At 40.4% G+C, this 72,089-nt stretch overlaps 1 protein-coding gene across 2 annotated transcripts; it reads right to left on the bottom strand.

Moving 5' to 3' along the window:
- Nucleotides 1–19,893: 19,893 nt before the first annotated feature.
- Nucleotides 19,894–39,843, bottom strand: Acp6 (acid phosphatase 6, lysophosphatidic). 2 transcript variants are annotated; one of them, XM_005413458.2, is made up of 11 exons: nucleotides 39,745–39,843; nucleotides 39,102–39,460; nucleotides 32,025–32,153; nucleotides 31,780–31,910; nucleotides 31,365–31,444; nucleotides 28,026–28,113; nucleotides 27,075–27,207; nucleotides 25,601–25,701; nucleotides 23,414–23,509; nucleotides 20,950–21,115; nucleotides 19,894–20,212 (listed from the first exon to the last, which is right to left on the bottom strand). In XM_005413458.2, exons 2-11 carry the CDS (start codon nucleotides 39,318–39,320, stop codon nucleotides 20,069–20,071), a joined length of 1,287 nt encoding a protein of 428 aa, XP_005413515.1. In that variant the 5' UTR covers nucleotides 39,321–39,460; nucleotides 39,745–39,843; the 3' UTR covers nucleotides 19,894–20,068. The 2 variants fall into 2 exon arrangements, with proteins under 2 accessions (XP_005413515.1, XP_005413516.1); XM_005413459.2 differs by having other exon boundaries at nucleotides 39,102–39,419; nucleotides 39,745–39,836.
- Between the last annotated feature and the right edge of the window lie 32,246 nt (nucleotides 39,844–72,089).

Here is a 72,089-nt window from a genome sequence, read left to right as displayed (position 1 = left end):
GGTAAAAATGTTATAGAGAAATTAGAAGAGTAAGATGACTTTCCCCCCCAAAATTTACCTATCTTCCTAGGGTTCTGGACTTGGTTGTATAGACGAGAACTACATAACAGGCAACCATGGGTAGCCCAAGTACAAAGCCTAAAGGTTAGGTGGAAACTGGCGTTTGTCCACTGGTCTCGTTTGGAAGGCAGCTCCACTCTTCACTGCACGTGATAGTGCTGCAGTCACTAACAGTGTGTGCTTCCACGATTGTACTTCCAGCAGGGAGTCGGGCGGCAGAGGGTCACAGCGGGTACCCACCGGGCTGGCAAAGAGGTCGGGGACCCTTGGAAGAAGCTGCCACAGCTGCTGGGGTGCTCATCTCCCATACCCCCTGCTGGAGAACTAGCAGCTATGCAGATGAACTTTCCCATTTGAAACTAGTTGAATTTTTAAAAGACGCTTCATAAATCTTCCTTCATTTACTTTATCAGTATTTGCTAACAACATTCCATCATGATTTCTGATAAGCCAAGTTTATTTCGAGTTTATGGGTGTTTTTGTTTTTTTTTTCCCCCCCCCCCGGTACCGGGAATCGAACTCACGACTGCGCTTACCAGGCAGGCGCTGTGCAGCTGAGCTAAATCCCCAGCCCCTTTATTTCGAGTTTAAATAGAACAATTTCTAATTCATTAGGGTTATGAAATAAAATATTTTGAGAGACTAGATCCAGTTGCATGGCTAACTAGTGACAAGGTTTTTAAAAATCAGCGAGTGATAATGATGTTTCAGATTCAGGTAACCCTGTGAAGACTCAGCCAGTCTCCTCCCGCATCCCAAAGTTTGGGCCTTGCATGCTAATTTACTCCAGGGGTAAGTAGTGGGGTGTGGGTTATAGCATTACTCTTAAGGACTAAGAAAGAGTACTTTATGTGGCATTTTCCTTAAAAGAAGGTGAAGTAATTTGTTTGCATATATAAATGAAAACAAACAACTGTAGCAGTCTTATACAAGGGGTAGCATGAAGAAATAACATTTTAAAATTTTTATATGTTTATGGTACTGGGGATGGAACCCAGGCCTTGTGTAAGCTAGGCAAGCACTCGACCACTGAAGTAACCCCTAACTTAAAATACATTTTGAAACAATTTTACTATTTTAAAGCTAGCCTTTTTAAAAAGTCCATCAACATTTCTCCAAACCTCTTACTCTCTTACATGGCTTGATGTGATTATGCTTTAGTGGCTTCATTAGAGCAGGCTTCGTAGATGTGCCACTTGTGCAGCTAGTGTGGTCACTATCTAGAGTTCTACATTTTTAGATATGGGGTATTTAAAATACTCTGTTTTTCAGTGGCCCACACAAATTACTTTAGTTGTTCTTTACTGTTGATAGCACCTCCACAGTGGTGCTCAATGCTTTATTCTTCCTTCCTTCCTCCCTTCCTCCCTCCCTCTCTCCCTTCCTTCCTCCCTCCCTCCCTCCCAACTTCCCTGTCTCCCTTCCTTCTTCCCTCCCTCCTTTCCTTCCTTCCTTTCTCCCTCCCTTCCTCCCAACTTCCCTCTCCCTCCCTCCCTCCCTTCCTTCCTCCATCCCTCCCTCCCAACTTCCCTCTCTCCCTCCCTTCCTTCCTTCCTTCTTCCCTCCCTCCTCTCGCTTCCTTCCTTCCTCTTGCTTCCTTCCTTCCTTTCTTGCTTTCTCCTCAACCAGTAGCTGGAGGACCCCAGGCAAGGTGGTGTTGTGTCCCATTTAAACTGTGTACACTTGAGTCATTTCCCTTTTCCTTCTCTGAGTACCTACCTTCAATGTGCTGAAAGGAGAGGGGAGTTGTATTTAACTCAATGCATCATTTACTCAGCAAACAGCACCTCCTGCATGGCAAGAATGGTGCTGAGGGTAGAATGAAGAAGTGGGTGCCTGAGGCTAGGATGAAGAAACAGGTGAGTAAATGGGCCATTACGGTACGTTAATGCAGTGGAACTGTGAAGAGGGTGCAATAAGCCAGAAAGGAAGTTTCAAAGGAAAGGTGATCTTTGAACTGACTCTTGAAGGAAGGAGATTTCCTGGAAAATATTGGTAAGAGGAAATGGGAACAGCAAGGGCCTGTAGAACAGGACAGGCTCTATAAGGGAGGCAGAGGTAAAAAATAACATGAACTTAGAAGAGGGGTGGGGAGGTCATGGAAAACCTGGTATACCCTACTAAGGAGTTGGACTTGGAGTTTTAAGTAAGGAAGCCTGGGGGTGTAACTCAGAGAGAAAGGGACAGAGAGAGAGAGAGAAGGCAATCAGGTGATCAGATTGGCTCTTCAGAAAAATGATTAAACTGAAATGTGGACGAGAGGCTGGAGGTGGGAAAGGGAACCACAAGATCATTGTGGTGCGTATTCTACAGAATCCTTAGACTTACCTCTTTTGCTTTAAAAAACATCAAACGTATTATATGCCTCATGCTGTTTAGCCATCTTGAACCTTACTGCACTTGCTTTTCTCTAGCCCAGATCTGTAATTCTTTCCAAAGTCACAAACTCATATTTAAGAAAAGTCATGAAATCTTAATTCAGTAGTAAATTTTTAATAACACATTTAAAGCAAATGGTGTATAAAGCCAAAAGCCAGTTGGTGGCCAAACATTTCATATTGGAGTTAAATAATAAAATAATACTGAAGGTATGCTATGAGGATGTTATAAAATTATCTTTCTGTTTAACGTGGCTTTTTATCTGGGCTACTGTTAAATGCACATGAATCTGCTTTCTGCCCTGTAGGTGGCCACGCTTCATCTGTCCATGTTTTGGCTCAGTGCTTAACTATACTTGGCAACCAAATGCTAGAGGAAGAAGGTAAGTGCATGTGTGATTACAGGAAGAAGTCAAAGAAGTTTCAGAAATGCCCTCATATACTTACACCATGAAGAAATTCAGTTATTTTACCAAACAAAAAGAACTCAGGCTTCCCTTGCAAAAATACTACTTCAGAGCCCCCAAGCAATTATGAGGGATCTTCAGGGCCCAAATAATAGGCTAAAGAAAAAAATATTTAAAAAAGAATAGGCTAGAAAACCTAGCCTCAGCAAAAGGTAAGTACAGTACAAATCTTTGTTGAGGGTAGGGTGGGACATTAGGTTGGGGAAGCTGAGACAGATGATTTGATGTATCGTGTGTAGCTCTGGAAGATTTAAGTCTCATATCTTACAAAAGGTAAGATTAAAGAGTCGAAAAACAAAAACCAAACACCTTGGGAAACAGCCCCCGCCCACAGTTCTATGCCGGCTACCCTCCTTCCTTCTCCAGTGGCCAAGCTAGGGTTGGGGCAGAAGCAGCTAACAAATCTTAGTGGTAACCAGTGTTCAATTAATTTGTATGAGGATGAATTTAAGTTTTGGGTGTTTTAAAGATAAATTTATTTATTTACGTGCTACAGCAAAGCTCTTCCTGTAAAAATCTCCTGGGAACCTGTGTTTTCTTGTCATCTTTACCAAGTGTCCAGGAGCTTTCCTTTTCCTCACTTCCCACACACATAGTAGCTCCACAGCCCCTGAGCTGTGCAGCACCTTTCCATGGAGACTCCTGCCCATCGCCACAAGTCCGTCTGTGATCCAAGCACTTGCTCTCAGCCGTGCGCAAGGGTCCTGCAGTACTGGTTTCTGGCTGCTCAGTGCTCAGTGGCAAATGTAGTCGGGCAGGGCTCAGCACCTTGATACAGACTCAGTCATCACCACTGCCAAAATGTATGCGGTTAAAGGGGATTGTGGATTACTGTGATTTCTTTTGTTCTCCAAATACAAAAGGTCTCCCAGGCTTTGATAAAGTTCATTTAAATAGCTGTCAGCAGTAGTTGAGATATTAAAAAAAATTTATAAACAAATTTATTTATGTAAGTGTATATGTACCTTTAATATGCTAAAATGTGTAAATATATTAACTAAATGCCATTCAACCCACTGCACTGAAGATTAGTTTATTCTCTTCATTCCTACTGTACTTGGTGCCTACAGTGCCTTTAATATACAGTCATCATTATTTAAAAGTGATAACACCATGAAAAAATGCAAAGATCATATCCATTCAAAAGATGAACCAGGAAAAACTATCTAACCTGTAGCCCTGTCAACAGAATCGAACATTTTAGCTAAACCTTTAAAGAAAGTATTACTATCACTTAAGAAATAAGTACTAACATCATACCATGTAAGCACAGTGGATTATACTAGCTGCTTATAAGGAACCTACATCTAATTGAAGAGACAATAACAGGAATAACTGCAGAACAAGACTGTATTCTATTCTCAGTATTAGCATGTTCTATATTCACATTCCATATAAAAATCATTACTAAATTGGAAATAAAGACAGACGACATAAGAATGTTATCATACATGTGACTTACTATCTGCCTTATTTATCTCCCCCTTTAGATCTTCATCAGCATACAAACATGATCTAGACTTGGTTCTTGCCTTCTCCTTACTCTTCCAATTCATCTAATCATAGTCATTAAATACTATCTGTACGCTGATAATGCTAGATCTTCCTCTCAGTTTATTCATGTGAATTCTATACTCATGTAATCAACTGGTACCTTCACAGTGCTTTCTGGGTGTTTCACAGAAAGCTCTGAAACATAGTATGTCTCATTGTTCAATTTCTCCAAAATCTAATCTCCATTATCCCACTTCCCCATCACACTGAAAAGAATATGTCCATTTACCTACATAATTCTCACATCAAACAGCTGGGAGTCACTCTTAATTCTTTACTGCTTGCATAAAATCACTAGTGAATCTTTTTATATCTATTTCCAAAACATACCTGAAATCTAACCACTTTCTCCATTACAGTACTTCAAGTTACCATCTTTCACCCCTTCTCTTACATTGTTTTCATAACCTCTACTGCTTTTACTCCCCTTCAGCCTGTGTTCCACACTGTAGATAGAGTAATCTTAAAAAGCATAAGTCACAGGTGGGCATGGTGGCACCTGCCTGTAATCCCAGCTACTACGGAGATGAAAGCAGGAGGACAGCAAGTTTAAGGCCAGCCTGAGCAATTTAGGGAAACACTGTCTCAAATTTTAATAAAAGAGGGGGAGGCTGGGGATGTTCAATCCCCAGTTTTAAAAAAAGTATAAATTATATATATCACTTTCTTTCTTAAAATCCTTTAATGTCTTCCCAATGCAGTTATTGTGAAACCCACGGCCTTTAACATGCCTACCAGGCCCCAGGCATCTCTGGCTTCACCTCATGCCCTTCTTCCCTCACCCAGTATGCTCCAGCCAAGCCTTTCTTACTTCAGTATTTCCAATGTGCTGAGCAATTCTTGCTGCATGAGCCCTACATACTGTGGTTCTTCAGCCTGGCTACCTTGACTCCAGCCTTTCCCGGCTGTTGGCTCCTTCACATCTTTCAGGTTCCAACTTGTCACCTTCTGAAAGAGGCCCATCAAAATACAAACCTATCCCTACCAACACACACACACACACACACACACACACACACACACACACACAGTCATTCTGTATTATAGTATCAGTTTGTGTCCCTCATAAAAATTATTTTATCTCATCCACTCTGTAAGATCAAGAGCCCCAATTTTTCTTGCTCATCACTTGCTCTCCAGCATATTGTCTAATATCTATACTCTTGCAAGATCAGTAAATATTTGTTAAATGAGAGAAAAGAAGGATTGGTGTGAGCTTGGGTGGCCAAAAAAGATGTTATGGTAGTTTCAGTACGGGGTACACCCGATAAAAAAGCTGGGGGTGAAGGAAACACAGGGAGACAGCACACATGAGGGAATGGAAGTGGGAATGAGCAGGTAAAGACAAGCCAGATGACATCGAAGGGAATGGCTTAACCAAAGCAACTCTTTGGGTAATAGAATGTGAAATTGAGAAGGGAGGGAAATATAACCAAAAAAAATCCAAACCAAACCCAAAAAACCCAAAATTCAAACCTAAAAAAGGAATTTTATCTTAATATAGGAAGTAACTGGGACCCACTCTTTGGTCTTGATCAGAATAATTACATGATAGACATTTTATAAAATGAATGGACTGAAGCAAGGGACCACCCATAGGCTGAAAGAGCTGACTGAGAGCTCACACAGTATTGTGTAGTCAAAGAGCTGAGGTCCTTGGCAACATGATGGAGAGTAAAAGGTGAAGTCAAAACAGTTGTGGATGAAGCAGTGCCAGGACTTCCTTAGATACTGCAGGAGAAAAGAGGTAGGAGTCAAACATAATACCAAGATTTTTGAAGAAACTAAAAAAGAATCCATGGTGATCAAAAGCACAGACCTACTGCTCTCCAGTGTCCTGGACGGGGGCCTTTATTGAGCCATCCAGTAACAGCAGACCATTTTATTGAATGTCATCAGTCTAATACTTAAAAATTTTTGCTACATAATGAACCAGCTTTCTTTTGGCTCTTCACCTAAAAATTTGGTCCCAATTCTGCTGTGAGGAGTAAATACAGAATAAGAACAGTCCTTATTTCATATGCCAACCTTTCAGATAACTGAGACAGTTATGTCCCTCCTAATTATCTTTTTCCCAAGCTCAGATCCCTTACTCCAGTAATCAACACCAATGAGACCTGGTTTTGATTTCCCTAACCATCTTCATAGTTTCATCAGTTTATACAAACTTTCAAAGAAGAACCAAAGTAAGTATTTGGTGTCCCAGTCTGATCAATCATCTCAGAGCACAGCAGATTAATACCTCCTTTTAACAGAGCACAGTTTTACTAATAGGCAAAATGTACTCTCCCGTCTTGCTATAGGATTTCATTGGACTTTAGGAAATGGAAACCCCAAGATTTTTTTCATATAAAGTCATTACTTCTAGTTCTATACTTTTCTTTTTAATCCTGTATTCAGTATTATACCACTATTCTTATCTAACTTCAGTATTCATTTTGATCTGCTTTTGCAGTATCTTAACATCTTAGAAACTTAACACTCTTTGTATTGGTTTTCTATAATTTTTATTTCAAAAGCAGTTAAGATGTTCTTCCTAGTGATAAAAAGGCCCAGAATAAAGTCCTAAGGTTCTGCTCCCTCCCCCATTTAAAAAAATTGTGGTAAAAACATATAGCATAAAATTATAATTTTAAACATTTTTAAATGTATATGAAGGTGCTGTGACATTAAGTACATTCTCATTTTTGTGCAACCACCACCACTATCCATCTCCAGAACTTTTTCACAAGGCAAAACTGAAACTCTGTACACATGAAATCACTCCCAGTTCTTTCCTCCCTGAGGCTCTGGCAACTACTTTTCTACCTTCTGTGAATCTGCCTACTTTAGGTAGTTCATACAAGTGGAATCACTTGTCTGTTGGTATCTCACTTATTTGTCTGTTGGTATCTCACTTATTTCACTTAGCAAAATGTCCTTAAGATTTAAGATGTGTCAGAATTACATCCCCTTTTTGAGGCTGAATATTTCATTATATGTATATATCATACTTTGCTTATCCATTAATCATGGGTAGGCCTTTATGTTATGTCCTCCTTTTGGCTACTGTGATAATGCTGCTGACCATGGATACACAAACATGTTTAAGTCCCCTCTTTTGAGTATAGTATATGCCCAGAAGTGGAATCACCAGATCACATGAGAATTGTATCTTAATATTTTAAGAATGGCCATACTGTTTTCTACAGTGGCTGCATCCTTTTATATTCCTACCAGAAATGTAGAAGTGTTCCAATGTCTTCATGTCTTTGTCATCACTTGTTATTCTGACTAGTTATTTTATTTTTAATAAAAGCCATGCTAATGAAAGCTTCCATCTCAGGGCATGTCTCGTGATTTTGGTTTGTATTTCTCTCATAAATAATGATGTTCAGAATCTTTTCCATCTGTGTGGAAATCTGTGTATCTTTGGGGAAATGTCTATGCAAGTCCACTGCCCATTTTTGAGCTGGATTTGTTTTTATTATTGAATTGCTGATGCTTGTTATATATTGAGAATAGCAATCCTTATCAGACTTGACTTATAAGTATTTTTTCACATCCCACAGGCTGCCTTTTCACTTTGTTGTGTTCTTTTGTGCACAACAGGTTTTTAAAATTTTTGATGAAGTCTAACTTACCCTATTTTTCATTCTCTTGCCTGTTTTTGGTGTCACAGCCAAGAAATCATTGTCAAATCTAATATTATGAAGCTGTTCCCTCATCTTTTCTTCTAAGAAAGATATAGTTAGAACTATTCATTAGATTGTCATTAATAACTTACTACACTTTAAAATATACTTGTGTAATCACTTGTAAATCTATGTATTATTCAGCTCATTATTCTTCCATTTACTCATTGAGTAATTAGTTCTTTTTTCTTTTAGTCAGTACCTGTAAGTACTTATAAGTACATTTTAGTCAGGAGCTATGGATATAGCAGTGAACTAGTCAGGAATGGTCCTACTGTCCCCTCACCAAACTCTGAGACTACTGAAGAAGTCAAACATTGAACAAGTAATTTTATAAACACAAATGTAACCAAAGAAAAGGAAGCTGCTGAAATATAAAACAGGGAAACACAACCTAACCCAAAAGACTGTCAAATTTCTTGGGAATCTTTGGTCTACGAACCCAAGGAGCAAGGAGATAATTTAGCAGAATACTGTTTCTCAGTAGCGGTCACTGCTTTTTTCCTCTAAATGCTCACATCCTTTTGTTTGAGTCTATTTGAGACTGCTGGGGACCACAAAGCTAACCTGTCTTTAAATACTGGGATCTATCAAGGGTTTTTAAAACTGGGACTACATTTACCTTTGTATTTTTGTCCTCTAGAACTCTGAGAGTACCTTAATTTCTCACAGGTTACTATCTGAAGTAACCTTTGTTAACCTTTGTTATCTAATTCGTATTATTCATCAGATATAAAAAGATCTGAACTCATTAAAAGCAACCAGGTACAATGTCCTTACCTGGCTAAGGTTTCATTCCCTCCCAACAATGTGTCTTTGGCCATTTGTAGTTTTAGGATAGATTCACTTGTTAGGAAAACAATTTTGGAATTAACCGGCCTCATTTTTTTTTTTTTTTTTTTTTTTTCTCTCCTCTATTAAATCCTTTCCCCCACATACTGGGTGTGTTTTTACTTCTTCATTTTTGTCCTGAGAATACAGCTTAAAAGCCCCTATCTTCCCCTCCCTGTCCTGCCTCTAATATCGTAAGTAAAAATTGGGGAAGCTGGGAAGAAGGAAAAGAATCCAAATAAGGGTGAAGGTGAGCTTAGGGGAAGGAAGATAAAAGAAAGTGAAGAAGGGAAAGCTCATCCAAGAGGACCAATGTGGAGAAAACCAAGCTGATCCTGAGGTCAAAGGTGGAGTCTCAGCCCTGCCACTCCCCTTCTCTCAGTGTTAGACTTTGACCTCGTTGAGCTTCACATTTGGATGTCACAGATTTTTTTGTGAAACTAGTATAGATAACATATGTGCATATATTTATTGAGATACCAGAGTATTTTTGAGAGAACTTCAGAGTTTTCAATGCAAAGAGAAGATGTGAAGTGATTGCCCCAGTGAATCAAATCAAAATTTCACAAGATAAGGGGCTGGGGATTTAGCTCAGCGGCAAAAGCGCCTGCCTGGCAAGCGCAAGGTCGTGAGTTCGGTTCCTGGTACCGGAGAAAAACCCAAAAAAAAAAAAAAAAAATTTCACAAGATACACTGGTTGGGCAGTCAGAAGGCTTTAGCTAGAATCAAAATTGTGTTTCTTCTTTGAGAAAGAAGATTTAGAGAGCCCTCTTGCTGCTCTCCTGGGCACTGAAAAGTAGCACTAAAAAGCCTTACAGAAAAAGCATCAGAGTAAAGATTCCAAGATGGGATGGTGGAGGGAGCAGCAAGGTGTTATCCTTAGCTACAATTTCTTGGAATCCCAAAAGCCCCGACCAGCCCCAGGTGAGTATAAAGCAACACTTTAATTAAGCAACACTTAATAATGGGGGCACCAGGTTCCCAAGCACTTCTCTTCTCCTTCTTTAAAGTTCAGAATCATTAGAGGGCCAAACCTCATCCCTGACCACATGAAAGGCAAAATGAAGCCTGCTTCTGACTCAGACTATTCAGAAGGAATCATAGAACCATAGACTTTCAGAGTAGGCAGAGACTGGCTGTGGTGTGAGACTCTACAATACTCTGGCTAAATGCCAGGGCAAGCTCCCAATGCTTTAATGACAAGAATCCTCTGAGATAGCCCAAGTCATTTACAGTTGGCTCTGATTATTTCAAAGATTTTCCTCTTAAGTCTATATCCCTGTAACTTAAAGGTACTAGTCTGAGTGTAGTCCTCAGGGCACACATGAATCAAATATTTGATATATTCGATATGCCCTCTGTCTCTCTGATCTGTCCTTCTTGGTGGTCACTCTGCAGCTGACAAGTTGGTCTGGCTCTGTTATTAAGTCTGGCTCTCAGATCTGAGCACACTCCTGGTTGTGCTCCAGACTGAGCAGGGTGGAACAGGACCATGATAATCTTCATTCCAGGTGTCAGCACAGTCATTGTACACTTAGAATTTTGAGAAACACATTGTAATATTGATCTACACTGAACAAGTTGTTCACTAAAACTGTCTAATTGTGGGCAACTGATTTTCCAAGATTAAAATCCTATGTTTGTTAGGTCACACCTTATAATATTTGGCCTAGGATCCAAAAATAATATCATATCAGCATAAACATATCTAATACACATATCATTTTATTCTCTCATTCATTCCATCATCTAGTAAGGCATTCCTCCCAATGTTATGTCTTTGATAAATGTGAATAGTTTGCATGATGTATCTTTATTCAGTTATATTTTTATGCAAATAAGGACAGAAGCTTATCCAAAAACATGGAACACCTCCTTAAAGAATGGACCGCTGATCTGGGTATGTTGACATGCCTGTAACCCCAGCACTCTGGAAGGCTAAGACAGGAGAATCCCATGTTTGAGCCCAGCCTGGGCAACTTAGTGACTTAGTGAGACCCTACCTCAAAATAAAAAAATAAAAAGGACTGGGGATGTAGTTCATTGTGAAGGCCCTTGGTATGGACCATGGAATAAATTAATTAACTCATCATTCATCCAATAACCACATATTGAGCCCCTACGGTGTGTCAGGTCATGATCTATATACAGCAAACAGTATGATCAGAGCAAATAGCAATGAACAAACCAAATAGTCCCTGCTTATTATAGAGGATAATAAAAATTTTAAAAAATAAATAACATTTACTGTGCAATTGTCACATGATATTCACTGTTCTTGAATGTTTTATGTATTTATTCCTGACAAAACCTTATATAGTCAATACTGTTATTATTCCCACTTTATAGATTAAGTGTAATAAAGCACAGAGAAGTTGTCACTTGCTGAAGGTCATACAGACTAGAATGGATGGAACATCAGCTTAGGTGTCTGGCATCAGAGCCTATGTACTTAGTCACTGGGTTTCTATGTCTGTGTAAAAATATTCACTAAACATTTACATACATACATAAGTATTCCCATGTATGAGAGAGCAAAATCTCTCTCATTTTTCCTTTCTGTAGTACTAGGGATCGAATCCAGGGCCTTCACACTGAGCTACATCCCCAGCCTGTTTTTATTTTTAGACAGGGTTGCACTAAGTCACTAAGTTGTCCAAGCCGGGATTGAACTTACAATTCTCCTGCTTCAGCCTCCCAGAGTGCTAGGATTACAGAGTTGTGTCACCATACCCAGTGACACTGATCTTCAAATCTGACAACAAAGAACCAGTTTCCCAAAGAGCAAAAGGTAGGGCTGAGGTTGGAGAGGTACTCAGAGTATCTATCGTATGAGGCATCAAACACTAGGGATTTGGGATAGTAAGGAAGCCAGTCATGAAAACGCCTGATTGCCTTAGTACCCAGCCTACCCATATCTATCTTATCCATAAATATAATGCCAAAGACTACACCATGCAAGATTTTCTGATCCTTACATATGATCAAAGAATACCCACCCTACACTCTAAATGGTCCCCTTCCAGGCCTTACCATTAGTGTGATTCAGCAAGACATTTTGGATGCACAACCGTGGTTCAGACCCACTTAATCTTCCTCCTTCTATGTGGTCATGACCAAGTCATAGTCTCTCATTTTCAGTTCCCAGTGGCTTTCCCATTGCTCCATAATGTTACCTCCCTCCTAGAACTGAACCACTAGGGTATGAAGCATTTGGGGATACTCTGACCCAGGCAGCAACCCCTTCTTCAGCCTTTCTCCTTTCTGATCTTCTATCTTCTCCACAAGGTCCAGGTAAGCTCTGTCTACCTTCAAGCATTTGGCTCCAGTTGCTAAGAGCCCCAGGGACTATGCTCTCCTGTCCCAGAAGCCCTGCTAGCTTGACCCCATCAAGTTCTAGTTACCCAAGTGTTAGACAACCCTCCCCTTAATTACACACTCAGTCAGTTCCTCCCAAGCTTAGCAATTTGTGGTCTCTGGGCATCCCCCGGCTGCTTTCCGGAGGTGGCTCCCAGGCTGGGCCCTGGCAAGCCTCTGACTGGGTTTCTAAGGCCACGGTTCCCAGAGCTGAAAGCCTTGCTCTTATTTCACACTCTATTTCCTTCCAAATTAATTCTCTGATGAATACTGTCCTTTGCAGTGATTCCGTGCAGGCCATTTCCTTACATCTTTCCCCTAGCTTTGAGACTTTTAATCTGCCTTGAATCCACATTTTCCTGTATGAGAAACTGCCTCAGACAAAAATGCCCTGCTTTCCTACCAATATAAACAGCTCTACCAACACTAGCCCCAACCTCCTAGCACACTTCCTTCACGGGCTCACCTGGGCCATACCTTTGATTTCAAAGCACATATTTGCCTCCTCTATAAATCTCTACACCACAAGGAGTAACTCAAGTAGCATACAGCAGCTACTGAATTGTAGTGTTTCTAAGCCCCAAATTCAAGAAGATGCAAAAATTTGGTTTTTAAACTCCAAATTCAAAATTTGTATCTGAGAAGCTAGCATGTCCCAGATATTTCCATAAATTTATTTTACTTAATACCCACCCACTCCACCCCTTCCCACCACCAAAGACAGCACCATCACCCCCAATATACAATAAAGAGAGACTGAAATACTAAGAGGGCTACCAAAGGTCACAGGACCCAGGAAAATGGTAGAGCTAAAATTCAAAGAACTAGTCCCAACTCTAAGCAAAGTAGGTGCCTCTTTTACCACCCTTGTGTGGTTTAAGCAACCCTAGAACACGTTAGCCTTTAGTCACGAACATCTTACCACTCAGGGGCAACCCAGTGAACTCTGGGCACCAGCTGCCCCCAGCTGCTTGAAGAATACTCGAGAGGAGCCATGAAGAGGCATCTCTGGCATCTATGAGCAGTGCTTTACTTTTGTCTAACATTTTTTTTGTTTGTTTGTTTGTTTTTTTGGTTTTTCTCCGGTACCAGGAACCGAACTCACGACCTTGCGCTTGCCAGGCAGGCGCTTTTGCCGCTGAGCTAAATCCCCAGCCCCTCTAACATTTATCTTAAAATGAGCTTTTCGTACTGTGACCATTAATCTGAAATGTCAATTTCACTGGATTAAGAAATGCCTAGCATGCTCTTGGCTGCACTGTCTGGGTCATGGAGACCATGACCTTGGGTCCTATTTATGGTCCCATCCCTTCCTCTCTGGCACTATTCTCCTGCCTTGCTTCCTGGCCACGATGAACTAAGCAGCTTTGTTCTGTAACACACTTCTACCATGATGTCTTTGCCTTGGAGCCAGCTGACCATGGACTGAATCCTTGAAACTTAAATTAAAATTATTCTTTAAATTGGGGGTATATCACCTTGTCTGAAATTGTGTATTGTTTTTATGTTGTTTCATTTATGTCTGTGTGTTTGTTAATGTTTTGGTTCTTTTATCTTTAAAAATAAAATTTAAAAAATATAAATTGGGGATATTGTGTTCCAGCAATGGGAAAGCTAATACACATACCTAATGTACAACGCTTTTGGGGACATAATACATTACACTCTGATTTTACAAATGCAGATACACAGATTTTTAGTTATTTTCACAGTGCCAGGGACCCAATCCTTGGTCTTGTACATGCTAAGCACATGGTTTTAGCATGGGTCACACCCCTAACCCTGTACAGATTTATTAACAGGAAGTTGATGCCTGAAGTTATATAAATCTTGAACTCTGAGCTCATGATTCGTGTTCTCTTGAGTTCTCACGCATTAGGCTGGACCTTTTTTTCAGAAATGGTTATCACTTCTCCCCTATTTCTTCAAGGCAAAGTACATTTCATAAGCCATGTGGAGAGAAAAGACAAATGAAACCAGTTTTTTTGTTTGTTGTTTTTATTGGGGAACATGTTTTCTCAGCTTTCCGCAGCCAACCTTAGGTTCCCAATGGCTGGAAAGGTTAAAACTTTAAGGTCCCTTGGCCACTAGAGGGCAGAGCCTGAACACAGCACATAGTGGGATTCCCAGAGAATTTCCCACCAGCTGAAGCGGCTCATACTTTGCCTATCAGCCATGGGACACAGTGCTCTAGCCCCAAAGCTGAAGAATGATCTTCCTGTTATGGTTTGTGTCTGGATGTCCCCCTAAAGGCTCATGCAGTCATGGGGCAGGCTTTTAGAGTTTATGACTGATCCATGATCCAATGCCGGGATTATGGGTATGAGTGCTGCACCCACCCTGCGGTGGATAGTTTGCATATGTAAGGGAAAGAAAGAGGCTGCCTGCCACTCCTCCTCCCTTTTGCTCTTGTTGCTTTTGCTGTTTTCCACTGCCATGAAGTGTTGCCCCTGCCATGTGCCACTCTGCCTTGCAGCCAGCTGAGTATGGACTGAAACCTCCACTATGAGCTAAATAAACCTTTCTTTCCTTAGTTTTGGGCATCAGGTATTTTGTCTCAGCAATGAGAGAAAAATAACTAAGACACTTCCTTAGCATATATTAAACTTCTCCTGGCATTCTCTGCAGGTAAGTAGGGGTAGGTAGGCAGTGTCTTAGAAGATTCCACTGAAGAGAAGGGGTGCTAGGTGCCACTCAGAAAGACCCAAGTTTCTTCTAGTGACAAAAAATAAGAAGACATGCCTGGTCCAGTGCTCTGAGGACTAGGGGTTGGGTAGGTGGGAACCCTCTTCCTCTGTCTCCAAGTGACCCTTCAGGGTTTCTATCCTCTTGCTGTCCTTTTTAACTAACCAGGAGAAACTGTTACCAGGGAATCAGCACAAAGCAGTGACTGGTCTTGTCTAATGACAATCATTTCATTCCTCCCACTTTCAGAGGCAAGAGCTCTGTAAATAAGCCTGGAGGCCCTTGGGAAGAACCCTCAGGTGAATCCTAGGTCAAGTTAACCTGACTCAAGCAAGCCAGGATATGTGGGTGAAGAGGAGTGACCCCTCTTTTCTAGCCTGGGAGGCCCTTTACTTTGCCATTCAAGGGTGGAACCCCGCCTCTAAAAATTCTTTTAACCTTAACATCACTATTAAGACGCCTTAGAGAAAGGAGTTAAGGCAAGGCATAGGTTAGAATTTCATGAAGTACTTTTCACTCCATTTTTCCCCTTTCAGTCCTCAGGCTGAATTGTCAGTTAGCCAAACATTAACATCCATTTTATAGTGGGGAAAACATGTCATAGAAGTGAAATGATTTGCCCACAGTCATACAACCGGTGGGGGAGGGAGCCAGGGTTCTGACTAAAATCCCTTGTACACATGACTGCACTGCCCAAGGAAGGGCAGGCGGAGAAGACACTCCACCTGCAGAGACAGCAGGTGAGAGAAGCATTCCAGTTGAGGAAAACTGCGACAAGAATGCAGAGGGAAGCAGGGAGACACAGACAAAGGAGAAAAGACAGTAGCTGAAGACCTTTATGTTTTCTCAGTTCTCACAACACCCTACTACATATAGGAAACAAATACAGGTCAGAATTTGATTCCCATAAAACTCTTGTTTTCCTTTACCCCATACCTCCCCCTAGTGGTGAACAGGATGGGGGCAAGGGTGCAGAAGGCATCTTCATACTCACAGAAAGAAAAACCTGAGAGTTAGAAATTCACTTATTCATTCAGTACATACGTGCTGAGGTCCGCTTTGTACTCACCCCTGTCCTTTGGTGCTATACAGCCCCCTAAAGAGCAAGCAGAAACAGGGGAAGCCTACAGATTGGCAGTGATGGACAGGCAAAGAGAATGTGTGTCCGGGATCAAAAGATGGAATGATATGTGCCCAGGGATACAGACCAGAGAAGTGGAGCTTCCTTTTCCTAAAACAGTTTGATCACATCCAGGAGGTGTGTGGAGGGTGAGGCTGGAGAGGTAAGTGCAGGGGCCATGTCTCTCAGAGGATGGTAGAAAGCAAGAAAGGGTTCAACCCATTGGGAAGTCATAACAATAACCTAGGAGGGTGGTCACCGGCCCAGGGAAGTAGTGACAAAGGACATGTCACTCTAAACATTCAACTGTTTGAGCATTAGTATGTGTTAGGCATTCTGCTGGGGACACATCAAAGAATGAGAAGCCTGCCCTCATGGAGCTCACAGTCTAATCGAGGAGATAAGCAAACAGCCACACAGATTGTAATATCGAGCACTGATAAATACGATGGGAGAAAAGACGAGATCAAGTATACAGTGTTTGTTTTCCAGGCTGGGTGGCTTAAAAAAAAAGCAATTCATTTCCTTACAGTGCTGGAAGCTAGAAGTTAAACAACATCAGGAGTTAGTGTGGTTGGTTTCTTCTGAAGCCTCTCCTCAGCTTGGAGTGGACTGTCTTCTCTGTGTTTCTGTAGGGCCTATCTTAGGTTCTTCTTCTTGAAAGGATACTAGTCATACTGGATTAGGACCCACCCATAGAACATCCATTTACCTTAATTACTGCTAAAGTATTAGTGACTAGGGCTTCAACATGCAATTTTTTGGAGGACATAATGAAGCCCATAATACAAGGTGATAGAATCTAATAGTAGAGGTAGAGGGAATGGAAGGATCTGAGATAATTTGCATAGGATGATGGGGGGGCACCTTTGAAATGGTAATGAATGAAGAGTGGGAGTTATCTATACAGGTATCTAAGGGAACATTTCAGGAAGAAAAAGCAGCTCATACAAGAGGCTGACATAGGACATGGCTCAGGGCTACCTGGCATACTCTGTCTTTAAGAATAGTAAGGCAGGGGTGGGAGGATGTGGGAAAGTGAGATGTCGGTTAAAGAATACAAAGATTAGATAAGAGAAGTAAGCTTAAATGATCTACTGCACAGCATGGTGACCATAATTAATAAGGTACTGTTGTCTTAGTCTGTTTGTATTGATATAACAGAATATTACAGACTGGGTAATTTAAAAAGAAAAGAAACTTATTCTCTCGTAGCTTCAGAGGCTGGGAAGTCCAAGATCAAGATGCAAGCAGGTCAGAGCCCAGGCTCTCTGCTTTCAAGATGGGGCTTTCTTCTGCATCTTCTGGAGAAGAAACCTGGAGTCATCACATGGCAGAAGAGCAGGAGAGACAGCCTATTCCTCTAAGTCCTCTTTGTAGTGGCATCAGTTCTTTCAGGAAGGTGCAGCCCTCATGAGCTACACACCTGCCACTCCCCAGTACTGCTACACTGGGGGCTAAGTTTCCACATGAAATTTGGAGGGGAAAAAAGCATTTAAACCATGGGAACTGTACACTTCTAAGAGTACATTTTAATTCTCCCCTCAAAAAATGAAAGTAGGTGAGGCAATAATATGTTCATTAGCTTGATTTAATTACTCTATAATGTCTACATACATCAAAATAACATATTGTGTCATATATATGTTTTATCAATTAAAAATAAAACTAAAATTTCTATTACGGAAAAAGAAAAAAGAAAATTAAGAAGGATAGTATGATGGGAGTGCAGCAAGATGTCCCAGTTCCTGAAAAGCCATTAGGATGGCTGGCCCTTACACTCACATGGGGAACCAATGGAGCATTTGGAGCAGAAGAGTGATGGAAGAATTTTAAAAGCAACACCTGTGTTGTGAACAGATGAGTGAAAAAATGAAAGAAACATGAAGAGTAGTTAAGTGGGCTTTGTAATAATCTAGGTGAGAAAGGATGCTGGAACTAAGACAGTACCGATGAAAGTCCGAGAAGCAGTCAGTTCTGGGTGTAGTCTGAAGAGAGGTACAGCAAGATTTACTGTCAGAAGTAAAACATTAGAGCAAGAAAAGACTCAAAGATAACCCAAAGTTCTTGTCCCAAGCAACGTGGTACCATTTACTTTGATGAGTAGACCTGTGAAATAAGTAGGTTTAAAAAGGCATGAAAATTGACAGTTTATTATAGGCAATGACTCGTTAGAAATGAGACTGGAATTCAAGGGGAAAGGCTGAGTTGAAGGTATAAATTTAGGAGATATTGCATAAATATTTAAACTATGGCACTACTAGAGATCACCCAGCAAATGTAGAAAAAGTACAGAGAAAGACTAAACCAAGGAACACTCCAATTCTTAAGAGATTAGACAAGGGTATATTCTGCAAAAACAGAGATGTTGAGAAACTGGAGGAAAACCAAGAACGTTTCTGACTTGATAGAAGCTAAATGAAGAAAATATCCTAAGCATGCTGATGCAAAACTAAGTAAGAAGATTGGAAACTGCCTACTGGACTTACCACAGAAAGGTCATTGATGAATTTCCCAGGGCTGTTTCCAGAGAGTGGTGGAGGTGAATACCTAATCATAGCTGGCTCAAGGAAGAATGGGAAAGGAAGAATCAGAGAAGTCAATGTTTTTGAATTTTGCTGTAATGGGAAAAATAAAAATGCCACGTTCAAGATGGAGAGAAAAAAATTTAAGACAGATGACTTTATAGCATACTTGTATGTTAATGGGAATAACTAATAGGAAAAGAAAAATGGCAAAAAAAGAAAAAAAGAAAATTACAGGTGTCAATACCAAGCTGGAGGCTGTCCTTGGATAGTAGAGGTGGTTCATTCTTAGGGAAGGTGGAAAGAAGGAGGAAAGAAGTGGCGGGGGGGAGGAAGGGAAGGAAGGAGAGAGGGAGGGAAGGGGGGAAGGCAGACAGGCCTGAGGAGCACCAGAGCAAGTGAGTTGGATTTGATGGTGGTGGTAGTAGGGATATGGACATTTTCCTACTTTTACTTTCTTAGTGAAATAAATATACCAATCAGCAGTGTGAGGATGGGGAGGGGATATTAAAGACTGAAGACGGAGAAATCTGACTAAATTCAAGAAACAAACTGGAGGTACTAATAGAATTTAACTTATGAGAACAGGAAAATATGAAACAAAGGAAATAAGGACAAAGTTCTGGTTTAAAATGCAACTGGGTGGATAATGGAAATGTCTTCCATTCAGGTAGGGAAACTTTCCTGTGGGAGAAGCAGGTCTGGGAGCAGAAGAGTTTGATTTTGACATGGAAAATGGAACACCCAGACAGACATGATGACTATCTGAAGCTCACAAGAAAAATCTGAGCCTAAGAAAGCTGATCTTCCTTACCTGGCAGTTCTTATCATCTTCCTACATAAAGATGATAGGAAGTAGACAGGCTTTCGTGATTGCTATTGTGAGAGGTAAAGGGACCGTTGGTTTGAAATCAGACAAGGTTTGAAATAGATTCTGGGTAAGAATGAGAATGCTGATAAGGAAATAGGGACTCATCAGGCATTCCTGGGGAGGGCAGTCAAAGGTAGAGCTCCTACCACCCAGCAATGTCCCTGAACCTCAAAATGTTTCACCTACATACAATGTTCCTTCTTCCTTGCTTCCTTAGTTAACTCCTACTCACTTTTTACTCAGATCAAGACAGAACTTTCTGTTTAAGTCCTAAACACAATTCTAGAGAGTCGTAATACTCCCAGCCTGAGTCACATTTATATACTCTGACCTTAGAAATCAAGCTACAAAAAAGAGAAAAAACTCCTCAGTTTCAACATAACACTTTTTTTTTTTTTCCAAAAAAGAATTTACTATAGTTATAGGAAGGAAATATCCTTACCTTACAGTAATGTACTTTAACTCGTGCCCCATTCCCAAACACTCAAAGCTGGAGGTACGGTAGAAAAGCTTGTATTTAAAAGTCAAGTTATTTGCATGAATCAGTCACTTTTCATTTCCAAGTTCCAGTTCCTGTGCTCGGGAGCAGAGCACGCGGTATTTCTCCGGGCTCAAGGAATACAGTGATAAGGTGTTCAAGAATTTGTCCAGTGGACAAAGCTTGTCAGGGCAACCTCTTGGCAGCTGTTCCTGTGGAAGAGACATAATTCAGCAGGTCCACTGAGGATCCCATCCTTCTGCTATCTTCTGCTTGCCAGGCAGGTGCTGCGCCCCTGAGCTACATCTCCACCCTCTGCTCTCTTCTGCTGAGCCCAGCAGTCTGAGAGGCTGACTTGAGCAGTATGTACGTGTACACATACAACAGCCAGGAAGGGCCCACTACCCAGTCCATTTCCACAATAAAAAGCGTACAACCTGCTAATAAAAGGCACTCAAGAAAAGTTTGTTGAACTGACTTGAGAAGACACAGTGAAGATATATCCTGAGCCAGGAAAGCTAAAGATCTCATCCCTGCACATAATAACAAGTGTACTGGACTCCTCCCTGCACATAATAACAACAAAGCAGCTAAGACACCAAGGGTGCTGACAACACACATCGCCGCCCAAAGACATCATTTTTAATTTTCAAAACAGACCTCACAGTCAAGATGTTACATCTTGCCAGAGCTACTCAAGAGAAGAGCAGGAAGGTGGTGACTGCCCCTAGGGGCCTTTAACAGAACTGGGATAAAGCCCAAGTCTCACCTTTCTACCACTTGGCAAGTTTTGCTCTAGTTCTAGGCCATAGCTGTGAGTCACCCTATAGGACTCAAAGACATGATGGTACCAGTGAAAACTCCACCAGGCCCTTTAAGGGAAATTAACCAGGTGAGAAGTGTTGGGGGAGGTGCCTAGTCACACCCTAGCCCTACTCAGAGGTCTTACCTCTCCATGGTAATAGAGCTGCACAAACCACTCCTTAGATTCCTGGTGCTGGTAGAGTTCTATGGTCAGATCAGCAGCAAACGGAGGCCATTTGTGATCAAAAGTCCCCAGAACCATTAAGAGAGGCATGAGGGTCACATCATGAGCTGCATAGAGGTACAGTTTTCTGCAAGAAGCAAAGAGTTTTCCACAATTCTTTACTCAGGTCTCTAGAGGCCAGACCGTTGCGTGTCCCTTGAATAAGGAACAACACTTAACTTCAGCAATCAGTTGAGCCTGGTATGAAGCTCCAATGAAACAGATAGTGGGGAGAACCTTTATCCCTACACTTCATGTTTCCCTGAGAAAGGCTCCCCTGCAGCAACTCTCCTTCCCACCCACTCACTCCTCCTAGGGAGTTTCATGGGAGCAATGTGTGGCTCAGGCCCTATCCCTCCCTGTCTTTGGATCCTGCTACCCTGTGGCAAATGCTCTTCCCACTCTCAGCCATCTGATGAGTTTAGTGGGGCAGACTCTGCTCTTTGTTCAGGAAGCCTGCAGTTTTGGAGAATTAAGTTCATTTCAAAGGAATATGAAAAAGCCTGTTTGGCCATCAACACATTTTTAAAATTTCACATTCTCAGAAATAAAGGTGACATTTTAGTCCTATTTATCTGATACCAGTATCTATCTCCAGGGAAGCATCTATCTCAATGCTTTTACTTACTGACCCTCAACCTAAAAGACTAGCATTGGACTCCGTAGCATTCTTCAGATAGAGGCAGAGATAGGTAAGGATGGCAAAAGATAGCAAGAAATGTAGTGCCACTGTGGGTATTACAAATGAGAGAAGGGCATTCATATGATTTGCTATTACACATCTTGGCCCAAAGCCTCTGAATGTTTCTTATTCAACCTAGTGTAGAGTTTCTACTTATGAGTTGTTGGGGACCACTACAAAGTGGTTCTGAGCAGGATTTAATATTAACCAATTGGCTTTCCATGTTTACTTGTGAGTTGTCTGAAGCTTAGACACCTTGTTTGACAAGATAAGGCCACAGCTGAAGACTCCAACCCAAATTACTACAAGGAAACTGCAGCTGCAGTCTCCACACTCCTACAATAAATACCAACCTAAAGATAACGTAGTTCTCCTGATTGACATAATTTACCACTTGGGAAAATTCTCCCAAGGTCCTGCAATTCCCACGTTTTCTTGAGTATCCTCCCCCTTTGTTTGAAAACTAAATAAATACAGGCTGCCCAGGGAAGTCTTTGGCTAACTCAGAGAATACTGAAGCTGTAAGAGAGTTAGTCCCTCCTGGAGCCCTGAAATCACTGCCATTGTCTCATTTATTTAAGCCTTCACCATCTACTCCCTTGGGAGACTGCAGGCCTGATCAGCCTGCAATAACTCAGGGTTATTTAACCTGGTTTTCGATACCTGTAATCTCTCTCTCTCTCTCTCTCTCTCCTTCCCTCCCTCCCTCCCTCCCCCCCTTTCTCAGTGCAGACATATCACCTGGGGAATCTGCTTCAGTTGGTCAAACGGGGACATGGGAATTCAGCACGTTCTTAGGTGACAGTGAAGCTGTTTGTCAAGACCACACTTAGCAAATGCCTAGGACACAAACATTTCAAACCCATAGCCCTGGGGTTCTGGGCTATACAAAAGTGGTAATGAGTCCATCCCAGGAAACTCAGCCACTAAGTGAGACTCTGCCTCAAAAATGAAAAGGGCTGGAGATATAGCTCAGGGTGAAGACCCTGAGTTCAACCCCCAGTATTCCCCATTACCCCCTGAAAAGTGGTAATGGAAGCTCATGAGACATTTCCAACATTTGAAAAAATGGTTTACAAATATCACACTGTAATACTTACACTTGATAGTGCCAACTTGATTAGCTTTGCGATCTGTCCAGAAGATTGGTAGAATACACTTTTGGGTGTCTGGGGTGCACAATGGAGGTGTGGCCTTGGGGTCTATATCTGATCCCTGGCCCTTCCCTCTCTGACACTATTCCCCTGCTCAGCTTCTCTGCTGCCATGAACCAAGCATCTTTGCTCTGCCACACCCACTTTTCTGCCCTGATGTTTCTACCGTGGAGCCAGCCAACCATGGACTGAATTCCCTTGAAACTATAAGCCAAATTAAACTCTCCTCTAAACTGTGGGTGTCCCAGTGATGGGGGAAAAATACACATACTTTCCGTACAGTGAGCGAAGATGTTTAATATATTAAGCCATTATAGTAAAATATGTTTAGGGCTCTTTTTGGCTAAAATAAAAATTTTAAAACATGGCACAAGAGCTGCAGCAAAAACAGAAGTGAAAAGGATATAAATCTCTTTGGGACTTGTGGTTTCTTAAACGTCTACCTACAGTCACTCACAGCCTGCCCAAATCCCCAAGAGGTTCCCCTCTCTGCAGCTAGAGGCCCGCCAGTGCTATTGTCTGCACAAAGAAGAGTTGCTATGCCAGGTACCTGGTCTTGCTGGTTGGAAGGGCAGGTTCTATAGCCCTCAGTAGGTTGTTCTCTAGGATGTGTAGGAATGGGCCAACTGCCATCTGCAGACCTTCCCTGTGAAAAGTAAACAGCCGTTAAGAGTCTTAACAGGTGTTTAGCACTCAGTTGATGTAGACTGGTCTGCTCCACAGGACCTCTAGAGGCCAGTCAGATGGAGCTGAGAAAAAGACAAGTAATGTAGAAGGCACAGCCAAGAGCAGGAAGGAGAGAGATTAATTTGAGGGCTATGTGCCGACAAAGACTTCCAACTAAAAAGCTCCAAGATGCAGATCTATTATGAATACAGCTGGAATGGGAGGGGTGACAGGTGAATGGTAACTCGGACAAATTATAAAGAACTAAGCCTTGAGGAATAAAAGCACAAAGATGGGAAGGATGAGGGTGATGACTTCCAGAAATTTCAGAAGAGCAAGTAGAAGGACTAACATCCTAAAATACATTTCCTATGTGCCAGCACTCCTACTTTTGAGGTTTAGATCATAAAGACATTTCTTATTTGTCTTGTTTATTTGACTTAATCAGAAGTTCAGCAAGTGTCCCAGGGTTGGCTCTGTGGCTCCACCACTTACATTCTCAGGCCTGTCACTTCACAGTAACAAGGTGGCTATAGTACTCAAAGCATGTTCTCTCGCAGAAGTGAACAAAGCATGAAAATGGGGACAGTCAAGTGGCAAAAAAGGGGTGTTTGTGAGTATCTCATTTTTTATCAAAGAGAAAAAAAACCCTCCAAAACACCTCTCCTAGAACTCTCAAAACCCAGTCACCAACAAAAGGGAACAAGTTCGCCGTGACTGGCTTCAACTAATCTTTACACATGGTAACTGGGTAAACTGCCGTCCTTCTGGCAGAGAATGCTGAAGCAATGGATGAAGAGTACACAACCAACCCTGCCTGTGACGTATGGCTTCCAGAAGAATGTATGCAGCACAAACCAAGTTGGACTGTGAGTTTGTAACCATTTGTCTTTGAAAAAACACCCATTTTATGAAAGCAGGCTGACTGCAATGAAAAAAGACAATGGATCAGGAGAAAGCAAATTATACCATGGCTAAATCTGACCTGCCTGCCTGTTTTTGTAAATTCAATTTTATTAGAACACAACCATGCCCATTTGTTGGCATGTTGTTCATAGCTGCTTCACATTACAAGGGCAGAGATGAGTAGTTGCAACAGAGATGACATGACCTGCAAAGCCTGATTTATTGAATGTGTGTATGCGAGAACTGGTGAGAGGGAGGGCAGTGAGTGCCAGTTTGGGTCTAGTGCAGCTGTGTTATAGGGAAGCTGGCAAGTCCTAGGGAGTGGTAGCAAGCTGAGTGGCTTAGCTGGAAGCTCTTGGATGCCTAAGGCTAGTGCACAAAGACACATGGTGACTCTGAGTCAATGCAGTCAGGGGCTCTTGTTCTAATGCAACAGATGGTACAAATTCTTGAAATGTGAGATATTCCCCCCAACACTCATACTCTGTCTTTCCTAGAACTATTCTTCCTTTTCTCATCTCCTCACTCCTCCAACTCACCTATTGTGAGTGTAAGCTGAATGAATTTACCAATCAGAAAAAGGTAGCTTCTGAAATTTGATAACAGGAATACTTTCCATTCGTTAGAAACAGGCCTTCTAGAAACAGAACCTCAGGTACCAGGAAGACTAAGAAAACACACCACTGCTGTCTGGGGATCTGGATTCAAGTTCTGGGGCTACCATCCGTTTGCTGAGCCCAGACAAAGTAGTCTCTCTCAGCCCTACTTTCTTTATCTACAAAGCCAAGGATAATTTCACTTACTGCAAGTGAGAATGTGAAATTGATTCATACATTATAATATATATAAAGTGAGAAATAATTATTCTTCCCACAGCTCCCCTACCCAAACCCTTTGAACTTTAAAGCAAAAGGAAAAAGTGAGTGATTAAAAGACACATGGCAATGGGGCGGCTCTTAGTTCTGTGTAACAGGAAATGAAAGCCCTAGGTCACCAGCCCCAGTGCAGAAATATGAGGACTAGGGCTTGCAGTGTGGGGTCATGTCAGTCTTTACAGTGATGCCAGCTGGTGGGGATGCGACAGAACTTGATGAACCCTTCACTCCCACACACTTAGAGGTCTGATCAAGCATGATGCTGTGCCAGCAGCTAAAAGGTCCCTCACCTGTCTTCCTGTTGCAGGATGTATAAGGCTGTGTCCACAGCTCTCTGTTCAATCACCTGAGCAAATCTCTTCAGCATGGGGCAGCTGGGGAGATTGTGTACCTGAAAGGACCACAGGCACAGTTTTAGAAAGAAGGCAGCTAACCAGGGCCTGCCAGGGCCTATCTCCTCCTGGAAAGCCCACACAGAGCAAAACTGTGTCCCCAAAACCCTTCTGAAGTTATGTATTCCCTTATTTCTGAAGTCCTAGAACCTAAAAAATTCTTTTGCTGCCCTTTCTGATGCTCCCATCCACTTCAAAATTTAATTTAATTTTCTTTACTGTGCTGGAATTGAATCCAGGGCCTCTTTCATGCTGGGCAAGTGCTCTACCACTGAATCACATCCCTAGTTCCCAGAATTTTATTTTTTAACTTTAAAAAAGAAAAAGGATAAGTCAAATATAAAGCAAAGAATTCATATATCTCCACTTGACATTCATTTTCCCTAAAATGAATTTTTAAAAGTATGTATACAAATACCTTACACAAATACTTCCCTTTAACTTAAACCTATTTATACATACATAAAAGGTGCACTTATGCCTTTTGGGCACGCTGTCATTTTCATAAGAAAAGAGGATTTTAAATTGCCTTCAGGTGTTCAGCTTTTGAATCTAGACAAGTATTTCTCATAGTGTAATTTTTTTTTCTTTTCAGACAGAGTCTTACTATGTAGTTCAGGATGGCTTTGAGTTCACTATGTAGTCCGGGCTGGCCTCAAACTCATGGCAATCCCCCTGCCTCAGCCTCCTGAGTGCTGAGATTACAGGCATGCACCACCACACCCAGCTTCATTGTGTATGTCTATATACTAATTGCATAATAAAAAACTCTATGGCTAAATTAGTCTGAGGAAAACAGTTACAAGATTAACCACATTTTTATAGGTATCTCAAAGTTTTCAAATATGCTAATATGCATATTGACTCTCCAAAAAAATGATACAATAAAGAGGAATCCCAAAATGTTTAGAACAGGGGGCTGGGGATTTAGTTCAGCGGCACAGCGCCTGCCTGGCAAGTGCAAGGTTGTGAGTTCTATTCCTGGTACCGGAAAAAAAAAAAAAAAATGTTTAGAACCTAAAAGTGCTAAATGTAAATTTTACATGTAAAGATTTACTATTCTTGCCCTATCATAATCTTTGCTGCATATCCACTCTGCCTGCCAGACTGCCCTATAAAAAACACACACTCACATCTCAGTATTCTAAGGATCATGTTTCAAGAAACTGATCTAGAGTTAAATGTCTGCATTCCTGAATGAGTTCTCTCTGACTGTGCCCATCCCTCCTTGATTGCTCTATGTCCCTCCGTACCCACATCCATTCCGTCTGCAAGTCCTGTCACAGCTACCGGCAAACCAGTGAGCCTCCACCCAGTTCTCAGTCAGTGCCTACCCCACAGCCCCGGACCCAGCAGAAAACAGGCATCTCACCTGCTCAGCAGCCACATTGTCTAGGAGAATAAGGAAGTCTACTTCATCACTACTGTCAGTGCCCATCCCTTCTTTCACCTTCTTCAAATCCTCTGAGATCCCTGGCTGCAAAGCAGCAGCTTCCCTCCGGCCTCTGTCAAAAAAATAAAAGCAATCCCTTATATGTTGATCAATTGTTGGCCTGTGTTCTGTTCAATACTTGAGGTCTCATGTAACTTTCACATCCCAGTGGCATTAGCTGTATTATTCCCATTTTAAACATGAGTAAAGTGAGGCTCAAAATGTCAAATGATTTGTAAAAGTAAATTAGCAAGAATTAAGGTTAGCATAAAAGGCTAGATTTTTGGAATCCTACTCTATCTATCTATTATACCAGAAATAATGCATAGTCCAGATCTATCTTACAACAACATTCTCTTTCTTAAAGAAAATGGAACATATACAGTGGAACATATATTATACAGTCTTGGTATAGCCCAGAAACACCTTAGGACTAAAAAGTATCCCTAACCCAAACCAATCTACCCCACACAGCAGCACATTGCTAAGCAAAGAAAAGGCAGTGTCTTCTCATGCTTGCACACCTGGATTTGCAGGTGGATGACCGGCTCAGTCATTTTTTATTTTACTATCAGTTTCCCCATCTGCCCCACTCCAGAGCCTAGTTGTCAGGATAATGCTTTGTAAGGCAAAGCACCATTCATGGCTATGCAGTCATCTCTCCAACTACAGTGGCTTTACCCAGGCTTCCTGTACGTTCATTATGAGCCCACCACTGTTAGCAAGAGCTCCTCCACTCCCCAGACAGCTGAAGTCAGACCTGAGTGTAATTCGGCCCCACTCCCTTATCCGCCAGTGGGTAAGCCCGCCAGGGTCCCCGTGCAAACAGTCTTCCAGCACAGATGGGAAAAGGCTGTTTCCCTTGGTGAGAGAGAGCCTCAAGTCAGTTACCTGGTTCTCTGTCTCAAGCCCCAGCAGTTCTGGTAGTTGGGGTATAAGACTTCAGAGCTTGCCTCATCAGTGTGGATGATGATCGATCCTGGAAGGAAGGATGTTCAGGCAGAAAGGGGCTTCAGCTTTTTCTTCCCAGTATCCCCACTTCATACTATCTCTTCCCTTTGTCTATAGATAGAAGGGCTCCAAGAGGCAGATCATAACGTCACTCCCTCAGGACAGTAACTGCCTTTAACAGGCCCTGGCTCTGCTACCAGGAGCTGTCCTATAGCCTGAGCTCTGGGGAAAGTAAGTACCAGCCTTGTTCTGTATAGTTTATGCCTTCTGCCGGGCCACAAATGGACTGGAGCAGGTAGAGACCAAGATCAAACTGGCATTTCCCTCCCCATTCCAAAACATCCCTGCCTTGAAGCATTACCAGCACTGGGGCATTCTCATAAATAGGCTGCCCCCAATTTGATCAGAAACAGGTTATTTTTTTTTTTTGCTTCCCAAAGATCAACCCCTATAGGTCAATATGGTGACATAGCAAATGACAGACTAAAAAAAGGGGGCCACAAGGTCACAAATACTCTGACTCCAGGTCCTGCCCAAAATAAAAGCCAGCCTTCTAGATAAACTACTAGGAACTAAAGATTAGACTCTAAGGATGTTTCTTATATATAAATGCTGTCCTTATCCCTCCTGCCAGTGAACAAAGAAGGTTGTTCTTTCCATGCCCTATTCTGTGCCGGTGGCAGGTTCTTTCTACACAGTTCAGGCCTCATAGCAAAAGAAGCAGCTCCCATCAGCACCAATTTGGAATTCACTGAGCCCAATCTTCAGAGTAATTAGGTCAATCTAAGTCCCCAAAAGCAATTTATTTCTAAGAAAATTATTGATAGTAAGAGCACCAGGACTCTAGAAGTAGCTATGGTAACTTCTGAGCATATCAGAACTCAGACATCTTTGTTGGTCTGAACAGAAGAAAATCAAGCTGAAAGTCATTGAAGTTAAGACGTGAATCTACAACTAACAAGTAGGCTGCTTTGGGAAGTCACTTCCCTGCTTCAGGGCTTATCCATAAATCGAAAGATAGGATTACATCGGTAGTTTTCAACTGTTCTAAAAAGTGGAACCTCCTCCACAATTACATAAAGCAAGAAAAGGTGATGTATGCCATATAGGAGGATCTGTAACGTGAAGCACTGGGAGCTCTTCAGGAGGGTACTAGGAACCACAGAAAGAAAGGTGGCTAGGACACGCAAGTAGACTACACTATGGATCCCAGTACCCCACCTCCCCCCAGAAAGAATCAGGGGTTCTGCAAGAGATGTGAAAAGAAGAGACCAAACAATCACAGTCCTTCTCCAGACACACATGTCCTCACAGAAGCAGCCATGCATAAAGGTAAACAGCACAGATTCTGAATCCAGAATGTCAAGTGTCTGAATCTCACCTACACCATTTACCAGTTTTGTGTGCCTGAGCAAGTCACTCAGCTCTCTTTGTCTTAGTCCTCTAATCTGTCAAAGGGGATAACAGTACCCACCTGACAGTGTCATCACAAGAATTAAACAGTATTTGTAAAGCTCTAACAATGTTTCATACATACTGAATCCTTTTAGAATAATAACTATGGTTTAAACCTCTACTGTAACACTATAAAACTGCAGTATTGCATCTGGAGTCTACTATTGGAATCAGAATATTGCAACTATTGTTCATGGTAAATAAGACACACTTGAGCAGACACTGAAATGAATGCTAAATAAAGGACGAGCTTCCTCCACAGCCTGATTTTCTACAGTTTATACGTGGACCCTCCAGCACTTTTCTAGGATTTTACTCCTAAAGCAGCAGCACCCAAAGTTGTGCCACTTCCATTAACGGCGGCACTTTCTGAAGTTCCTTGGCCCATTCAAGTCCCTTGATATTGGGAAAGGCACAGAGGCAGGTGGGACAGAAGTCAAACGGATCCAAACACCTCCGGGTCCCGCACAGGGCACTGCTGCTGTGGTGGCCACACCACAAGTTAGGGTAGTAGTTTCTCTACTGATGGAAACAGGATGCTTCCCCTCCTGCTAGCGACCAAAGAAGATGTTCTAACATCTTCCCATGCTCTGCTCTGTGTCTGTGGAAGGTTCACAGCAAAAGAAAGAAACAGCTCCCATCAGCAGTGACTGGAATTTGCCAAGTCTCAAACACAGAGTAATCAATCTAAGCCCCATGGTTATTATTCTAACACTGAAATGATTCAGAATGTACCAATATTGTTTTAAGAATGCTACAAATATCATTTAATTGGTCTACAACCTGTATGTACTTAAAGGGGCCACCGTCTTTCTCCCTCAGCCACACTTCCAGTGTTTCTGGAAAAAGGACATTTCCTTTTTGAAGCGGAGCAAGTGAAGAACATCCAGAAGATCAGGCACTATACATTACTCTTAAGCTCAAGGGCTCCCAAGAAGTTGCGGAAGTCCACCGCGTTTGCTTTATGTTAGCTAGAAGCACACACTGTGTTTAGCAGCCAACTTCGGCCAGAATTAACAGCAGTACCCCGTCCAGTTGGGGACAAAGCCAGCCTGCTCTGGCTGGAAAGTTCCACTATCTTACATATTTTTAAGTTTGGTGGAAATTTTGTTTCTATTTGAGATACTGCTGCAAGAAGCTGCACAAAATAAGAAGCCTTGCCCTATTGTACCATTTAGTATTGGTGAGGTCAGGATGATCTGAAATCCAGACCAGTAATTAAATATGAATTTGAATCAATTATAAATGACAAAATACATGCTCATTTGATGGCCAGAATCTCTCAAACATAGGAAATAAGAAATGCAGTCATTGGTGGTGGAAAATTTGGGAATCACTGACGGCACTCACTCACTAGTTGAGTATATCAAAACCAAAACTTGATAGACTTCTTCACCTAGGAAAGGCTGAACAGAATACTGTCAATACCACGTGGATCACGCTATGGATTATCATCACTATCATGCTATGGATTATCATCAATATCAGAGCAGGAGCAGCAATCTTAGGTTCCAGCTAAGGGTCCCTCCTGCCATCCTATCTTCTCAGCAGTGCTTCATTACTGTTCATAATATCTGGATATGGCTGCCTTCCGCAACTTGTGTAGAAGCCTGAGAAGTCAGGAGTCAGAGGCACATCAGGTCAGCGGGCTAAGGCAGCACAAGGCTAGACTGGGAAGGACCCTCTAGGATAGGTACACCCAGGAGTCACATGTGCAAGAGAAGAGAGGTCAAAAGAACAGGCACCAAGGATGAAGGGGGCTTTGGAAGTGAGAACACAGAGCTGCTCGGGCACAGGGCTGACTTTTAGACTTCAAACACAAACCTTCTTTATCACGCTGAAAAAGCCCAGCCAGCAAACAACGAGTAGACTCCAGATTCCGATACATGTTAGTGGAACGAACACTAGAAAAAAAAAATGAAAAGGCAGAAATGCTCATAAAAAGAAAACTGAATTATATAAACTCTACCTTATTCCACTAAATGGCTGGGAATCCTGCAAGACCAAATAAGGTGTGAGAGGGAAAAGGAAGAATACTTTACCTCTCTTGGGATGGTGGGACTCAAAGGCCAATGAATGTGACCTCCAGTGACCACCTGTTCACGGGATCCTGTGACACAGAGTAACTGCATCATGGCAAAGTGTCTCCCAAACCATCTGACACTGTTGTGGGGATCAGTACAGATTTGCCCATGCTTAAGACCTTAAGTCAGGTGCAACATCTCTTCTGGTGACTTACAAGACCTCCTGGGGTTTGAAGGATGATGAAAGAAAGGGGATGGCGTCCACATATTTCTTCCTCATTCTCTCTCCTAAGGCAAACATCTGTTCCATGCCCACCTTGGTCAGCTGCCCAGCAAACATGCCCCCCTGAAGTGGGGAAGAGAGCAGAAGAATAAAGCACCTGATAGCCTGCTGAACTCAGCCCACGGAGAACCACTTACACTTTGCAACGGGCTCCCAGAGCAGGAAAGTATTGCTCACCTTCAGGGTGGTCTTGTGGTAGTGAGCATCATAAGAAGAATGTGGTTTGGGACCACCAGCTAAATTGGTGACCGTGTAATCGAACTGAGTTTGAGGAGGGACCTCTAATAGCTGGGGGCTCCACTCTACCTGTTGTGACCATAAAAAAAGCATATTTTTAAGAAAACGTTCTTGAAACAGCATTAACAGCCAGCAGCCCTATAATATTCCCATGGAAAGAAAGAAAAGAAACTTTACTCAGAATCAAAAGAAGAAATGATCATAATTTACTATTCTATTTGTCCTGAGCTCATGTCCTGTTATTGCAACAACACAAATTCTCACCTTTAAGAGGCTGCCCCAGCTCTAAGCTCACACTGAAGGACAAGGGAGAAGTGATGGAATATCCAGCACACAAATACCTGCTGAGTGAGTGAATGAATGAATGAATGAATGAAAGAAATATGATCTCAGAGACTATGTCTGTAAGCATTTCTAATGAATTAATCTGAAGGTTTCCATGTCTGGCACCCTCTACTTAGGACTCTGGTTAATATCCTTTGTGATTACCATGTATTTTTCCCTTCCTCTCATCCTATTTCTGAAACAAGCACATTTCATCTAAAGGCATTGCTTCATTTCCGTTTCTACCTTGCAATCTGGTCCCTGTCCCAACCGTAACGTAATGGTTTTTAAAATATCACAAGTGGGAAAAAATCAATCAATCAATCATCACAAGTGGCTACAGATGTCATAGCTCCAATTACCCATAATTTTTCTTTTGTTTTTGTTTGTTTGTTTTGGTATGGGGAATCGAACTCAGGACCTTGTGCCTGCCAGGCAGACACTTGTGCTGCTGAGCTATATCCCCGGCCCTACCCATAAAATTAACACTCAGAGTCAGAAGTGATAACTTCAGTTTTAAAAACAAGATTTTTTCCTAGTCCCATATACCTGCTCCTCTTCCCAACCTATTATATCTCTCTCAGTGCAACAATAATGCACCTGGGCCTGAAAACTCAAACCTCTGATTTCCTGCTACTCTATGATCCTTGTACCAAGCTCTACTGATTTGTTGGCTAGTGAAAAAGTCACTAGCAATGGTCCTTCCCCTTCTACTATCTTACTGTCAGAGTATAAACCTTACTCATGCAAAGACACCTTCCTCCTTTCCAGTTCTGATCCTGTAATTCCCCTGGGAAAAACCCTTCAAGGTTTCACAGCTGTTTGATGGGCCAGTCTCTTCTCCAGCGTCCTCCTCACCAATTCAGCCCTGTCCCCTACACTTACTCTCAGGAAACACAACTTTAATTCCTTTAGTACCAGTCTCACACTTCCTGGCTTTTTTCAGTGTCATTCCTCCTGCCTGGAAATTCTTCTTCTCTTATCTGGAAAGACTCTCATTTATTCCATAAGACTCAACAAGCCCTGATGATGGCCTAAGATTACATAGCAACCTCAGTGACTTTCTGTGGGAGTCTTTACCAAAATGTACGAGGAGAAGTCCTCTACTGGTCTGTCCTGCTCAGTAGACTTAGTTTCCTGAGAAGAGACGAGGTCACCTACTGACCCCGATATTCTGGATGCCTTAAAAGGGTCTGGTATGCCACAAGTTCAATTAATGGTTCTGACAACTTGCCAAACCCTGTGGAAGATACCAAGCCTGCAATAACTTGATCCTGCTTTTCCTGCCTTTTCAGGAAAAGTCTGGCTTTTGCAAAATTCCTTTTCAGCAGAGGAAGCAAGCTATGAATATAAACCATAGAAATGCTGTTACAGATATGTGCTGTAAGAAGCCAGATAAAGGACATCAAAGTTCAAAGGCAAGACAGACATTTTGTTTTGGCTACAGATTCAGGAAAAGTTTCATGGGAGGAATGTATTTGAAATGAATAGGATTTAGACAAGCACAAACCTGAAGTTGTAAGAAGTAGGTAAGGAGAGAGGGTGGCATTCCAAATTCCAAGAACAGATAGCCTGAGGAAAGTGGAGATGGTGAAGAATTATAGCAAATAAGTGGTTCCATTTCCTCAACCCGGGAACAGCTTTCAAACTTTTTAATTAGCAAGTACCAAGTAAAGTTGAATTTTAGATTTGCACATATAAATGCAAAAGCTTCTCTGGTTCAAGTAGGAATAGGACCCCAGAGTCTCAGAAAATCAACACCACTGTTAGAAAGAGTAGTTAGAAAGCTGACAGTATATACGTATTACAACTGTGTCACAGTGTGTGACCATGGAGGCACAGAGGATGAATGATTACTTAGAGATGAGACTTCTTAGTTCAATCACCTAGAGGCTCAGAGGGGCTAACTCCACTGAGAACACAGCATGAGGGAAATTCCCAGAAGCGCTGAAGCCAAGAACGCTTGGCTTTTATTTAGAATATCAGTGTAGGTGAAAAAAGCAAAAGAAAAACAGTTTGGGTAAGGAGTTGCCTCAAGCCAAGGCAGTTTTTCTTGGGGAAAGAGGGAGGACAATGGCCACACACAACAGGCTTCACTAATCTAAACTTCTTGCTGTTTAACCATTCATTTCTCATAGAGCCTGTGTGCTTTTGCCCCAGAGTTTAACCATTCACTCCTCAGCCAAGTCCCCCACACGGGTGGTATGGAAAGACCAGAAGCAGAAAAGCAAATTTTAGGATGTCTGTAACAGTTTACATAAGTAGCTAAGGTTTCACCTAAGGCAGGAGAAACAAGGAGGCAGATGTAAGATATTTGAGTTAGACTTGACACTTAAGTAGACAAAAGCTTTATTTGGCAGATGGGTTGCTGGGTAAACAAAGAGGAATAAAGAAAAAAACCACTTTAATTTTTAGTCTGTGTGCCTAACATGGAGAGGATAATGGAAGTGTTCTTTGACTAATATTAAGACAAAGACAACTTCTAGAAAGCTGAGTTCAGTTTTGGTCATTTTAATTTGAGATAGCTCTTTCTATTGCCAGTACTCTCTCTCTGCATAGTCCCATAATTAAAATCTTTTTTGTCCGTCTTTTTCACCATGTTGTCAACTCCCTTAAAGCCAAGATTAAATTATCCATCCTGGTAAATCCATTGTCTAGCACAGGCTAGACAGGCTACAAGCCCTTTAGCCACACTAAGGAATCTCTTCCTCTTAGGCACATTCACCAAGTGAAGATCTTTGGTGTCTCCCAGCGGACAATTTCTAAAGTCATCATGTCAAGTTTATGGTACACATTTTCGGATGTTCAAGAATAAACAATACATCAGTTTCATATATGGTAACCACCCACTACACACACACACTCTCTCTGTCTCTCCTGCTCTTCAGCTTCCAAATTAGTGGCAAGGTCTAACTTGATAATTTTATCTGTTTCATTTATAGTACATCTTCAGAAAGAAACTTAAAGTAGATTATAGCAATACTAATTTAAAATAGGTAAGAAAGACAAAAGGAAACAAATACAAGAACAAAAATGAATACAATGGTAAGTTTATTTAAAAATGCATACCACAAGGATCCAAATACTTATCATAGGTGGGCCACAGCTTTGGCACTAAGCGTTCTAGAGCAATGTGATCAGCTAGACAAGTTTAAAGATAAAAGCAAGCCAACTGCTGGGAGAAGTACACCATTTCTAATGCTAACAGACAAATTTCTCCCGAGGGTCCTCATAAAGAAGATAGAGTAATAGAATCAACATCTTTCCAGTAGTCACTGCAATGGGTTCTGTGGGAGTGTTTCTCCCAGTTCCCTCAACACTAAAGTGTACTGCATTGAAGGCAATTCTGTACTGGGAAGCAATATTCTACATTCCAGATAAAAGAAAAAAATCTACATGGAGTAAACAAAAACTTTCTAGGTATAGTTTTTAGAATAAAGTGATGCTTTAAACTTGGCTGTACACTGGTATCACTAAGAAAATTTTTAGCTACTGATGTTTGAGCCCCATCTTGGACTAATCACACAGGCTAGTCACAGAGCCAGGGTCTCCATTTTCTAACGCTGTAAGATCCAGATAATTTAAAGCTTCACCAGAAAAATGTTTACAATGTTTGGATGCCCTGGGCCAATTAAGTCAGACTTTCTGGGAGGAAAATTCAAGGATCAGTAATTTTGTTTGGTTGTTTTTTGAGACAAGATCTCGCTATGCAGTTCAGGCTAGTCTCAGACTGACAATGGTTCTTCTGCCTTAGCCTCCCAAGGGCTGGGATTACAGGTGTCTGCCACTATGCCCACTAAACATTAGGGTTTTTTAAACTTCCCCAGTAGAGTTCAATGTCTTACCAAAGTTAAGAACCATCAATCCAGAAGAATGGATGGACTGACTGGTACAACTGTTCTTAGCTTACCTCTGGATAGGAACAAAGCAATATAACATTATGTCGCCTAGCTCAACTACTCTCAAATAAAAATGAAAATACCTTAACTATGGATATGGGGTATAGTGAACTTTATTTTATAAAAATAAAAATCTCCTTGGTGGGGGCCACCTTGCCACTGTCCAGAGGACATCTCACGGAAACCTGAAAGCAGGATCAAGTCTTCTTTTGAAAGTGTACTTGGACCTACTCTACTAATCAGAAAAATGGCCAAACAAGTTCCATAATTTTATTTCCAAAGCATAATCTTTCAGCAAGACAGGTTATATCAATAGCTAGTCAAGCCATAAGAAACAAAATACAGTTTTAAACAATGCTACTTTCTACAGATTTATGAGATAAAACTGAATGACTTGTTACATATGTTCTATCTATAGATCAGTTAGAAAACAGGAAACATGTATCAAAAGCAATTTTAATTTCAGAATTGTTGCCAGGCAGTCTCATGTGACTACAATTTATAACAGAACCAGAAAGATTAGAAAATCCCAAAAACCATGTCTTTCAAATTGGATACTGAAAAAACAAATCTGAGATATCCAGAAACAAGCTATAGAAAGCTGATGACATTCACTAATAGCATAAGCTGAAAGAGAGCTGGTTCCATTCCTGGCTTTTATATATAAGTTTTATACTACTGGTAGCTAAAATGTTTAAAGGATCTGCCTACAGTCTTCAGAGTATGAGCAGACAAAAGAGGTACATGTGCCGTCCCTCACTGTAAAGTGAGGCCATGGAATCAGATGTTCCATATTTTGTAGCTGCACAGACAGGAGATAAATGAAGCTAGTACGCTAAGCAAAAGCCGCCCCTTTCACCATAAAGGTAGAAGATAACCTGTCACACACCCACTGACTCAGAAAAAAATCTCAGAGAGAACCTAAATCTTTCTCCAGGGCATTCAGGGGGTAGGTATACCAAACTGGACCCAGTGCTGGTGCAGGTGTAGACAGACAAACTTTTATTCTCTGTTACTACCAATAACTTTGTTTTTAATATGAATATAACATATATAACAACATATTACTTCCCAGCCCTCTGCAACAAGAATAAATGGAGAGGAATGAGGTCAGGATGTACATAAGAGATGGGCTATGTGAGTACAAAATGATAAAAAAAAAAAATTGGCGAGCTAATATAAAGGGCCAGGTAAAAAGCCAGGCAGGGTGGCACATACATGCCTTTGGAGTCTGAGACTGGAAGGTTGGGAGTTAGAGCCCAGCCTGGGCAATTTAATTGACTTAGTGAGAACTTGTCTCAAAATAAAAAATACAAAGGGCTAAGATTGTAGGTCAGTGTAAAGTCCTTGAGTTCAACACCAGGTTTAAAAAAAAAAAAAAAAGACAGGTGTTATGTCTTGTGTCTGAATATCCGCCCCCAAATCCTCGTGTGGTCATAAGTGGGATTTTCAGAGGTGGCAGAATCTAGAGTATGTGATGTTGGGATTAAGAGTGGGTGATTACTAAATTACTTCACTGATTGGTTTAGCATAGGATTAAGGGTACCCCACGCCCGCACCCTAGGTGTGAGTGGATACAATACAAAGGACAAAAAGAATCTCTCTTGTCGCTTGTTGCTTGTTACTTTGCTAGGTCACTTGTTTGCTGCCTTCTGCCTGCCTTGCCCTCCTCTGCAGTGTCCTCCTATACTACCACTTTGGGTATTTTGTCTCAGCAACAAGAGAAGCTAACTAAGACACCAGGTAAGGGGATGAAAAAAAGATCAAAGCATCGAAAAGAAAAAAAGAAATTCCATTACTGGCTAAAAGTCGGATAATCATAGGAAGACTAACTAGAAAACTGGTTAAGTGCCTGCAAAAATATATTTATGAAAGAAGTGCCTTAAAGATTTGATTTCATATGTGGCCAACTTTAAAGACTGGATTTTCAGTTGTACAGTGTGCAGATACAACCCTCACAGCGTTGGGAAAGCAGCTATGATAATGAAGAATATACCTAATACCTGTTTGGTCTGCTCCAACATCAAGGGAAAACTAACCATACAAAAGCACTCCACAGGTTAAATGTGACACTTGGGGGCCTAGGGATTTGTGGTTGTCTGTCTCTCTTCACTAAGCTCCTCTGTTACAAGAGGTCACATCCAGAAAGGATAATCATTTCAAACCAAACCAAACCAAAACAACAAAACCCAGCTAATTTTTGTGCTTTAATCATAATTATCCTCGCCAAAGCAGGCAGATTTTAAGCCACAAGACCAGCCAATTTTTACTTAAATTTTAAATTTAAATTTTCTAAAAAATCCCTTTCACTACAGGTTTGGAATCTTAAAATGTAAAAGAATCCCAAGACATAGCACTTGTTACCAAGAAGCCGTCAGATCTCAAATGGCCTTTGGCAAACCCTGAGCTGTCAACCATAAGCAAATCGACCTCTGTTATCACGGTTATAAAGGTTCTGGCAATTCTGACAACCATCAAAACAACGATACACAAGTGCACTTCAGCCCTGTACACGTTCACCCAGACACCTTCGTGAAATGTTGAATCTCTGGCTCTACCAGACACATGCTGAGTTAGAACACACATTTTACCAAGATCCCCAGGTGATTCCTTTGCACCTTAAGAAGGCCAGCTATGGGATGAAACAAAGTTTGGGCTGTCCTATCCCGGAGGGTCCACGCACTGGCCGCCGAAGGAGGTAAAGAACAGAGGGCAAGGACCCCAGCCAACCCCTTTCCACGAGGCGCTTGCCCTCCCCGCCGCTCCACCAGCCTGGCCCCGGCCCACCCCTCACCTGCTCCTCCAGCGGGAGCGCCTTGAGAGGACTCCGCGCCCCGTGTCGAAACACGACCTGTACCATTTTCAGCTCCAGCAGGCTGCGATCAATAGGACGCTGGCCGTCGGCTGGCCGCCGCTCGGCCAATGCTATCCGCTGCCGGTGGAAGAAGTACGCCAGCGAGGTCAGGGCGCCCACCGGGGCCCACACGCGCATGCCGAAGACCCCGGTGATCATGGTGGTAGCTCCTCGCCGCCCTCCGGGTTGCGGTCAGTAGGGGAACGCAAGTCCTCCGTTCGCGCCGGGGCTCAGCGGCCGCTCCCAAGCTCGTGGAAACTGGAGGGAAAGCACAGCCAACACCGCAGCAACTCCCAGCCCTGAGAGAGACCCGGAGAGGGCGCGCAGGGGAAGAAGCTGAGGTGGAAGTACAAAGCCTCCCCGGGAGTTTTCACCGGGGCAGAGCTGGTCGCTCCCGCTGTAGACTGGGCCTGGGGAAGCTCAGTTCATCTTTTGCCCTCTAGGGAACCTTAAGCTTGGATTTCAAATTTGGCCCCCAGCACTCTAGAAGGGGCAGGAATCAGCCCTAAATTTCTCGGTACCGAAACCTCTGGAACAGAATCCCCTAATCTACTTTCTTATAAACCCAGAACCACCTCCTTACCCTCAGAACGGGTCCAAGTGGAACCGCGCAGAGGAGCACGGGAAAGGAGTCCGGTGGTGACTGTCTGTCCGCAGGCTGGAAACTGTGAGAACTACAACTCCCATAGGGCAGTGCGCAGGCAGATTTTTTACTATCCCCCCGGGGAGATTGTAGGCCCCCTCCCGCTCCGCCCCGCCCTGCCCCTAGTCTCCGGCCAGTCTGCAGGCCGGAGATCCCTGGTCTTTTCTGGGTGGACAGGGCTGAGTAGGTCCTGTAAAGTCGGTGAGACAGGTTTACCAAGCAACGGCAGGGAGGAAACACAAGGTTAAGAATAGAACGGGACGGTGGAGGGAAGTAGTTTTGTTCTGGTTTTATGTGTAGAAAACTTTAAGTACAGGAAGCTGGGTTATTGAAACCAAGAGCAGAGACACCTATTAAGTGGTTATCATTTGCAAAGCTTGGCTCACAGTCTTTATATTTAGTTTACATTTACTGTGGATGTTGAAGATGGTTAAAATTCTCAGGTGTAAATCATTGTAATCATATGACACTAAGTTCTCTGATATTTTTACTTACATCCACAGTACATATTTCTTGTGGAAAAAAACCAAGAGGGTAACCAAGAACCTAGTCTTACCAGTTGTTGGTCTGGTTTCTGTTGAATATAGTCATCCCAAACTCGTATTCCCAGAATTTTGCAACACGATGCAATCTAGAACCCTATGTAATCATTGCAAGGTAAAGGCCAAGTTGTGAGAAGAGTATATAACTTCGAACCATTTCTTTAATCATTCTCAGTGATATCTTTGGATGAAACTGGAACAGAAGATGACATACTGTAATGGTTGACACACTGTGTCAATCTGAGAAGTTTAGAAGTTTAACTAAATCAGCAGGGAGGAGGGTCCTTACTTTGTAAACATCCTCATGCTGTGTAAATGGAAGACAGAGAGAGGGTTTGAGTGCTGCGCCCACCCCTCAGGAGGTGGTAGTCTGCTTGCAATATAAGGGAGGAAAAGAGGCTTGCTCTCCAACCCTCTTTTGCTCTTGTTGCTTTTGCTGTCTTCTGCCACCTTGAACTGTTGCCCCTCTGCCAGGCCACCCTACCTTGGAGCCAGCTGATTATGGACTGAAACCTCCACAAACTGTGAGCTAAAGAAACCTTTCTTTCCTTAATTTTGGGTGTTGGGTACTTTGTCCCAGCAAGGAGAGAAAAGTAACTAAGACAGTTTGGTACTGAGAAGTGGGGTCATTGCTGTGACTATACCTGACCAAGTGGTTCAAGAGCCTTTGGGAATGGCTTGTGGGAAGAGTTTGGAAATGTTTGGAGAACACTTTAGACTGTTCTGTATGGAAGAGTCTGGTCAGAGCTCAGAAGACCAGAAGGCTGATAGAAATCCTGCCAGTAAAGTCCAGGCTTGGGAGGTTTCTTTTGGGAAGGACTGCATTGGCTGTTGGACTCCAGACGAAGTATGTTGTGGTTTGGCAGAAAGTTTGTCTGCATTTTGCTCATGTCCAGAAGCTTTGCCTGACACTAAGATTAAGGGTGGTGGACTAACTAATCTGGTGGAAGAAATTTCAAGGCAGTTGAATGTTGAGGCGGCAACATGGCTATTGTTGGGGGATTTTAGCCACATCTATGTTGAGGATCAAGAATAAAGAGCCCAGTAGGATGATTTAAAACGCTGTTTGTCCAGGTAGGAAGCCCCAGTAAAGCTGTGGATTGCAAATACAGAGCTGAGGCAATCTCAATTGCTGAGAAAGAACCAGAGAATATAAAAGATGGCAAGAGGGCACACAAGAAGCAGCAAGTCCCCAGCCATTGTAGCCTCAAAACTGCAAAAGTGAAAGATTTGCTTTGAGGAGAAAGCCGCAGAGTGCCATGTTCCAGAATGGCAGTGACCACACCAGGTTCCACAATGGTAGCAGCATAGAAAATTTGTTCCTCAGAATTGGATTCTGAGTGCCCAGCAATCCAGGCACTCAACTTCTACAGCCAAGAAAGAAGAAAGCCTGGCTACTGCTCCAGCTGACAGCAGACCTTGGCATCATCCACATGGTGCAGGTTTTAGATGCATGCATAATGCAAGAGTTATGAGGTTAAAAAGCTTGCACTTTGATTTCAGAAAGCCTGGGAGACCAGGCAGTGTGCCCCTGGGAGGGCAATGTGTGAAGCTATGAGTGAGAAGCCTAAAGTGCAGTGGAGACCCCAAAAGTTTGGAAAAGCCAGGAATGTGAACCATCTAGGAAAGCTGCAAGGAGGGAGCAAAGCTGGCCTAATAGAGAAGTTGTGGGGGCTGAAACCACCAGAAGTGCCATAGGGATGGAGTCATTTGAGCCCTTTGGAGCTCACAGTGTGCCATAGATTGCTTCTGATGCTGGACATGGAACTATAGGACTTAATGTTTGCCCTGCTGGATTTTGGACTTGCTTTGGTCCCAATCCTTTGCATTCCACTGTTTATAACTTTTGGAATGGAAATGTTTATCTTGTGCCATTGAATGTTGGAAATGTTTAATTTTATTTTCATTTGTAGCAGGGAGTTGCAGCTAAGAGTTTGCCTTAAATATCAGAGAAGACTTGGGACTTGGACTTTTCAGCAATACTGAAACTGTTAGGACTTTGGCAACTCTTAGAGATGGACTAAATGCCTTTTGCATAAAGGGATGTGCATTAGTCTTTGGGAGACCAGAGAGGGAATGTTATGGTTCTAATGTAAAATAATGTTGATAGAATTAATACTGGTTAAGTATTGTTAAACCTGTGTTATAATGTTCAAGTTGTGAAATGTTAAAAATATGCATGTCTTTGTATCTGGAGACCAATTTAAAGAAAAGTGTCTGGTTGACAAGTTGACAAGGGGAGGGTTGTAATGGTTGATACATTGTATCAATTTGAGAAGTTCAGAAGTTTAAGTGACTCAGTAGGGAGCCAGGGTCCTTACTTTGTAAACATCCTCATCCTATGCAAGAGGAAGACAGGGAGATGGTGTGAGTTCTGCACCCAATGTAAATAGTAGCCTGCTTACAATAGAAGGGAGGAAAGGACACTTGCCCCCCTCTTTTGCTCTCGTTGCTTTTGCTGTCTTCTACCACCCTGCCCTGGAGCCAGCTGATTATGGACTGAAATCTTCACAAACTGTGAGCTAAATAAACCTTTCCTTCATTAATTTTGGATGTTTGTATTTTGTTCCAGCAATGAAAGAAAAATAACTAAGATACATACTTAATGGAATGTGAGCTTCACACCTGAATCTAAACTTCTTCATGAACTGGAAGGTTCTAAATATACTCCAGTGGGGGAAGAGGGGTCCTTTTGGAACATCGCATTTTGCCTCTGCTTTTCTCCATGTGCCAGCCCATGGATGCAATTTTTAGTCTTATTGTATGTCCTGATATGATTAAAAACTGAATCCTGTTTGCTGTGGATTCAGCTGCCCTCATCCCCACTGACATAGTAAAACTCTAACCTCCAGTGTACCTGTATTAGATAATTAAAATTAAATGAGGTCATAAGCATAGGGTAGGGCTGGGGATTTAGCTCAGCAGCACAGCACCTGCCTGGCAAGTGCAAGGTCGTGAGTTCGATTCCTGGTACCAGAAAACAACAACAACAACAAAAAATCTTAGCATGGGGTACTAATCCAATAGGATTGATGATTTTATAAGAGGAAGAAAGATATCTTGCCATGACCATACACTGAGAAAAGACCATTGTAAGTATATCGGTAAAAGTGAGCATCTGTAAACCAGAGAGAGAAGCCTTCCCAGAGGCTGACGACCATAACTGCAGACTTCCATCTTACAGCACTATAGGTAAATACATTTCTATTGTTTATGCCACCCAGCTGATGATATTTAGTTAAGGCAGCACAAACAGATTAAGACTTTGATTTAATATAGTGTCCATAAAGCAGTGGGTACATCAGACAATATGGTTTTGGAACCTGTGTAATGAGATATAACTGGAATGGTTGAGAATTTTTCCTAATAATTCAATAAAAACATGGTATAGTTCAGTGCGGAAAGGTCCTGGTATTGGAGCAGCTTCAGCAGTCTTGGTAATTTTTATCACATCACAGCACCATCAAGGGCAATGGAATACAGACATCTGGGTGCCAAAACCTCTCTACAATAGTAGAAAAGGCAGCAGCTTTAGTCCACCCTTGTGCTAATAGATGAGGCAACATTGGCACAGACTTGGCAGGCATGGTGAGTGTATGATCAAGATACCAAAGATAACTGAGCTCAGGCTTTTCACTAGTGAGTCAGCATATGTTGTGTAGTCAGCCTGCACATGCACAATGAGTATGTAAACAAGTAGTCTGTATTATATAAGTTTTGGGGAACTTGCTGACTTGGTGTGATATTGTAAATAAGAATGGAACTGCAGCGTTGTGTCCCATGCCACTGAGATGGTAAGGCATATCAAACATTTCCACAGCCCCACATCTTTTCATTGGTTACCTTATTCTCAAGTGAATCTTCCCAGCCTAGACTTGTAGCTGAACAGTGAGCATCCTGTTTGGTCTGTATGAGCAATAGTAATGGCTTGTCCTGCCAAGGTGTGGGAGATGTGTTGGCAGTAGATCTCTATAGAAAGCCAGAGCAGGTAAGGTTGGGAAAATGACAGATTCCATGTCTAGAGGAAAGTGCTCCTTGTCAGCATATGTGGAACAACTCTTCAGGAGTTCTGTGAGTATTTTCCAGATACATACTACATGGTAGTGATGGTGAGCTTCAGTTTAAAAAGAAAGCTCAGAAGTCCTGAAACCATACTCTGGAGACAGAGAAGGGAGGAGTAACAACATTTGCAACTTATTTTGACCCTGATTGTACTACTAGGCAGGGATAGCTTAAGAAACAAGCCCTCCTTTCACCAAATTGTCTTCAGAGAGTTACATTTCATATTATCCAAATCTTACTTGTGAGATTAGATAAGAAATAATAATATTCACTATTTAATTTCCAGTGGTGAGCACAGTGCCTGGCTCATAGTTAAGTACTGCATACTTGCTTGCCAAATGAAATTATAGGATATGTGTGGTGAGGGACATTGCCCATTACATTGCTTACTGCTTCCTATAGAAATCTTATTCTGGGAAATTTGGTTTAGAGCAAAGCATTAGCTTTACAACAGGTATTAAAAAGTGTGAAATTTAATTTTCCTTCAGTTTTGCCTTGCTTTCCAGGAAGCTTGGAGTCAAATTTTCAGCTAAGTGATAGCAAGTGGAACTTAATGGAGGACAAAGGCAATTATGCAAACTATGGAAAGCTGAGGAATAAGATGGCAGGTTGAGGGGAGAGAAGGAAGCAATAGAAACAAGAACAGGACAGATCGACAACAACAAAGCAAGTAGGAACCATGTTTACACTCATATAAAAACTAGAACAATCAAGAAAAGACAAAATAAAACATAAACAAAACCAAGAAAAGAAAAAAAATTTTTAAATGTGCACTTCAAGGCATGCCTCTACTGTCACCGATAGACATTGTGGACAAACAGAGTCCAGATCCATACTGATTAATCCCAGAAAGCCAGCTATAGATTTCTGGCTGGGTAGTGGATGGTCCCAGCCTGGTTATACCTTTTGTTCCACTGAAGGTCAGCCTGGTTTTTGGCTATGAGACTGTGTCTCTTGCTGGTTTGAACTCAGTTCCCTGACCTCCTGCCAACTTGAACTCAGCAGCCTCTCCCTGACACTGAGAACTGCTAGATGCAGCTGATCTTCAGCTGTACTGAGGTGTGACCTCAGTTGGTCCCTCTTCAAAATGGCTACCAGCCAATTGTTCTCTCCTGGAGGATGTCTGAACCCAAATAACTCACCTCATCTGCTCCATTCTACTGGTGCATTTCTCTATGGAGGCTTCTCAGGTTGCCAGTAGTCACCATGCATCTGCAGGTTTGAGCTTCCACTCCCATGCAGTGAGTCTGGGCTCAGGGAAACAGTGCTACCTGCTACCTCCTCCTTCTTAGTTGAAGTCTCTCTCTTCACTCTCCCCATGGGCTTCAATTCTTACTTCAGATCCTTCTTGGATCCCAGCTGCTTATCTTTCTCACATTGCTGTATTCCTGTGTCTAGCTCCAAATCTCTGCTGCTCACCATGCCACCTACTACGAAGCCAAGACCTTGTCTCTAAAGTAAAGGAAAAAGGCTGTGATTGTTGTTTGTTGTTAGAGTAATTACCTAATGTGTGAATCCCTGGTCTCAATCCCCATTACTGCTATTTTAAAAAAACAAAGAAAGAAAAAGAAAAGGAAGAGGAAAGATAAACCTTGAATAGCAGAAATATTACCTTTCATTAAGGGTCAGAAAGAGCATCTTTCCTATTAAAATAGAAAAGAATAAAGATAGATTTGAAACAGATCTTGTTAGAAGTTTGTAGTTTCACCTCCAATATTTCCCCCAGTGTTAGCTCCAAAAAAGTTGGAAAAGAGAAAAACCATCAATAATGATAATTGAATGGTGAGTTCTTTTCATATACCTAGCACACTATGTGCCATTTAATCCCTATAGGAACTCGGGTCCTAAGTCCTATGGTCCTATCAGCATTTCATTAAAAAATTGAAGTTAGAAAACTTACAAGTAACTTGCAAAAGGGTGCACAGTTCTTAAGTACCTGGGTAATTTAGACTTCAAAGCCTATTTGTTTAACATCTGACCCCATACTATGAGCTGCAGATATTATACTGCAAAAATTCTCTTGAGAAGGAGGTAGTAATTTATATGATAGCATGGATAATGCCTCTGTGGTGGTGAAGCTTAATTGTGTCAACATGATTGACTGGGGAACCCATAGGGATTGGTAAAGCACACTTCCAGGTATGTCTGCATGCATCAGGGATCTTGGGTGCTGTATGTGCTCACTAGCTCCTTCCTTTCTGTTGCTATTCCCCTTCTTGGCTTCTGCACTGCTGTGAACTAAGAATCCTTGCTCTACCATGCTCTTCTGTGTTGATGTTTCTGCTGTGGAGCCAGCCAATCATAAGCTAAATCCTCTGAAACTGTGAGCCAAATTAAACCTCACTTCTTTAAATTGTAAATATTGGGTATTTTATCTTAGTAACAGGAAAGCTAAAATATCCTTAAGTCTTTTGTTGCTATAAGAAAATACAAAGACTAGAAATTTATGTGGCTCATGGTTCTAGAGGCTGAAAAACCCAAGAGCATGGCATAAGTATTTTCTTGGCATCTGGTAAGGGCTGTCTTGCTGCGCCTTAACATGGCAGAGGGCACACCAGATGAGAAGAGTTTAGATAAAGAATGTCCCCCGCAAAGTCCTCATGCACTTATAGGCAGAGATTTTGGAAGATGATTGAATTATAAAGTTGCTTGCGATAGCTGATTTGCTGTTAGGAGGTGGGACCTGTTTGGAAGAAGTGGATCAAAGGGGCATGATCTGGAAGGATACGGCTCACTTTCTGTCTCCTCCCTGTGCTCTCTGCTTCGTGGCCACCACAACATGAGAAGCTTTCCCTCCACTGCCCCTCTGCCATGCTATTCTGCCTTGGAGTCAACCAATGAGGACTATAATAGTGGACCGAAATAAAACTCTCCTTCTTTAAATTGTGGATGTCAGGTATTGTATTTCAGTGAGAGAGACAGAGATAGAGATAGGGAGAGGGGGAGGGAGAAAGAAAAAGGAGGAGGAAGGGGAGGAGGAGAACACTTTATAATAAAGCTATTCCCATGATAGCTAACCTGTTGCCATGAGAACAATCTTAAATACTCCTATTAGGCCCCACTTTCCAATACTGTGGGAATTAAAGTTCCAGTACATGAACTTTCAGGGGATACCTAAAACCATAGCAACTTCTCTTACATATAAGATTGAAACTTTGTCCTTTATAAACTCTCGCCATTGAGACTCTCCCTAATACTCTCTCAATTCTGATGGATGGCTTTCAAGCTGATTTTTCTCTTTTTCAAAAATTTTTTTATTTTAAAGAGAGTAGCAAATGAGAAACAAACAAAGAAATAGAACAGTACCAGCATACCAGTATCACAAACATAAACAAATCAGAGCAAGAACATTCAAAGTGATACAGAGGCTCAAGACAAAATAATATGAATCAGTAGTGGTTGTTACATTACATATCGCTATCCTCAAATACATTGCTCAGATTACCAGATGTAAGAATGAAAGATTGCTCAAACCATTAAAGAGAATAAGAAAATAATTCTTTGGTAAAACAGTAGAGATAATACAGAGTATCACTAGACAAGATGCGGAGTTCACCATTGTAATGCCAGTGCATATTGTTACCTTCAGATCAGTTGCTCAGACCACCAGACACAAGCATGCAAAGTCGATCAGAACATAAAAGATTGTAAGCATTAACTGTTCATTTCAATGCACCATCAGACATCAGCAACACAGTTATCACAGCTATTCATATATGTATTTATGTTTTGCCTTCCTTCTTTTTTCTTCTTTCCCTCATCTCAGTTGTTCCTTCCTTTGAGCAATTTCTTTCCCTTTCCTATCATCTATTGTACGTTTTGAGTTTTACCTAGTCTTTCAGGTTCCTACACCAAAGAGACAATATGATGTTTACCCATCTGGATCTGATTTATTTCACTTATGAGTATGGTCTCTAGTTGCATTCATTTACCTACAATAGCCTCGAGTTTATCTCTTTTAATAGCTGAGTAATACTCCATTGTATAAAAATTCCACATCTTTTTTATCCATTCCTCAGCATCTGGGTTGTTTCCAAGATTTAGCTATAACAAATTGTGCTGCTGTAAACATGGGTGCACATATATCACTGTGGTATGACATCTTTAATTCTTCTGAGAAAATACCCCAAAGGGGAATAGCTGGGTCAAACGGGACTTCCAATCCTAGTTTTGTGAGGAATTTTCAAATTGATTTCCACAGTGGTTTCACCAATCTACACTCCCACCCACAGTGGAGTAGGGTTCCTTTCTCCCCACAGCCTCTCCAGCATTTGTTATGGGTTGACTCCTTGATGATAGCCATTCTTTCTGGGTTGAGATGGAATCTCAGTGTTGTTTTAATTTGCATTTCTTGAATGACTAATGATGTTGAACATTTTTTCATGCATTTATTCACCATTAGTATCTCTTCATTAGAGAAGTGTATATTCATCTCAGATTGATTTTTCTCTTGAGTATCATTTAGAATTCTTTTTATTTCAAGCGATAGAAAACCACTCAGGCTGGCTTAACAGGAAAAAAAGACAGAAGAATTTTTAGCTCCCATAATTGAAAAATTCAGAACTGCCTTCAGGCTTAACTGGATAGTAGCTGAGATAATATAGTTTTCTGATTTCTTTGGTAGCCTTCAACACCATCTCCCACTCTGTTGCCTTTACTTTCAGACTTTGATTGACCTCTGATGTGTTAAGAGTTCTTGGCAAAGCCCACATACATACCTTTGTCTAGTGTAGCATGTAAGCCCCTTCCTCTTGTCTCTGAATCTGGGAATCCTGTGTCACTGTTAGCCGAGACAGGCTTCTATCCATTCGGTCCATTACTTTCTTAATAAATTGCATACTTTGTTTAAAAAAAAAAAGGAAGGAATGCTGTTGGTATTTTGAATGGGATTTTATTAAATCTGTATATCATTTAGATTATATTAGCCATTTCAACTATATGGTTCTGTCTACCCAGATCTGTCCCATGATAGATAAATAGATAGATACATAGATAGATACATAGATAGATAGATAGATAGATATTTAAGTACATTTGTATTCTACTTATGTTTGTGAACTTTTGTATTTGAGAAGTACTAAATGTCTTCATTAGCAATATGTCTTTCTTATTGGGTGAGGTGGCACACCTTTGTAATCCCAGTACTTGAGAGGTTGAGGCAGGAGGATTGCCATAAATTTGAGACTAGCCTGGGCTACATAGTAAACTCAAGGTCAGCCTGAACTACATAACAAGACTCTGTCTCAAAAAAAAAAAAAAAAAAAAAAAGAAATATGACTTTCCTATGTTCATTCACCTCCAGAAATATGAATTTTAGCTGTCCATATATGAAAATGCATTCACAAAACTAAGGAAACCAGATAAGAGATTGTAGCACCTGATTATAGCACAGAAATAAGAATACAAACATTAATCTAAGTGGGGTGGTGCACACCAGTAATCCCATCACTTAGGAGGCTGAGACACAAGGATTGCAAGTTCAAGATTAGCCTGGACTACACAGTCTTGTAAAGAGAAAGAGGGAGGTGGAGGGGAAAGAGACAGAGAGAGAGAGAGAGAGAGAGAGAGAGAGAGAGAGAGAGAGAGAGAAAGAAAGAAAGAAAAGAAAAAGGAAGGGGCTGGGGATTTAGCTCAGCAGCAAAGCGCCTGCCTGGCAAGCGCAAGGTCGTGAGTTCGGTTCCTGGTACCGGAAAAAAAACAAAACAAACAAACAAAAAAAAAAAGAAAAAGGAGGAAAAGAAACATTGGTGAGTGTAGGATGGACAATCTTACATCTTTCCCAATCCTAGACAGAATAGTATGGAGACAGATAGCTTCTGCTTGTGAAAAGAGACATGAGCACCAAAAGTTTTCCTTTGATCCCAGCACTGGACCCATCCCCATAAAACCCAGCACTGGGCAGGCTCCCATATCAGCACCTACACCCTGAGCCTCCAGCTTTATCTCATTTCCAGACTGACTAGAGTGGTCCCTGGCTTCAGACCAGTCCCAACATCTGTCTGACCCCAGCAATTCTGAGTTTTGAGCCCACTTCAGTGATAGACCATCTCACAGACTGTCTGCATGCCCACCCTAAGACCAGACCAGCTTCAGTGGCTCCAGGCTCTAGATCTCCCTAATATTACGAGGTTGTTCCCTTGCCCTCATGCTTCAGGTCTACTCTAGTACCAGCTGATTCCCCTCATCCCTAATCATCAGACTAGCATCCAGCCTTGAGGCCAGCCGCTGCAGAGATAGTCTCCAGGCCCACTGACACTAATCCAGCCTTTGTAACCCCAGTTTCCAAGCCTCACCCAGTTTCTAGACCAGCACGCCTAACTCCAGGCTCTAGACCCACCCCACTGGCAGGGCAGCACTTTTGGCCCCAAATACAAGCCAACACTATATATATATAGGTGCAAGGTTTTCCCAGTGCCAGGCTGACCTCTGTGGGTCCATGTTCTAGGCTGGCCTCTGTAGCCTCACACAACAGTAAACTGAGGGTCCAGGTCTACTCCAGCAGATCTGAGATTTAGGTCCATCTAACTATATGCCAGTGTTGGGTTGGCCTCCACACACCTTGGCTCTAGAACTCCCCATTTAGACCTAGATTCCAGACCAGCTCCATTGCTCCCAAATTTAAACTAATCATTGAAACCTAACCTACAGGTCAGCACCTATATACCCAACCTCAGGGTCAGTCCCTCAAAATCCCAGACTCTAGGCCAGTGATGCAAACCTTTTAGAAATGAGTACCAAACTGCAACCCAAAACACACTTATTTATCACAAAGTCCCAACACTGTAATTAAATCTGAATATTGAGTTTTAGTTTAGAAAAAACAACTCATACATTTAAAAAAAAAAAGCAAATATCACAAGTGCCTTAGGTTCACCACTACTGTTCTAGGCCAACCCCCATTACTCCAGCTATCAGGCTTGAATACACAATCTCAAGATACAAAATAGTCCCTGCAGACTTAGGTTTTATGCCTTCCCTATCACTAGGCTAAACCCAGGATCCAGAGAACTTAGAACTCAGGCTTATTCAAATAGAGCCAGAACACAGACTCACATCAGTAGACCTATGTTCCAGGATTGCCCTCACTGACTGAGGAGCCAAGACTATCACTGTAAACCATGTTCCAGTCTAGATCCCTGGAGCTATGCCTACCCTCACCAACTCAAAATTCAGACATACCCTTGTGCCAGATCAGCCACTGTGTACCCAGTTTTCAAGTTAGCCTCTGTGGATGTAGAATCCAGGCCTGCTCTCACAGATCTAGGCTCTAGGCTCATATCTGCAAAGTCTAGTCAACAGGACCACCCCACTGGCCACTGGATCCATCCCCAACACTACAGATGTAGAAACCATGCCCACCACCTGCTGAGCCAACTGCCAGGTCATTTCAGCTAAAGACTCCAGCAGCAAGCTTGATTGTGGACTATGTCACATGGCCTACCCAGAGCCTCTGGACATACTAACAAATAAAGGCTTCCCCAAGCAAAGTCAGTCTGCAAAGAATGAAGTAAGTTCCTATTTTTTCAAAGAAGTAGACACTAACATATTACCACAAATAGCAAGAATCATCAGCGAAGCACATCAACACCAAAGACACAAAATAAATAACTAGTAACTCACCTTGAAGAAATGAAGCTATGCAAATTGCCTGAAAATTTAAAGTGATACTTTTAAAAAGTTGAGTGGACTTTAAGAAATTATAGAAAAACAGTCTGCTGAAGTCAACAAAATGATAAATGTCCAAAATGAGCAGTTTAACAGAGATGGAAATTATAGAAAAAGAAGGAAATTTTGGAGCCAAAAAATGAATTAAATGAAACATGCATAGAAACTATTAATAATAGAAATAATCAAGCAAAAGAAAGAATTGTGAACTCTGATGGTGTATACCTACAATCCCAGAAGTCAAGTGAGTCAGGAAGATTGCTGTGAGTTCAAGGCCAACCTTAACTACTTAGGGAGTTCAAAGTCAGCCTAGAATACATAGTGAGACCCTGTCTCAAAAAAACAAAACAAAAAATTATAAACTCAAAGACAGATTGTTTAAAAATACAAAAGAGTACAAATAATGAAAAGGCCTTATAAGATTGCTTTCCTCTTTCTTTTTCTTCTTTCTTTCTTTCTTTCTTTCTTTCTTTCTTTCTTTCTTTTTTGTCTTTCTTTCTTTCTTTCTCCCTTGTTCTTTTTTGAGACATGCTCTTGCTATGTAGTCCATGCTGACCTTGAACTCAAGGCAATCATCCTACCTCAGCCTCCTGAGCGCTGGGATTATAGGCATGCTCCACTACACCTGGTTTGAGATTTCTGGAATAACCATTAAAAGTGCAAATAGTTGAACTATGGGAATTTAAGAAGCAAAAATGGACAAAGGGGTAGAAAGCTTATTTTTAAAAAATAGCAAGAAACTTTCCAAATTTAAGAAAAGGTATAAAAATCCAGGTAAAGAAGGTCAAAGGATGTCAATCTGATTAAATATAAACAAGAATACACCAAGATATATTATAATTAAACTGTCAAAGCCCAATGACAAAGAGGATCCTGAAAGCACTGGGAAAATAAGCAGACCATGTATAAGGGCACTTCAAAAAAGCTAGCAGTAGATTTCTCAGCAGGAACCCCCCAGAACAGGAGCAAGTAGGATGATATATTAAAAATGCTGAAGGAATAAAGCTGCCAACTAAGAATAATGTACACACTAAGACATCTTTCAGAAATGAAGGCTTTCCCAGACAAATGAATGCTGAGGAAGTTCATTGCCATAAGATCTGTCTTATAAGAAAGGCTAGTGAGAGTTTCTCAGGCAGAGAGAAAAGGAAAATAATGAGTAAGATGAAAACATGTCAAAGTATAAAACTCACCCTAAAGTTGAAATCATGTATATATTTAAGCATAAGGTAAAAGACAAAACTATAATAATGTTAAAGCTACAGTAATGACAAAACTACAATAATGTTAATGAATATGCAATACAAAACATGTAAATTGTTACACCAAAAATAGAATGGGTGTTGTGAAGTAAAAGTATAGTATTTTTTGGGGACCAGCAAAACAAAGGGGTAATCAACTTAAAATAATCTGTAATATTTTATATAAGACTCATGGCAACCACAAGGCAAAAACATATAGTAAATACACAAAAGATACATAGTAAGGAATCAAAGCATAATAAAGGAGAAAAAGAATGTAGCAAGATAGGAAGGATAAAAGGATCTATACAATAATCAGAAAACAATATATTAAAGTGACAATAGTAAGTTTTACTTATCTATAATTATCTTAAATGCAAATGGATTAAATTATCTAGTCACAAGACATTGAGTGGATGAATGGGTGAGAAAACAAGACTAAACAATATGCTGCCTACCAGAGATTCATTTCATGATTAAGGGTGAAACACATAGATCAAAAGTGAAAGAATGGAAGAAGTAACTCATAAAAATGGAAACCAAATGAGAGCAGAGATAGCTATACCTATATCAGACAAAAATAGACAGTAAGCCAAAGCTGTAAAAAAGAGAGAGAAGGTCATTATATTATGATAATGGGATCAATTCATCAAGAATATTTAACAATTATAAAAATATGTGCACCCAACATCAAAGCACCTAAACATATAACACAAATAGTAATAGACCTGAAGAAATAGACAGCAATACAGTAATAGGAGACTTCAATACCCATTTTCAACAATGGATAACTCATCTAGACAGAAAGTGAATAAGGCAACACAAATACACCTAGTAGACATATATAGAGCATTGCATCCAACAGGAATGGAGCATACATTCTTCACAACTATACATGGAACATTCTCTAAGATAAATTATATTAGGTATTAAAACAAATTTTAAACTTAAGATTGAAATCAGATAAAGTACTTTTCTAACCACAATGTCATGAAACTAGAAATCAGTAATAGGAGGAAATTCAGGAAACTTTTGGTAGTTAAATATGTTCCTAAAAAACCAATATGTCAAAGAAGAAATTTTAAAAGGAGGTGGAAAAAATATCTTAAGGAGTCCCAGCAGCGTGGCAGTCAGCCTGGTGGTGGGTGGGTTGTGGGGAGACAGAGAAAAATTGGAAGCAGCAGCAAAAATACAAGTCATTGTTTCTCAAGGGGCCCTGCATAGCCAGTGCTTGGTGAGTGAGGTGAACCAGTGCTGTGCACAGACACATGAAAGAGAAGTGGGTGGGTGAAGCTGCCACTTCAAAGGGTTCAGGGCAAACCCCAGCAGCAGAACAGTCCTGGGCCACTTCACTGCAAATGTCTTGGAGTGATGGAGGGGCATCTAGTCACAGTAGATTGCTGGCAGTTGGGAAGCACATGGAGCAGGGGATTCTGCTGAGAGTTAGAAGGTGGATCTACCCAAACTCCACTCCAGTATCCACAAAAACCCAGACTTAGCCCTAAATACCAAAGACTGGAAGTGAGCCCCTAGTCTGTGACCAGCAGAGTAGCCTTGAGCCATCAAGCAGACAAGCAGCCTTGACCTATGTTGGGACAAGGGCACTCCCCCACCCTATGGCCAGTGTGTAAAAGGAATTAGTGGTGTGAAACAGAGAAAGCTGTACAAGAGCCAGGAGGAGCCAGCTGTTCACAGGTCTGGGAGCAAACCTGGGCTTTCCCTACCTGAGGGGACCACAGCACCTGGAAGAGCAACACAGATGCAATCATGGTAAGGAGAAGTGGACATTCAGAATGTTTTCAGCTAAAGAGCAGTTCCAGATCCCACATCCAGGGGTTGATATTAGCACCATATCCAGCACAAATCTGACTGTAAATTTGGTGCAGTTATGCAGCACATTTCTGCAATCTGACTTGGACATGTCCACAGAACTGTGGACATCAGAAGAACTTTATTATTTCTTTCTTTGTTTGTTTGACTGATTTTCTGTAAAGCCTGCTCTTATGGTTGAGGATAACAAATTACTAGTTACCACAGTTTGTCAGTTGAAAGGCTGTGCTTGATGCTATTGTTATTGCTAGTTGTACTACTTTAGCCAGAATGTCGTACATGTTGTAATCAGTTTTTCTCACTTGTATGACAACACTGTGATTGTCTGGGGTCATAACCATCACCATAGCCCAGGACCAAAGGACTGGGTACTGAGCCAAATAGATAGCAACTTCTCATCCTTAATAAATTGGGAAGGTAGGTTCTTGGGATAGACAAAAAGACAAAGGACCACCTACACCTAGAAGAAGACATCTCTGAGGAATAGACATTTCCTAGGGAAGCACTGATAGTAGTGACAAAGCACTATATTATAAGAAATCTACAAACATCAGCACAAAAAACAAAATAAAATAAAAATTAGAAATTGACAAGACACAGAAGAAAAAGGCAACACCACACCTCCAGCCTCCCAGGGTAAGTCCAGAGTACAATGAGATAGAGGAAACCAGAAACCAACCACTGGAACTCTCTGAAATAATACAAAGAGAAGTAAAAAAAAAACAAATGGAAAAAATAATCTCTGAGGTACAAAAGCAAATAATGATCAAAGTGAAAGACATGCTCAACAAATCTAGAGTAGACACACATAAAAAATAGAGGACCTTAGGAAAATGATGGAAACTATAAATGCCCAACATAGAAAAGAAATGGAATGCATGAAACAGATCCAAACATATGTAGGAGATTAAAAATTCCATTGAAAGTATGCACAACAGATTGAATGAAGGCAAGGATAGAATATCAGATCTAGAAAACAGGATTGCAGTTAGTGCCCATGAAAAGAAGGATATCTTAAAAATAGGAAGGGACCATGAAAAATGAATACAACAGCTGCAAGATGAAGCAAGGAAGAACAACATAAGATTGATCACAGTCAGCAAGAAAGCCAGACATAGCACAATGCCATAAAAAACCTCTTCATAGAGGTAATGGCAGAAAACTTCCCAAATGTAAATAAAGAAATTGACATACAATAAGTGAGGCATACAGAACTCCAAATAGCCATGACCAAAATGAACTTACACCAAAGTATATAATAATCAAGATTCCAGAATTTCACCACAAGGAGAGAATATTAAAAGTGGTTAGAGGAAAGAAACAAATCACGTATGAAGGGAAGTCCATCAGAATCACAGCAGACTTCTCAACACAAACCCTCAAATCAAGGAGAGGTATTTCAAGCCCTAAAAGAAAACAATATTCAAACCAGACTGAACTACCCAGCAAAACTATCTTTCAAAATCAATGGAGAAATAAGCTGCTTCCATGATAAAGAACAACTGAAGAAATTCATCACCACCAAACCATCTCTCCAAAATGCTCTGAAGAATATTTTAGAAAGAGATAACAAAGACATAAATTACAAGAACATGAATAGAAAGAAGCCACCAGGCAGGGCAAGCAATTAAACAGAGGGGAATCATAGGGTACCAAGACAGGAAAATAATATGAGAATGATAAGCCAATATGTATCAGTTGTAACCATCAATGTAAATGGTCTCAATTCACCAATCAAAAGAAACAGACTGGAAGAATGGATCAAGAAGAGAGATCCAACAATATGCTGTACTCAAAAAACATATTTAATTCAAACTGAAATTCATAGACTGAAAGTCAAGGGATGGAAAACAATACTCCACGTGACAGAAACCCAGAAAAAAAGGGGTGGCTATTCTATTTGCAAACAATGTGAACTTCAAGCCAACACTGATCAAAAGAAACAAAGAAGATCACTACATACTTGTTAAAGGAAAGCTCCAAAAAGAGCTAACAATTGTAAATATAAATGCACCAAATACCAGTACATCCAAGTGCATAAAATAAATATTAACAGACATGAAAAATTAAATGAGCACCATCACAATTGTAATGGGAGACTTTAATACCCCACTTTTGCAATAAGCTATACCAAGTAGACAAAAAATCAACAAGGAAATATAAGAACTAAACCAAACCTGTGAACAAATGGGCATACGAGATGTTTACAGTGTCCCACCCTACAACATCAGAATACACATTCTTCTCAGCTGCGTATGAGACATTCTCCAAAGTAGATGTCATATTAGATCATAGAACATGCTTAAGTAACTGCAAAGGAATTGAAATTATCCCATGCATATTATCTGAGCATAGTGCAACGAAAATGGAAATTAATGACAAAAGAAACCATAAGAACTTCATAAGCACATGGAAATTAAATAGCACCCTCCTGAACAATCAATGAGTCACTGATGAAATTAAACAGTACCCACAATTAAATGATAATGACAATAAAGCACACCAGAACCAAAGAAAATAGTCATAAGAGGATAATTTATACCAGGGAATTCTCACATGAAGAAAATAGAATGAACTCAAATAAACAACCTAATATTAATCCTTAAACTTCCACAAAAAGAACAAATCAAATCCAAAGCTCATACAAGGGAGGAAATTATAAAAGTAACAGCAGAATTTAATGTAATTTTGACTCAAAAAATGATGCAAAGCATCAATGAATTGAAGTTTGTTCTTTGAAAGATTGAATAAAATTGATAAGCTCTTAGCCAACTTTATCAAAAAGAGAAAGAAAAGATTCATATTCATATAATTATGTATGAAAAGGGTAAAATCACAATGGATCATGTAGAAATCCAGATGATCATCAATACCTAGTTTGAGAACCTGTACTCTAATAAGATGGAAAACACAGAAGAAATGGATAGATTCCTACATATATATGAATTGTCAAAACTGAACCAAGAATATATAAAAAATTCTAAATTCTAAATGGCTATCATCAAGGAGTCAACCCATAACAAATGCTGGAGAGGCTGTGGGGAGAAAGGAACCCTACTCCACTGTGGGTGGGAGTGTAGATTGGTGAAACCACTGTGGAAATCAATTTGAAAATTCCTCACAAAACTAGGATTGGAAGTCCCGTTTGACCCAGCTATTCCCCTTTGGGGTATTTTCTCAGAAGAATTAAAGATGTCATACCACAGTGATATATGTGCACCCATGTTTACAGCAGCACAATTTGTTATAGCTAAATCTTGGAAACAACCCAGATGCTGAGGAATGGATAAAAAAGATGTGGAATTTTTATACAATGGAGTATTACTCAGCTATTAAAAGAGATAAACTCGAGGCTTTTGTAGGTAAATGAATGCAACTAGAGACCATACTCATAAGTGAAATAAATCAGATCCAGATGGGTAAACATCATATTGTCTCTTTGGTGTAGGAACCTGAAAGACTAGGTAAAACTCAAAACGTACAATAGATGATAGGAAAGGGAAAGAAATTGCTCAAAGGAAGGAACAACTGAGATGAGGGAAAGAAGAAAAAAGAAGGAAGGCAAAACATAAATACATATATGAATAGCTGTGATAACTGTGTTGCTGATGTCTGATGGTGCATTGAAATGAACAGTTAATGCTTACAATTTTTTATGTTCTGATCGACTTTGCATGCTTGTGTCTGGTGGTCTGAGCAACTGATCTGAAGGTAACAATATGCACTGGCATTACAATGGTGAACTCCGCATCTTGTCTAGTGATACTCTGTATTATCTCTACTGTTTTACCAAAGAATTATTTTCTTATTCTCTTTAATGGTTTGAGCAATCTTTCATTCTTACATCTGGTAATCTGAGCAATGTATTTGAGGATAGCGATATGTAATGTAACAACCACTACTGATTCATATTATTTTGTCTTGAGCCTCTGTATCACTTTGAATGTTCTTGCTCTGATTTGTTTATGTTTGTGATACTGGTATGCTGGTACTGTTCTATTTCTTTGTTTGTTTGTTTCTCATTTGCTACTCTCTTTAAAATAAAATTTAAAAATTCTAAATAAACTGATATCAGTCAGTGAAATTGAAAATATAATTAAACACTCACCAACAAAGAAAATCCCAGTACTGATGAATTTACTGCTGAATTCTACAAGAAAATATAATGCTGCTATTGCTGAAACTCTTTAATGAAATTGAAGTGGAAGCAATATTCCCACAATCATTTCTGGAAGCAAGTATTACGCTGATACAAAAGCAGACAAATATCTAAGCAAAAAAAGAATACTACAAGTCAATTTCCCTAATGAACATAGATGCAAACTCAGTAAGACACTGGAAAACAGAATGCAGCAAATAATCAAGAAGATTATACACCATGACCAAGTGATTTCATCCCAAGGATGCGGAGGTCGTGGTGGTTCAACATATGCAAATTAGTAAATGTAATACACCATATGAACAGAGGCAAAGACAAATTCACATGATAATCTCAACAGATTAGAAGAAGGATTTGACAAATTCCAACACCCATTGCTTTTTTTTTTTTTTTTTAACATGGTCTTAGTAGGTAGTTCAGGCTGGCCTGGACTCACAAGGTAGTCCAGGCTGGCCTTGAACTCACAGTGATATCCCTGCTTCAGCCTCCCAACTGCTGGGATTACAGGCATGTACTGCCACATCCAGCTGTAACACACATTCATGATAAAAATCCTACAAAAAATTGGAATAGATGGTCTTTATCTCAATCTGATAAAAGCCATCTATGACAAAACAACAGCCAACATCATACTAAGTGGACAAAAACTGAAAGGTTTCATTCAAAAATCAAGAACAATAAAAGGATATTAAATATCACCACTCCTATTCAATATAGTTCTGGAAACATTAGCCAGAGCAATTAGACAAGGAAAAGAAATAAAAGAAATAAGCATAAGAAAGAAGTTAAATTATCATTACTTGCAGATGACATGATACAGTACATAGAAGACCCCAAAAACTCCATCAAAAGACTTGTAAATTTAATAACAAAATTCAGAATATCAGTATTCAGCTGAATACAAAGTCAACGCTTAAAAATCAATAGCTACCTGTACACAAACAACAAACTCACTGAGAGAGAAATTAGGGAAACAGCTCCTCTCACAATAGCATCAAAAAAACTGAAGTACTTAGGAATCAATCTAAAAAAGGAAGTAAAAGATCTACACATTGAAAATTACAGTACTCTGAAAAAGGAGAGTGAATAGGATATCAGAAAATCGAAAGATATCCCTTGCTTATGGCTAAGAAGAACTTACATGACCATACTTCCAAATTTGTTATACAGACTTAATGCAATCCTAACCAAAATAATATTACCATACCTCACGGAACTAGAGGAAACATTCCTAAAGTTCATTTGGAAACAGAAGAAACCTAGAATAACAAAAACAATTTTAGGCCACAAAGGCAAGGCAGGGGACCTCACAAATCCCTGACTTGAAGTTATACTCCAAAACTACTGCAATAAAAACAACATGATACTGGCAAAAAGAAAAAACAGACATGAGGATCAGTGGGACAGATTAGAAGATACAGAAACAACTCAAAACACACTCAAACCTTATGTTTGATCATGGTGCCATACACTTTCACTGGAAGAAAGATAACCTCTTTAATAAATGGTGCTGGAAAAACTGGCTTTCGACATGCCAGAGACTAAAACTAGATGCTTGCACTAAATTAAAATCAAAATGGGTCATAGATCTAAATATTAAAACAGAAACGCTAAATCTGCTGGAAGATAGAGTAGGTAGGCAAATATTTCATGAGCAAAACCCCAATCACATGGGAAATACTACAAAAAATCAACAAGGATCTCATCTTATTAAAAAACTTTTGTACAGAAAGAAATCACCAATAGAGTGAAAGTCAACCCACAGAGTGGGAAAAAATTTTAACTAGTTGTCCCTCAGACAAAAGACTAGAACATAAAGATTGGAAAAAAGTCAGACCTTTCCTTCAAAATTTAAAGACTCAATCCAAAAATGGGCATCTGAGATGAATGCATGTTTCTCAGATGAAGAAATACAAATGACAAATAAATATATGAAAAAATGTTCAGTATCACTGGTCGTTGGAGAGAAGCAAATTAAAATAACACTGAGACTCCATCTTACTCCAGAAAGAACGGTTATTATCAAGAAATCCACCAATAGCAAATCCTGGAGGGGCTGTGGGGAAAAAGGAATCATTCTCCACTGTGGGTGGGAATGTAGACTGGTGTAACCACTGCGGAAATTAGTGTGGTGATTCCTCAAAAAAAAAAAAAAAAACTAGGGTAACAGGTCCCATTTGGTCCAGCTGTTCCCATTCTTAGTTTCTTCCCAGAAGAATTGAAAACATCATACCACAACGATATATGCACACCCGTGTTTACAGCAGCACAGATGTAATAATTAAATCTTGGACACAACCCAAATGCCCATCAACTGATGAATGGATTAAAACTATATGATATTTCTTTACAATGGTATACTACTCAGCCATAAAGAAGAACAAACTTGAAACATTTCTAGGTAAATGGATGTACCTTGAGGCCACACCCCTAAATGAAATAAACTGGACACACATGTGTAAATATTGCATTGTGTCATAGGTGTGAGAAACTGAAAGAATAAATAAGGACCAAAATGTACAATAGATATTATGAAGTAGGAAGATATTGCTCAAAAGGAAAGAGGAACTAGGGAGGTAGGAGGGGCAAAAAGAAGGAAGCCAGAAATCCAGATACCAAAGCCAAACAAAGGTACTATAAGAAAAGAAGGTTACAGACCAGTAGCCCTGATGAACATAGGTGCTGTGATGGTTACTTTTGATGGTCAACTTCATTGGCTTGGGAGATGCCTAGGAGATGAGTAAAGCACACTGGCAGGTATGTCTGTGTTGGTCAGGGAAGCATGACTTTGGGGACTATATCTTATCCCCGGCTCTTCCCTTTCTGCTTCTTCTCCTGTGCCTGCTTCCTGGCTGTCATGAGTTCAGCAGCTTTTCTCTGCCATGCCCTCCCACCGTGGTGTTTCTGCCTTGGCCCCAGATGACTATGTATTGAAACCATAAACCAAAAATAAAACGCTCCTCCTTTAAGTTGCATATGTCAGGTGTTTTATCCCAGGAATGAAGAACTAATATACATGCAGAAATCCTCATTTAACAAAATACCAGCAAACTGAATTAAATAGCGCTTTAAAGGGCTCATTTACCACAATCAAATTGGAATTATCCCTGGGATTCCAGGATGATTCAACATACACGAATGAAAAAATGTGAGAGACTGCGTTCACTGAAAGACAAAAACCATAATATCTTAAGAGATACAAGAAAGCCATTCTACAAATTTTTATGATAAAAAACTCAACATATTACTTATAGAAGGAATGTAGCTCACCACAGTAAAGGCTCTATATGGCAAGCCCATAGGTAGCATCATACTTAATGGACAAAAGTTAAAAACTTTTCTTCTAAGATCAGAAACAGAGCAAGAATGCTCATTCTTTCCACTTCTGTTCAGTACAGCAGTGGAAGTTCTAGCCAGAGCAATTAGGCAAGAGAAAGAAATAAGAAGTATAAGGAAATAAGAAGGATGTTGTCTGCAAACAGAATGATCAGATAGAGAAAATGCTAAAAATTTCACCAAGAACTCTTAGAACTAATAGATGAATTCAGTAAAGTTACCATATATAAAATCAACATATGAAAATTAATGTTTCTATGCACTAATAATGAAATACCCAGAAAAGAAACCAAGAAAACAACATTGATATAGAAGAATACTGTACATTTTCAGACCATACATCCAATAAAGTGTTAATATCCAAAACACATAAAGAATTTAACAACACTATAGCAAGAAAGCAACTCAGTTACAAGATGGGCAAAGGACTTTAATAGACATTTCTCAAAGAGGACTTCCAAATCACCAATGGGTATATGAAAAATACTCAGTATTATTAATTGTCAGAGAAATTAAGTACAAATCAAAACCACAATGAGACAATCACTTCATGCCTGTCAGAATGACTATTATAAAACTGGCTAAAGTTAGAAAGTGTTGTAAGGATGTGGATAAAAGAGAATTCTTGTATACAGCAGAAATGTAAATTATCATAGACATTCTAGAAAATAATGTAAAGATTCCTCAAAAAATATAAGTGGAACTATTTATGATCCAGCAATCCTCCTACTAGGTTTATACCAAAAGAATCAGTGTGTTGAAAGCATAGCTGCACTCCTGTGGTCACTGCAGCATAAATCACAATGTTCAAGATATAGAATCACTTAAGTATTTATTACTAGGTGAATAGATAAAGATATATATATATATGAATACTGCAGTAGTGAGCCTTGAAAATGAAGAAATCCTGCCACTGTGACCACATGGACTGAACTAGCAATAATAAAGTGAAATTAGTTAAACACAGAAAGGTAAATACTGCATGATGTCACATATATATCAACTGTATAAAAAGTAAAACTCATATGAGTAAGGAGTAAAATAAGTAAAATAAGGATTATAAGGAGTAAAAAAAGACTTGAGGGTGAGAAAATTGGGGAGATGATAGCCAAAGGACACAAAATTTCAGTTGTACAGGAGGAATACTTTCAAGAGTTCTGTTAGACACCATGGTAAAACAATATTTTGTATATTTGAAAATTGCTAGTAGATTTTAAGTGTTCTCATTACAAAATAAGTAATAAGATGATGCACTTATTAATTTGATTTAGACATTTTACAATGTTTATACATATTAAAATACTACATTGTTGTATACTATAAATCTATATAATTTTAATGTTCAATTAAAATAAGTAAAAGTATTAAATACTCAAGTACTTAGAATATACTTCAACACAATAAAGGCCACAAATGACAAGCCCATAGATAGTATCATACTCATTGTACTTAGAATATATTATGTAAGAATAAATAATATACTGAAATTATACTCCAGAATTTAAATGACTCATTAGTTTGATGCTGGAGGACCTTTGGGTCTGTCCCTTGTCTACATTTTGGGTTCTTTCCCAGTACATATCTCCATCCAAGGGGTACATATGTTTATCTACGTGTCCTTTCCAAGCATGGACTACATAGTGAGAACTTGTCTCAAAAAAAAAAAAAAAAAAACCTAAAAACTAAAATCAAACCAAGATTGATACTGAATCTTCAACACAAATGCAGCCAGAAATGGTCACATTTTACAACAGAAGGTGGCGTAGCTATTGTTAAGGAGTTACACAGCAAATATGATGTCACTTAAAACAGTGTTGGCCAATGGTGTGTTTTACTTGATCCTAAATATGTCAGGCATACGTAGTTTTATAGTCTACAAAGAAAACAAGTGCAAAATATCATGGAGGAAAGGTGAGCCATGGGTAAAAGTGGTAAAGTATACAAACAAGGAAATAAATGCCTCATTGAAAAGAATCAAAGAATCATCTTCCCACTTACCTCTAAAGGCTAATTTATGCATAAGGTGCTCTCTAGCTATCTTCAAACAGGATGTGTAATATCTGCTCATGGACATTCTTTTCCTAGGCAATGTTAGTATGTGAGCAACTTATTTTCAAGACCCAACTCAAATGCCCCTTCCATCTAGAAATGCCTTTCCTAGTTTCACAGGCAGAGTGACAGGCTTCCATTCTTATTGTTTAATTCTTTTACCCAGCTCTAATCCTTTTCACGTGTTTTGGTTGCATTTGTCTGTTAGTGTTCCCCACTAGTCTTTTCACCAGTGCTTTGTAGAGAGTAAGCACTCAATAATTGTTCAATTTAATTAGCCTGAAGTGTTGACTGGTAAAACTTTAGTCTGTTTGACTATATGCTGGTCCCAGCTCTATGAATGGAACTCACCATTCAGAGAAGCACGTAGCTTTGCTGGCACAAAAATTCCCTGTGCTTGCACAAAAAGGGTCAGGCCCAAAATTCCCAGTTTTGTGCTCTTTTGACGTTATCCATGCATCCAACAAAATTTGGTGGGCACTTACCATGCTTTGGGTGGTTCAGGGATGGACACAATAGAGTAGAATGTGCAGGATTTTGTCTGATTATTGTCTGATTTCCTCCAATAACAGAGCAAAGTAAATGCATTGGTTGTGATTCTTCTGATTTCAAGAATTAGAAAAGATAATTCAAAGATATAAATAAAAAATCAAACTTATTGATTCATCTTACCAAAAGTATAAATGTGGACTTCAGGGTCTGGGGACTAGATGGTCACATCTTGATGCAAGATTGTTCTCCATCTCATGGCTACATTTTTCCTCTGTCTTATTTATTCTTCGGTGGGCTTTCCCTTCATATAGGCTGTGAGCATCTCCAAGATTATCTTCTGTCTTGTTGCTGGCCTTTTGTCCGAAGAAAAAAATTCTCTAGCAGTTCCACTAAAAGTTTTTGGTTCATCTACTGAACTTCCTTGGATCCTGAACCTTGGATCCTGCCTGGAGAAAGGGTGTTTTAGACACCTTATTTATCACTGGGACAAAATGTATGACACTGACAATTTAAAGGAGCAGAGATTTAGCTTATGGTTACATCCCAAGTTGCGTTCAGCTCCAGGGCAGAAATGGCATGTGAGAGAGGCATAACAAAGCAAAAGTTGCTCACATCATGATGGTCAGCAAGCAGAGAAAGAAGGGAAGAACGGGGAAGCAGATAAATCCTCCCAGGTTACTTTTCCAATGGCCTGCCTCTCCCAAACATCCCCACCTCCCACAGCAGTTACCTCTAAACCCATCAGTGATTAACCCACAGATGATGAGCACAGCACCGCCATGATCCTGTCACCTTATAAAGTTCCACCTTTGAACACATGAGGCCTTTGGAGGACATTTTAGATCTAAACCATTAAAGAGGGAATATACTGATTGACCATGCCTGGATCATATACTCACCTCAATATCTTAGGTGGACTCCACCAACAAGACCTAGAGCGAAGAATAAGGAGTAATTTTCCAAGAGAATTTGGCATCCTCTTATGTGAAGAGGAAATACTACTGGATAGACAGTTCATTGTAATAGTTACAATTGCCTCAAATTTAGAGATAAGGAAATGATGGCCTAGAAAGTTTGCATGTGTTGTTCAAGGTCTCATTACTAGTGTACAGGAGAAAAAGGACTAGATTTTTCTATCTGATTTCTAATTGTAGGTTTCATGCTGTGTAGGTCATGCTATAGGAGAGGTTACACTTCAACAGCATTAAAATTTTCCCAGCCAATGAGGGTCACTTTTTATTGTGATAAAAAGTATTTAACATAAAAGTTACCATTTTAATCAGTTTTGAGTTCAGTAACATTAAGTATATTCATGATGTTCTGCAACCATCACCACTATCTATTTCTAGAAATTTTTCATCATCCCAAACTAAAATTTTATAGTTATTAAACAATATTCTCCACTCTCTTCTCCTCTCTAGACCCTAGCAACAATTTTTCTTTTTATCTCTCAGATTAGAAATCTGACTATTCCAGATATTTGATACAAATGGAATCATGCAACATGTCTCCTTTTATATTGGTTTATTTTACTTAGCATATCCTCCAGCTTCATCTATGTTGTAGCATGTATCAGGTTAATGCTGCTATGAACGTGGATGTACAGATATGTTTCAAGTCTCAGCTTCTAATTCCTTTGAGTATATACCCAGATATGGAATTCATAAAACATATGGTAATTCTATGCCTTTTTGAGAAACAACCATGTTTTCTATACTATTTTTCCTTCCCATGAAGCATATACAGGATTCCAATTATTCTACATCTTTTTCAACATCTGTTGTTTTCTGGGTTTTAAAAATAATAGCCGTCCTAATGGCTGTGATATGGTATTTTGTAGTAGTTTTTGTTTGCAGTTTTCCTGATGATTAGTGACACTGAGCATCCCTTTCTGTACATTTTGGCTATCTATATCTCTTCTCTGAAGAAATTTTTAAAAAATATTTTTCCCATTTTTGAATTGAAGTGTTTATTTGCTGTTTAATTATGGGAATTCTTTCCAAATTCTGGGTGTCAATTCCCTATCAAATAAATGATTTTCAAGTATTTTTCTATTCTGAGGGTTGCCTTTTAACTATATTAATACTGTTCATTTTATTGTCCTTTTATAAACAAAAGTTTTTAATTTCAGTGAAGTCCAACTTGTCTACATTTTTCTTTTGTTGCCTGTAGTTTTGGCCTTATGTATGAAATGCAAAGTGTATTTGGAAGAATAGTGCATTATCATTAGTCATAGGACATACATACATAAATACAGTGGTTATTTTCTACCTTCAATCAGCTGAAGTCTTTATTGCAAAAAACGTAAAAGGGAGTGACCTGAGCAAGAAGTTGGGGTAGGATGTTACAGTGAGGGAGATGACTATTATAAGTTGTAGGACAAATTTTTGCTAGAAGGGGAAGAGTGATTTGTTGAGAAGGAGCATCACAATTATCTATTTCACTACTGTTAGGTAAGACGTTCTTACTGAAGCGGGTTAAAAGCAAATGTCATGACAAAACTGTATAATGCTTTAAAAATCCCTCAGAGTCTTTGCTTGGTTCTCTACTCAGTACTATGAACTGGGGAAGCATGGTATATATGAAAACACTGTGAAAGCTGTATAAGGCTATATAATATGTTTCTTCAATAAATAAGCATATAAAATTGGAATATAAGAGTATAGACTTAGGAGGGAAGTAGTAGATATGAAAAGGCACCACCAGATCTTTCCAGGAAAGACTTGCCATCTGTCTGTGAGAAATGTACTCAGCCCAGAATACCACCTCATCTAAGGTCATTCTTTGCAGTGTCCGTTTTGTGACTGATCAAAGTCAGGCCATTTTGACCCAGTGTGGGACGTTCTTGTTGGCAAGCCTTGTTCTAAAGCTTCCCAGTTCCCCAGTGAGGTAGCTCAGACTTCTCAGATCAATAGCATAGATTCATTTCTTTCTCTACTTTATTTTGTGCTGGGGTTGAACTCAAGTCCTCCTGGTCGCTAGGCAAGCATTGTAGCTTTCAACCACACCCCTAGCTCTATCTCTGTTTGGTTCTCCTTCCTTCCTTCCTCTTCTTTTCATAGGTGTTGGCCCCAAATCAACATACACCCAACTCTGACTCAACATCTTCTTCCAAAAAAGCCAAACTGTGTCAAGTGATTTTACTGAATATCTAATCTGAACTATTTATTACATAATAAAGCTTACTTTTTTAAAACATTCAAACTATTCCACTGCTTATACAAAGAGAAGAATACTTAAATAGGAAAAATTACAATATCAGCAACTATTTTGGGGGATCATTTGCCATAATCTCAAATTACTGTTCCAGCTTTTATCTCAGAATTTACTTAGCCCCTTATTAATTATTACATTTTCTCGAGTTCTTCTACTTTTTCACCAGTATAAACAGTACTACAATAAACGTCTTTGGGCATAAAGGTTTTTACGTATTCTGAAAATTTTCAGGATGGGGGCTGGGAATTTAGCTCAGCGGCACAGCGCCTGCCTGGCAAGCACAAAGTCCTGAGTTTGATTCCCGGTACCGGGAAAAAGACAAACAAACAAAAAATTTTTAGGATGAATTCCAGGTATAGAATTAATTGATTAATGGCATGTTATTTTAAAGACTCTTCACGGAGAGTATTCTAAAGATTTGAAATAGTTTCCTATCAACAGAGTACAACAGAGTATAAATTTCAGTGCACTTCCCTAGCATGCTGTAGAAGAGATAATTACTGGTTAAATTTTAATTTGTGACACTGCTTGAATCCTCATGGCTTAGGTTAAGTTACTTCCCTGTGGTCAAATGCCAAGTGTATATAGAACCTGAAAGCGTAAAACAGCTTTTCTATCAGCCCTCTTGTTTCCTTGCCCAAAGGTACAGAATGTCAGCTCAGGTCTGTGGAGGGAGGGTGAGCAGGTGGTGACAGTAAAGGTAAGGAGATTCCTCCCTGGGAGATGATAGAAATGGGGAGCAGTTTTGAAGAGAACCAGCAGATGGATAGGACCCCATATTCTAGGTGGGTCTACCTGCTTCCAGCATGGTGATGTGTGATGTAGTAGTAATGGATCCAAGCACTGCAGAAAACTTTAGATACCCACACAATGTTGTTATTTAATTTCACAAAATTATGATATTCTGTAGCAGTGACAGTGAACCTTTAGAGACAAGTGCCCAAACTGCAACCTAAAACCCACTTATTTATCACAAAGTGCCCACACTACAATTATGAATACTGAAATTTTAGTTTAGAAAAATCAACTCATGCATCACAATCCTTTGTCTTAAAAGAAAAACAACACATATGCCATAGGTTTGTCACCACTAAAAATCTACAGCATTGTTCCATAATCTTTTTTACTTAATGTAGCATAAATTTCCATGTTAAGTATGTCTTAACATGATTTTAATAGTCTAACTTTAGTATGTTAATTGAAATATACAGATTGTGGAATAGGTATTAATATTTTATCTTAAAGATGAAGAAAGTGATGTGCAGAAAGCTCTAAAATTTCTTACAAGTCCCGCAGCTAGTAAGTGGAGAAGTTCATATTTCAATCCTGTTGAGTCTGACTCCAACATCAAGATTTTCCCATTAGACCACAGTGACCCGCAGGACATAAAATATTAAATCTAGCATCAAACTTCTTTTGATATCTGGCAGAAGCTCTGGGAGGGAGGACATCCCTGAGAAAGTAAATTGGTTGAAATACAGCCTCAACCACAATTCTCCTGAAATTTTTTTCTTATTTTGTAGTTAGCAAACTTATGGCACTATAAACTCAGTCTAGGTACTTAAATATTAGGCATTAAGAACACAGACATAAATGTGGTACCAGTTTAAACATCAGTATCTGCTTCAAAGGCAGCAGTAAAGTGGAGAGCAAATTAAAGCCTGGCACTCCATGTTAGGAGTAGATACCCAAGGCAAGGCCAGCAGAGCCCACCACATCATGTTCCTTCCAGGTTTGAAGATAACTATTGGTCTCTCCATGCACGCTGCTGCTGCAAGGGAAATGCGGCCTAATTAGAACAGCACACATTTGCTCATATGTGAGATTCCTCCTGGTAGTAAATCAATCCTTTCTCTCTGTTATTAGTACTAAAGAACCAATTGGCCTTTCTTTTAGCATCATTTGCTAAGACCCTCTGGGTGCCCAGTTCAGGCAGGACATGAGGATTTGCTTCATGGAGAGGGTACCTCTGTCTCCCACTAGAGGGCGCTTGATGTCAGTGCTGAGCTAAGGGCCATTCCTCCGGGACTGGAAGTCATACTTCCGTGATCAACAGGCTGTCAGATTTACAGACACACACACATCAACACACACACACACACACACACACACACACACACACACACACACACACCCCTCCTGGACCTGGCTTGATTTGTTTAAGAAAAATGTCTGGAAAGTGTCTGGGTACCTAGTAGAAGAAGAAGGAAGTGTGGGAGAATTCACTCTCAACATCCCCCTCAACCATCGGCCGTTCATGCAGCAGGCCCTCCAGAAGATGGACACAGAAGGGCGTCACCTGATTTCATGAGTGATATCTGGGCACAGTGCCACTTAGCACCTGTGGTTTTTGGAGGAGTAGACTAACTATGGAGGTGTTAAAAGCTCCCAGGAGCGGAACACTGAGATAGATGCAAAGATTCATGAGGGAGAAAGGTTCACATAAGAAAAGGAAATTAGAAACCAAGCAAGCAGAATGCTCCAGAGATAGCTGCACACCATGCATAACAATGAAGTTTCCAGGACTCCAACTCAGGTTGGTCTCCTTAATCATTTACATGGCAACTCTCTCTTCCTTTGCAAAGGAGTTGTGGTGGTGGTGGTGGTGGTGGTGCCGGGGTTATGCAAATGTTTCCTCATTGTTTCCTTTCTCTGTCTCAGAGGAATGCACGTTGTCCAGAGGATTTCCCAGGTGGAGCAACAACTCCAAGTGCCCACCATTTGCCTAAGGTAGCAGAGTGAGATAATAGCAATTGTGATGCTAGCAAGCAACTTCCTCATCAGTTCCATGTGAGTAGCACTGAAGTGTTTTAGGCACCTGGTGGGGAAAGGACTAGGATGTGTAGGCAAATATCAGTAGATGAGTAGGTTTTGAAATAGAGACAGCACTTAAACTGCACTGGGTTCCTTTGGAAAATGTTGTTACAGAAATCCTATCTCTGATGGAGTTTTGTCCAGTTCATTTACAAAGTGGGCAATATATATGGCATAGTCTGCTTCCCTGCCATCACTCTAGTCTAGATGCATTCCTCTCCATACCTGGGTTTCACCTAGTTTTCCCTGGCTTTACCCTCTCCTTTCAAGTTTAGACTGTGCACACTGCTGCCAGAAACATCCTGGAAAGCCAGTTGTACCATGCTTTTCCTCAGACAGAAAATCTCTTAAGGTGAAAGGCACAAACAAGTGATGTTAGCCCTGTAGATGTGTTTTATTTGACCTATGTAATGTTTTTAACAATACTCTGAGGTTTCCAACATTAAAGAAGGGAAAATTTCAGGCAAAAATTTGAATTTTGGAAAAATTAGAAGACTGGCAACTCTATGACCACAGTACCACATTGCAGTTGACTGGAGTGCAGTACCAGCTGCTACTTTCAGACAGGGCAAACATGATGTTATCTTTTCATGTGTTTACTAATCATCCCTATATCTTTAGTAAAATATTGTCTTAGTCACTTTGTCATGATATCTGCAACATAAAGGAGACCCCAGCAACCATTTTTCTTTTTATCTCTAGAAATCTGACTATTCTAGATATTTAACACAAATGGAATCATGCAACATGTCTCCTTTTATGTTGGCTTATTTTACTTAGCATATCCTTCAGCTTCATCTATGTTGTAGCACATATCAGAATAATGCTGCTATGAATGTGGATGTACAGATATGTTTCAAGTTTCAGCTTGAAACTTCA

Source organism: Chinchilla lanigera, unplaced genomic scaffold, assembly GCF_000276665.1.
Source record: "Chinchilla lanigera isolate Chin_1 unplaced genomic scaffold, ChiLan1.0 scaffold00167, whole genome shotgun sequence".
Taxonomy (NCBI): Eukaryota; Metazoa; Chordata; class Mammalia; order Rodentia; family Chinchillidae; genus Chinchilla; species Chinchilla lanigera.
This window is presented reverse-complemented; position numbering and strand designations above follow the sequence as displayed.

Coding starts and splice junctions, on each gene's coding strand:
- Acp6 (XM_005413458.2), bottom strand. CDS start 39,320: ATGATCACCGGGGTCTTCGGCATGCGCGTGTGGGCCCCGGTGGGCGCC. Junction 31,911..32,024: donor ACCACAAGACCACCCTGAAG/GTGAGCAATACT, acceptor TCCCCACTTCAG/GGGGGCATGTTTGCTGGGCA. Junction 21,116..23,413: donor CTTCCAACCAGCAAGACCAG/GTACCTGGCATA, acceptor TGCTTCTTGCAG/AAAACTGTACCTCTATGCAG.